At 44.5% G+C, this 72,089-nt stretch overlaps 1 protein-coding gene across 1 annotated transcript; it reads left to right on the forward strand.

Annotated features, from left to right (window-relative positions):
• Positions 1 to 10,264: 10,264 nt before the first annotated feature.
• Mindy4b (MINDY family member 4B) lies at positions 10,265 to 41,990 on the forward strand. Its single transcript, XM_057756836.1, has 12 exons — positions 10,265 to 10,371; positions 10,603 to 10,636; positions 12,372 to 12,539; positions 20,345 to 20,464; positions 21,162 to 21,253; positions 23,231 to 23,396; positions 24,033 to 24,098; positions 27,504 to 27,574; positions 29,306 to 29,378; positions 30,017 to 30,178; positions 39,905 to 40,085; positions 41,848 to 41,990. Exons 1-12 carry the CDS (start codon positions 10,265 to 10,267, stop codon positions 41,988 to 41,990), a joined length of 1,383 nt encoding a protein of 460 aa, XP_057612819.1.
• Positions 41,991 to 72,089: the final 30,099 nt, after the last annotated feature.

Here is a 72,089-nt window from a genome sequence, read left to right on the forward strand (position 1 = left end):
AGAACTAAGGCAACACACACATAAAATGTAAGCAGGTGTTCAGATGTATCAACTTGTGACCAGTTCAGAATCCCAGGACCTGTGAGAGGCACTGGGTAATTATTTCTTGAATGACTCTGCCAGTCAGAGTCCTTTCTATTCCAGAGAACCGACTGCTTTTAACAATAGCTAACATTCCCCAAACTGGGTCACCTTCCTACCATCTGACCCTTTCATTTCCCTCGATTTCCAGCTCATTCTAGGGCTAACAAGGCCCCGGAATTTCAAACGGGGAGGGACTATTTTGGAGACTGCATTTCAGCACGGCCAGACCTCCCCAGTGCTGTCGCTGCTTGCAGTGCTAAGGGGAACATGCTGACGCTGGTTCCAGTGAATGAATCAAAGAGCTCCTGAGATACTGGTGGAGCATCAGCTACATGCCCTGCATGACATGGTCTTCAATCAGCTCCAAAGGTCACAGCGACTGCATTCCTTCTGAAATGCAGATCTTTCCCTCAGGAACTAAATTAAAAATGATAAAGTGAGCTTGATTAAATGAAACTAGAACTAGGTTTATGCCCAGATTCTTTCTCAATACCAACGAAGGAATGGACTTGCTAGCGAGGCAAGAACAAGCATTTTGGGGTTTTAGTTAGTTTAAGATATAATAGCCATCGCAAGTTCAGCCCTTGTCTGACACATAATCATATCTCCTTATGTCATGATTAATATCCAAATAAAAAGAATGACCAAGTCATAATTATGTCTACACATGATGTAACTATCCCATGGGAAAACTGCAAATGTACTACATATTTAACCAGATTATAATTACACCTAACGTGATGTAGCTGTACCTCATACAACCTCAAATGCATTATGGATTTAGAACAGGAGGGGTGCTCTTTTAATATCTCAAACTCAAATATGATAACCGTCGGTAGTCTCTTAAGTGATGTCACATCACATGGTAAAGAAATCGAGGGGACAAACATCATCTCTGTACAAATGCTTTCTTAACAAAATATGACATGAACACTCACGTCAGTTACAATCCTTGTTTCTGCCGCTAGTCACGTGGCCTTAGCTGGTATTTATCAATACCTTCCTCTACCACCCATTCTGTATTTCCTCCACCTCAGCAGTTCTTGGCTCTTTTTCTTGAGGAGTGACCCATACCTTCATTTCTGAAGAGTCTATGCCCTTTGTCACCCTGTCTGGAATAGACTGCTATGGTTTCTCATTGACTTTAATCACAGGTTGTGGCAGCACCAAGAGACGCCCTAAAGGATCTATCCCCTGCACTGCAGACATAATCCTTCTTACAGCCATTGTGGAGAAGCAATCCAATCTCCCCACGGTAGTCTGGATCAATCACTCTTTCTAACACTGTTATTCCTTTCTTAGTCTGTTGGTTTAAGAGCATTAGAAGCCCGAAGTGGCCAAGGGGAAGTCTGAACTTCCAGTTCAAAGGAATGTTTGTTGTGGCTCCTGGCAGAAAGGCTCCCCACTCTAGAACCAAAACTTCCAGATCAGCAGAATGTAGGGTTATGAAAACAGGAAGTAAATTATTTTTTAGGTGTCACTAGGGGTGATAATGAGTGGAATTATCTCCTTTTCCACCCCTTGATTCCTGAATCCACGGATCCTGGCTATGAGAGAAATCATACCATATGTTGGACACTAGTTTAGAGTGCATATGACCTTCTGGAGAACCCTGCTCCAGCCCTCCAGGATGTCGCCCCCTAGTTGGTGCTGTAACTGTCTTCAAAAGGTCATTTTGAAGGCCAATTGTTTCAGGATGGTGGGGAACATGGTAACACCAATGGATTCCATGATCATAGGCCCACTGTTGCATTTCTCTGGCTGTGAAGTGACTTCCTTCACCAGAAGCAATAAACATCCCCTGCTTTCTTGGCTTTATCTGAGTGCCCATCTCATTTTTCTTTAATCAGTGTAAAGTTTATCTGCAATTTTTAAAATGGCTACTTTGAACTCAGAAGTTTCAGTGTGAGACATTTGGGGGCTTTCCAAATCTTTTCACTGCCCAGAGAGTCCAAAGTTCTCATTCCGTGCGGTGCATACACTTCCGGATGTAGATCCAGCTGATGACTCTCTTCAGCTGAGGCATGGCTGAGGGGGATGCCCGTTCCACGAGGCTGCATTTCCAGCCTTTCTGGACGCTAGTGGTGGCCGGATTCTGGACTGTGGAAATGAGCAACACGCCCTGTGCAAATTCCACGTCACGCTCTTAAGGTGCACACCCGTCCCCCTTTCCCTTTGCTCCGGAATGCAGAGCTAACAGCAGGAGACAAACTGGATTGTTGTGGAAATTCTAGACATCGTATACTTTATTCATGAATATCTTAATAAGCCAGAACTCTTTTTTAAAAATCGCAATACCAATATCACACATGAAAAATAACGCTTTTTATTGTCAAACAAGCAGTACTTAATTTTTCCTAATTGACTTTTTTTTTAGACTTCAAATATACTCAATACATTATATAATTAGTTGCCACACGTCTCTGCTGTACAATGACTTGAGCTTTTATGGGAAGGATTCTCAAGCCTCCAATATGCTCCAGTTACATATTTGGGGCTCTCTCCACTATACAAGGGTACCCCAGTTCCAGAGTCACTGCAGCCCCTGACTCTCAGAGAAAGCTCGGGTGTCCTTCGCCTGTCTGAGGCCTGGCCTGGTACCAAGCAAGACAGCCTGAATTCAGCATCCTGCCTTTTCCCTGAACAACACACATCCTAGTCCTTTGCAGGACCTGCCAAAGTAACAGACAACCTCCACCACTGTCCTGGGCTGGGTCACCAAGAGCCTAGCATTTCTTTCAAGGTAGACAATGAGCTGTGGTGAGAATCAGGCAATTGGTAAAGCGGAACTGTAAGGATTTAAGAGACAGTCTAGCTCTGGGGCCCGAGGTCGGCAGAGTTTCTAGATGGTTAAATAGAAAGTACATTCGGTTCTATAGACCCTACCATCTCTGTTGCCACTCCTCATTCCTGCTACTGTGTGAAAAGGTGTCCATTGACAGTACAGAAACTCAGAGGGTGTCTGTGTCCCAATAAAACTTTATTTAAAGACACCAATTTTCAGTTATAAAGTTTTATGTTCTCAAACAATATGTAATTATGTTATCAGACATTCTATCATATATCCTCTATAATATACTATGAAATAGTGTAATATTTCATGTCATAAATGTTCTTTTATAAGTTCTTCAATCATATAAACACATGAAAATCAGACAAGCATGGTGACCTGTGCCTGTTATTCCTGCACTTAGGAGACTGAAGAAGGTGACCAGCCTGGGCTACACAGGGAAACCTTGTCTCAAGAAACCAAAATAGTAACAATAAGTTAAGACACAAAAATCACTCCTCAATTACAAGATGTTTCAAAACAGATAGAAGAATAAATTTGGACTGCGGGCTATAGTTTGCCAGTCATTAATGTAACCCATCCATCTTATATGTTTAAATAGGATTAAACTGAGGACCAGAGAGGTGAATCGGTTCATCCAAAGCTTCACAGCAGTTCAGATTAGAACACATCTTCATTCCTTAAAAGCCACCAAGGAATCATTTGCTATACAAGAATCTTTATTTAAGAAGGATCTGGAAGGGCAAGGGCAAGAACCAAGCTCACAGTGCAATAGGGATATTCACTGGCAGCAGTGAACCTGACTGCCTCGCCTGTCTCCTAGTAACCATAGCCTCTGATGGAAGAGCTCTCTGCTTTGTTATTTATAACTTATTTCCCAGTAGGGAAGGCGAGGGATCAGATTACATTTAGTTACAAGAGCCAGGGGAATCCTGATCTACCATCTTAGGAGAGGCACAGCCTTAGGGTCACAGCTTCCTGATGGGGGTACACTACCTACCTACAGTTTTGTCCCCATTGCTAGCAAGGGTCGCATAAGTGGTTACTGCAAGCTGGACACACGTAGCAGATGGTGTAAGAGGTGGGAGGAGAGGTGGCCTCCCACTACCTGTGAGGAGCCTTGAGGAGCTTTGATACATGTTATTTCTTATCCAGCACATTGGCTTTCCTGCCCCCCTTTCTAATTTTGTTAACAATACCTGAGGCTTTTGGCTCTCAGAGTTACAAATCTGTTGCCGCTGAAGGAGTTTTCTGTTTCCAAAGAAAATGGAATGTTTTTATGTCCATGAAAGAAGCACAGAGTGCTACAAAACCTAACCAGAAACAGATCAGGGCCAGAAGAGGCCCTGGGCCCCAAGTCAACTGAGAAATTCGGTAGAATTCAGAGTCTGGGCACCCGGAGCTTATCACATAGGGATTCTCTCATGCCGTCCAACCCAGTGTTCTGTTCACTTACTCAGGCCCAGAAAGGAAAGCGACTTACAGAAGACTGCCCAGAAGATTTAACAAACTGGGACTGAGCTGCTTCCTCATCACCTCTGAGATGCTGGAGTGGCGCCTAAACCCAGACAGAACAGCTCAGAGCTGAAAAAATGAGCAGATACAAAGCAGCAACATGAGGAGCCGGGCAGAGCTTTTGTGTCTCAGGTCTATCAGTGTAAACACCCACATGTCTGTCTAGGAAAACAGAGCAGACTTTTGTTAACACAATCAAGGAACCAAAAGAACAGGCTGTGCCATACTGCCGGCGCTCTCCAGCGAGGAACTTTCAGGCCATCATTTGCAGCACGTGATCCTTAGGTTTAATGGCTTGGTGTTCAGAGGTGGAGAAAGATGAGCAAACACTCAGGATGCTGTGTGCTCTGCCCTAACAGTTTTCTTGCTCTCCTCGCATTCTTCCAGGTGGAAATGTGGTTTGAGGGGAGGGTTGTCTCTGTTGGGTTTTGTTTGACTAGTCCTTTTTTTTTCTTTTTTTTTTTTCAGCGTGTTACTATGTAGCTACTATGTAGCTGAGGCTAGCTTGGAACTCCACCACAGTCTCTCAAGCAGTGAGATCACAAACCCATCCCTGTGGATCCTTGATACATGCATCATTTTTCCCAGAGTCAGAGACTTTGGACACAAAGACCCTTCTCTTCCTGTCGTTTTGAAGCAATCTATTCTATCACTATAGAGAAATAAGTTCTGAGCCAGGTGTGGTGGCCTTTAATCCCAGCACTCGGGAGGCAGAGGCAGGCAGATCTCTTCTGAGTTTGAGACCAACCTGGTCTACATAGCAAGTTCCAGGCCAGCCAAGGCTACAGAGTGAGACCTTCTTTCAAAACAAAACAAAAGGTAAGTAAGTTCTGCTATTGACTCTGTAAGTTCAGAATTAGTCCACCAGCTCTAAACAAAGATAGAGATTCAGCCTAGCCCACTGGCATGGGAGACTCTAAGCACAGTCCCTGTTAAGCCACGCCCAGATTCCTGAACCATCGTGTCTATGGTAATTTGTACAAAGAGAAGTAAAGGTTCCCAGTATGAAAGGCAGGCTTTAGGACTTGTGTTGTAAGTATTAGTTGTTGGATCCTCTATAATCATATTTGGGGCACCAAAGGAAAGCTTATCCAGATGGCCCTCCTGGTTCTCAATAAACTATAGGAGATATTCAACACTGGTGTCAGACAGGCCTGGATCAGGTGATTTTGGCTTCACCGTTGATTAAGTGCCCTGAGCATGTCTGAGACAGCTGAGACTGACCCATGGCAGTAGGTTAAGTGTATTAGATATATTTTTTGTTTGTTTGTTTGCAGAGCTTGCATTGAGTCCAGGGTTGAAAGCGGACTGTCCTGGACAGGTATGTATGTTTGAACACTTGGTCCCCAGCTGGTGGCGCTGTTTTGCAGACAGTGGAACCTTTTGACATGGGACCTGGCTGACAGACAATAGACCACTGTGAGTGTGGAAGGGTTTATAGCCTGGCTCACTCCCTATCTTGAACCCTGTATCCCATCTACCAAGATGTGAGCAATCTACTCCACAAGTTTCTGCTGCAGAAGATCCAACCAGGTTAGCCACCGTGCCTTCTCTACCATGGAACTGTGATTCAAAATAAATACCCCTTTGAGTCACATCTGACTGGTAATCAGTCGATTATAGTGAAAAGAGAAGGACCCCATACACAAGCAGACTCCTCACCCCTGAGCTACAGTCCCCTCTCCATTTTTGACTTTCAACATTTCCAACCCCTCTGTAATGGTTATTCATTTTGACCAACCAGGTCTAAAACAATGGTCCCCAAGACACCTTGGTAATTTGACAGACTGGATCCCAGAACTCAGAAATCTTCCTTATATTTATCATAAAGGATGCAAATAAGGAACAAGATGAAGCCGTTCATAACGGGAGGTCTGGACAGGTTCCAGGGGCAGAAGTCTGTCCCCAGGGAAGGAGGCACACCTCCTTCTGGTGCTTAGGCATGAGAAGTATTTCTCAGGGATGTTCTCACCTTGGCATTACTGATGAACTGAGCCATCAGCCTTGGAGATGAACGCTTTTCACTCCCCAGAGGTCAGAGGTTTCAGTTTAAAGTTCTAAGCTTCTAATCCAGGCCCAATCTTGCCAGCGATTAGCCTGTTCTAAACTGCCAGCTGTGGAAAGAAGGATCATCTCTCTCCTTCATTATTCAGGCATTCCCATGCTTTTAGAAGCAGGTGCAAAACCAAACATGTATTTTCCATATACTACCCTAGCTTTAAAGGCCTTTTAGGTAATGACTGAGACCCACGGCCATTACTGAGTGGTCAAAGACCAAGGGCCAACAGACTGCATTAGGACCAATGTCCGTTGTCTCTCTCAGGACTTTGAAGTTCCTGACCTGCCCAAGACTCTCGCTGCCACTCAGTAAATAAAGTTAAATAATGAAAATAAATAAAACACAAATACAAAAAAATTTAGAGGGGAATCTTAGCATTTAAAGATGAAAAAACAGATTAAAAGTTTTCTGGTGAGTCATAATAATTAGGATTCTATTACCTGAGACAAAGGGAGAAGGGAAAGAAAGTAAGAGACTGAGCAACTTCTCTCCTGTTACATTGTTACAAGAGCAGAAATCTGACCCTGGGCCTGACCCATCTTCCCTCTCCTCACTATACTAGCAAAGAACAAAAGGAAAATACATCAGCTATCTCTTAGAAAATGTGAACTAGCAACATTGTTTTAGGAAGGAATATATCCAGAATGTTCCACATCAGAAGGCAGGTCCAGAGAAAATGAATAGCGATGCCTACGGACTTTAACCTGCTCCTAAAAAATAATTTTTCAGAAACAACACTAACAAGACTTTCAGAAGAATACAGAAAGCCTCTGATCCTGCTTCCGTCTTTCCTTTTGTGAACTATTACATGAAAGCAGCAAGAGAGAAAGCTGGGGGTAATTTCGCAAGCCAATGAAAATGCTTGTGCAAGTCCAAGGCTTACAGATTTGACTTGAAGGATGAACTAAGGAAATGATGAATAAGATTAGCCATTGCTTTCCAAAGGAGCATGGCAAATCTTGATGCCCTTACCTTCTCGCGCACCCCACCTGCACACTTGAAATCCACACTAGCTTTTCTCCTGGTAGAAATTCCATACTCCATATGCAAACTACCCACACCTCTTCATTGCATCAAAAGCAGTCTTGGGCAGGAACATTGGGCGATGCTGTGGTATAGGGAAAACATATAAAATATAATAGAAACCGTACTCCTGTGCTTTCCATTACCCCAGCCCTCCAGCCCCAGTCTGGGACCTCCCGGTTCCATCGTCTCTTCTCACTCTGCCTTTTATATCCAACTTTTCCACTCTATGACTTTTGACCAGATATAATAAAGACTGCCGGCTTCTGCTGGAGGTGCCTACGTCTCATTTCTAACTCTTGGTATCCGAATTAGTCCTCTACACCTGTGGAATCTGTGCCAGCGTCTAACTATAGGGGTTTTCTTCACTCTTTACTCTTTGGGTGGGGTCACCATGTAGTTCCCAAAAAAGTATACGGAGACTTATTCTTTCTTATGAATGTCCAGCGTTAGCACAGCTTGTTTCTAGCCAGCTTTTCTTAACTTACCCCGCCTACCTTTTGCATCTGGGCTTTTACCCTTTTCTATTTCTGTATATCTTTTCTTTACGTCTTACTCTGTGTCTGGCTGTATGACTGGGTGACCGGTCTCTGGAAACCTCCACTCCCTCTCCTTTCCTTGCTCCTCTCTCTTCTCTTTTTCTCGTCTATCTATTCTCTCTGTCTGGTGGCCCCACGTATCCCTCTCCTGCCATTCAGCTCTTTATTAGGTGTTTTAGGCAGACAAAGTAACAAAGCTTCACAGTGTTAAACAAATGCAACATTAAAGAAGACAACATATCTTTGCATTCTTAAACAAATGTTCCACAGCACAAACAAAGGTAACACATCTTAAAATAGTATTCTACAACACCTAACTGAAAAAGGGAGAAGAAAGATGGGAAAGTCGTGAGAGTGTAAACTATCCCCAAGTATCTAACTTGGGGGTAGAAGTGGTAAGAGAGCCTGAGCAAGAGATGCTCAGGAATACTGAATATGCTTAAATGGCCATCATCATTTGATTTAACCAACTCTTGGATTAAGTCGATAGAGCATTTGGAAGATAAACACGGTCTCAACAAGAGGTTATACCATGTTCATAGATTAGACTTCCCAATAGATAAAGACAGCAATTCGTCCCTATTGCCCAAATGAAAAGCTAATGTACAAAAAAAGATTAAATAATTTGTCCAAGGAAACTTATAGTAGGTAAAGCTATGGCCCAGAACTAAGTAGCTTAAGCCCGGAGGCTGTGCAGATAGCCTGCCTTTTCTCTGGCTCCTTTTCTGTGCCGCCTCACAGCCTTTCCCCTGTGTGTGTGTGTGTGTGTGTTTCCTCCATGATAAAGAATGAGAACATATTATTCACCTTGGCATCTGCAAGTGCCCCTCATGTTTATTGATAGCTTGTCTAATCACTGGGATTTATGTGTCTATCTTCAAAGCATCTATACAAGTTAGAACAAAAACATAACCCCAAACACAGAGTTAATAATGATTCTTAAGAAAAATGGCCTTCTCAGCTGTTCTCTTTTCCTGGCTTTGGAGTCTCTAAATAATTTAAATGGCACATCTAGAATTTATTTTTTTAATACAGTTTTCTAAATAGGAATTTTGAGAACATTTCTCATTATTATATTAGTTGAGAACAAGAATTGTGCAATCTCTTATTTCTTCTTCTGTAGTAGAGCTGCCTAATAAATATTAAACATGGATACCACCATTAAAACTGTAAAATTATAAAGAGGAAAATGTGAAGACTTTTATCTTTTTGGAATAAAATTTAAGGTTTAAGAGAGGCAATAAGAAAGGATTTATTTATACCTCTTAGGTTTACAAGAGCATGTTAAATCTGGTAGACATTTACAGGGCATGTAAATATGAAATGGCTAGCATCACCCAAAATCTAAGAAACAGTGGTGGAGTGCTCCTAAGTTGGATTGTGCATTGTGGAATGCACAGTTTGCCTGCGCATAAAGTGCCTTGCTGTGCTTCAAGGTCTTTGCAGTAATATAAGCCACCAGTCCTCTGAGGCCTGACCACTTTGGCTACAATAAATCTAAGTGACTTCTTTGCATGCCTAGGATTCTACGGAACTCATGTCCAGAAACATCTACAGAGAAAATGGTCTCTTAAAGATGTTCAGTTTTAACACCAGTAGTCAGAGGAAGGAACAAAACTCGCTGGTAACCAATCCCCTATCTTTGCATCAGCAATCAAACTGGCAGGAAAACCTGCAAGGTCGTGACCACTAATAATTTTTATTATGCCAATTATTGTAAGTACAATGCATTCAGCCAACAGAGAGAGATAGGACTTTTAGATTTCTCCTTGGCACCCGCTCTTCGGCATTTGTGCCAGATTTCTGTCCACTAAATTCTACGCCGCACATCTGCTTGTTAGCCGGTGTCGTCCTTGGCCCATACAAACATTTCTTTATGTGATCAGGATGGTTCTCAGTCCCCGTGTCAGCGCATTCCTGCTCCACTAACCCATTCCAGGAGACAGCCTAGCCCAAGGATCAATCCCATTACACCCGCATAGTGTTTTATCAGTTACATTATCTCCAATGATTTCATGCAGGTAATTGAAATCCCTTTGTTTATAAACCTATCTTGAATTAAACATTCATGGCACCTACACGGTGGACGAACGTACAAAAACGTACCTCACCTCTAATGAAAGTTTAATGGAATCTGCTCAGAGCAGCAACTGTGTCGCCTGAGCTCTGTGTTCCAGACGCCTCTCCTCTCCACAGCAAGGCTGTCTCTCCCATCTCCACAGCCTCCTCATTCTAAGCAGTCACTTTCTCTAAATGGATACAGAGATCTCAGTCCAGGAACAGAGTCCTCTCGGGCTGGATTTAAATGAGATCACTAGGGAAATTTTACTTCTTGACAGATGGAGGGGAATCTTCAGGTAAGAATCATAGGTAAGAGCTGTCATTGTCTCGCCCCTCCAAAACAGGGGTCCAAGGTGTGTGAGCCAAAGATATTTATGTTTGTCGCATGAGAAGTGTTCGTCATAGACTTACAGTTAAAAGACCTCCCGCACATCTTTTGCTGACAGACTCTAGCCAGGCGGGGACTAGGGCGGTGTGAGGATGCAAGGTTTGAGTGGACTCGATGATTCACCTGCTGTTTTCTCTTTCACTTACAGGTTGAGAAGCAACAGCACAGATTCTCAGGTAATTGCTTCCTCAAAGCCAGTGTGTTGTTTCTCTATCTGCTCCCTCAAACAGTCACACAGATGATTAGCATGTATCCAGTGCACACCATGTCACCCAGGCTCCGGCATGGAACATGTGGAAACATTAGGGAGGTTAAAAGCCCGTGGGAGAGGTTTTCTTCATAAATTTCTCTCAATACTTCTTTTTCCTATTTGTTTGTTTGTTGAGACAGGTTTCCCTGTGTAGCTTTGGAGCCTGTCCTGGAACTCATTCTTTAGACCAGGCTGGCCTCGAACTCACAGAGATCCGCCTGCCTCTGCCTTCCGAGTATTGGGATTAAAGGGGTCACCACCACTGCCCGGCCTCTCCCTCTTTTTATCAATAAGCACACCATATTGCTATTATTTAGAAAAAGCGGGGTGAGAATAGAAAAGTTCCTCCACCTGTAAAACAAAGCTACACTGTAGCAACTGAGTGTGGTCATGTCCCTAAAGAAAAGTAGTTTAAATCATAATTGCTTTTATTGGCTTCTGAAAGTTGTTTTCCCTCGCTGTTTTCAAACAAGGGACATAAAATTATGTTCTGGTGATATAAAGGCATTTTCCAGCTTCTCATACAATGTGAAATGAAAGACATGTGTAATCTATATAGCCTAAAAGCGTAAGGTAATGACCTTGAATTTCAGGATACACTTCAATCTCTGAACCAAGGCAGCACAAACCATTAAGGTGATTTTTTTTCCTGGCACTAATACATGTGATTAAGCAATTGAATTGTCAGTAGTTTAACTGCATGGCTAAAGCACTTCCTTTCTTGTGAGGAACTTGTAAGCAAAGCCTCATTTTTTTTTTTCTAAAGCTGCCTTAGCCCTAGTCTAAATTAGAATCAGGAAGATAATGTTTCTACTTTGGTTCTGGAAATATTAAATTTTGATAGTTACCACTGGGGAGATAGGACACTCCAAAGATAAGATGGCTGTCGAAGGGAAGACGTAAATAAATTCCAGCTTACGGTTTGACTCAGGATGGGAAAGCCCATTGGTATGAAGGTGATGATTTTCCATTTGGGTTACAAAATTCACCGCAGCCCATCGGCTTCTGTGAATCAGATGCTGTGTTCATGAGATAAGAAAGCATCCTCACCTCTAGGAGAACAGAAACACTAAGAAGGCAGTACCCTTCGTGGCCGGGAAGCTGTTTTCATAACACTGGTATAGGAATGAGTCGATTAAGAGTTGATGTTAACTAACCCAGAAATGCCACAAGCATAGGTCAAGAAATGTAAAAATAGATTGTTTTTTTAAAAAGACAGAAGGGAGTGTTTAAGGAATCACAGTCCCTTGAGGGGACAAATGAATCAGAAAGAATTAAGGGGGAGGGTAGTACCCAATTCTTTGATTGTCCGGTTAACAAGATAACAAGGATAACCTGGCCTAGATGGATAACTCATTCAGCACTTACAAAATGCTGTCATCCCAAAACAAGACGTGGTGACATTTGCATTCTTCTCTAAATGTAATTTCAAGTCAAGGTCTTAGTAGCATTCATTATGTTTCCATAGTTACAGTCACTTCCTGTCCCATAAAGCTCAGGAGAAACCTTGACACAGACACTGGGCCTTTCTGGCCCTTTGCCACTGTTTGTCACAGCTTAGACATCTTTAAAAGGGAGACGACATTTCCCGAACACTGACAGACGTAAAAGCTGGGTCTTTAGTAGCTGTTTACTTTACTGGAAGGTGTCATTTCACACAGAATCGTGATGGCAGTCATGTATCTGCTGAGGAAACTGGAGACGGACCGGGAATGCTTCGACCCAAAGGACAAGAACAGGTGCCATCCCATAGCTTTTGTCCTGTCCCCAAACTCTCCACCGTCTCTTCAAAACTGAATGGTTTGCCCATCTCCCCAGCGGTGGCCACAGTAAGTAGAGCATGTCAATTAAACATGAAATGAAACATGATCTTCCCCCAGCCAATAGCACTGGGGAACTGGATCTCCTGTCGTGGGAGGGTATTACGGAAGACGAGACCACAGATGGCTGTTATTGGTAAAAGGAGTAAATAATTAACATGACTTATTTATGGTGTTTGTCAAGGACACCGGTGGTGACTGTCTTTTCCTCACAGACTCTAGGTCTCTTTACATTCTCAGTTATATTTGAGGGAGAACAAGGGTTCCACTCTAATGGTTTGTTGTTTAGCAAACACTAGAACAAGTGTTTATTTGACAGATGGATGAGTGTGTCACAAATGGGTAAAAGGGACAGGCAGGACAGAGACAGAGAAGCTTTCTAGATCTGATCTTAGAACAAGGCTTTGATCTCAGAAGAAAACCATTTGGAGAGTTGTTAATATATAGACGTCAAAAGAACTTGACAGACCAGGCTGTGGTGGTGCACACCTTTAAAACCAGCACTCAGGAGGCAGAGGCAGGAGGATCGCTGTGAGTCTGAGGCCAGCCTGGTCTACATAGTGAGTTCAGGACATCCAGAACTACATACAGGGTCCCTGTGTCAAAACAAACAAACAAACAAACAAAAAAGAACTTGACATTTGAGGTGCTAAGGTGATCTGGCAGCTTTTGGCCTTAGAGACGGTTTATTGAATTCAAGTGTCGATCCTTATGAGCATGAGAGTCTTGGCCAGGAAATAAAACCAGAGTCACTCAAGGGAGACAAACAAGTCGGGGCTGGAGGCAAGGTCCTGCTGTGAGAAGGAGCTTGTGCCATGGTCAGAAGACACAACTGAAGGCTGCTGAGTGAGGTAAGGTTAAGCCAAAAAGAAATACCAGCAAGGGTGGGAGCTCCCTCTGATTAGGCTGTCCTCCAATAGGATCCCTAAATCATAATGACACTTGAGCCTCCAAGACAATATCCCACACTCTCCCCATTCTCCGAATATCTGTGTCACACTGGAGGACCACAAGGGCTGAGGATTGGAGTTAGAAGAAGCTCTTCCTTCAAAGGCTTGTGCACCCTGACCATTGCAAAGACAACCAAAACCAGCCTAAGCATCTTGGCAAAGAGCAGCAGCATTTGCTGTGTGGTCAGACCTGTCACATACACTAAAGGTGCAGCCTGTGCAGGGCCCACTGGAGAGCAATGAGCAGGGACTGAAACCTCTTCTGGAAATGCCACACAGAACTATCATATAAAGTCTTCATTGGGCTTCTCGGGCACCAAGGGCAGCTCCGTCTCTTGCCCTCCCTTCTTTCTCTCCCTGGCTCTCAGGAGATCAGGCATGCAGCAGAGCTCTCGTCAGACCCAAGACGCTCTACTTCATTTCTGGCTGTGAAGCCTGAGACGGAGTCTCAACTTGTGTCTTACGTCTCCAGTAAGCTGTTCTCCTTCTAAATAATGAACAGTAGTGTGTGATCCTGGGCGTGCTGTAGGGCTCAGATGTTATGACGCCCATACTGTGATAAAGTTCAGAAGTTACAGCAATGCACCTGCTCATGTCTAGTCCGGTACCTAAATGCTCCAAAACTCTTTTGTGTACCGACATGACAAGAGGAAAGTTCCACACCTGACCTCATGTTGCAGCAAAGCCACAGGCACTCTGAATGTCATAGCAACTACCTTTGTGCCGTGGGCTTAAGATTTATGTGAACTATAGCTAGCTTCATATTAATTGAGCCCTATTGCCCAGGTGTCCTATCACACACACACACACACACACTCACTCACACTCACACACACACACACACACACACAAGAGTGTGCACGCATAATATTCCAGAATCTGAAACCCATGACATCCCGAGCTTTCTTGATGAGGGTCATTCGGCTTGTTTATGCATGTTACTTGAGAAGTTAATGTTCTTGTCGTCTGTAAGAAATTTCTATGTAGAGCATCGTTTTAAAATTTACATGTCTGAAAAACTTACCAACTCTTTATGTGGGAAGAAAAGAGAGAAAATTGTGATTCTATATTGGTATTTGCCTGTAAATAAAGAAGTAAATTCTGCAAGGCTTCCTAGGCCACAAAGAGTGGAGGGGGAGGGCAAGGAGACAAACGGGAGGGATCCTTTTTTTTTTTTTCCACAGTACACATTTTGTACTCTGGCTTTTCAGCCACACAAAGTACTGTCTATTTTTAAAAACACACACACAAATTTTAAAAATAAAAAAAGCACTCACAGATGTTTGGAAGCCTTGTGTTGGGGAGGCGGGGGAGCACAGATCTGCAAGCTTGCCTCCCTAGCAAACACAAATAGTGGCCAGGGGAGCTCTTCCCCACCCTCCCCAAGGCGGTTCTCTCCCCTTGGGAACGGCTGTAAAACAAAAGATTCAGACTCGTGCAGTGGAAACAGAGTTGATGGAGTGTTAAGGAAGTCCCAGAAGTAGAGAGAATTGATTTTTCTTTAAAAAAAAATGAATTTGGATTTATTCCCGTTATGTGGCCCAGATGCTCGTGTGTCCTCTGAATAGCGGCAGCGTTATTAAACACACCTTGGGACTTGAGCAGGGAGCTTTGGGAGTCTGAAGGCGCCTGTTCTGGGGAGGAGTCTTGGAAGCTTGACCGGCTCTCATCAGCATTTCAGGAGTGCAGCCGCCTGGCAAATTATCAGAGCCTCGGAGTCAAAACACTCGCCTTTTGTGTAGCTCTGCTGCTCTTGACGTGTGACGCTTTCTGACAGGCCACCGGGCTGTATCTTGGCTGGGAATCCCCCAGGAAGCGGGGTGGGGTGCAGCAACCTACCACCCGCTCCAGCCTCCCCTCTCCCGTTCCTCACCTTTTGCTGCCTTTTGTCTCCCACTAGAGCTTTTATCCTTCCTTACTTCTACTGCTTGGTGGATGAGAGGACTTGACAGCCCCTGATGAAACAGAGTCACGACCCCTGAGCTCTTACCCAGTCCTGTCGGATAGTTCTCCATCCCAGTGGTCCCAGATCCCTATCCTCTTCCACTTCCAGACTCGAACACCCAGCTTGAAACACATTCAGGTGGCCTATTATTGGCAACCAATAAACAAACTCCTGATATAGCTGCAAAACTCCCCACAAATCTCATAGTAAAAAAGTGCTATCAAGAGACCAGCGATGGGCTCTGCTGGAGGAATAGCAGGGGTGTGTGTGTGTGTGTGTGTGTGTGTGTGTGTGTGTGAAGGCAGAAGCTGGTACACCAGATGAGGTCTGGCTCATAGACAGGGAATTCTTGATATTCTGCCCCTGCATATCCCTCTGAGGCATCTTAGGAGCCATTAGTGAAATCGGCTACGACCTTTCCATCACCCTTTTTGCCCATGAACTTGAACTGTAGGGTTTCTATAAATGGAACACCTCCTATCAATAGGGAAACCTTTACTCTGATTTCTGCTGGGTTTGAGCAATGGAAATGGCTAAGGTGAGACTGCTGGGAGGGGCAGGACAAAGTCAACAAGGTGAGAATGCTCCTTTCTCTAGCTCGAGACCCCACTCCTCCCATCTCGAGGTCATAAATTATGACTCCCACTCTTGTGTTATGGGTAGGCCACCAGAAACGACCACTTAGACACAGTTTACAGCCAACTGAAAGTCTTATTCTAGCCAGCCGGGACCACAGCCAGGTACTCGGGGATCTAGCTAGGTGTGACCCCGAGTGTCCAGAGTGCAGGGTTTTGAAGGCAAAACTCACATCCTGGCATCTTGCTTGGCAGCTGCGGAGGTGGGATAGGGTTCTTTGCAGAAGAAGCAGTTCAGCAGAAGCTACGAGTGGTTATCTCTAGGAGGTCCTACCCAGAAAGACTAAGTCAACTAAGGGCATCCTGACCTTGGGTTCCTAGAACAGAATAGGCAATTTTCCTTGGGATTCTCCAGCAATGAGATCAGATTCCAGCTAAACTTGCAAAGGGCCTCAGCAAGAATCCAAGACGGAGGAATTTTTGCACTGTCTTACCCTGTCACCGTTGCTTGCCCTGAAACCCCACGCAAGTACAAACCACTGTGGTGACCACCCACAGGTTCCTAAATAGTCTTGTATTTGTAACAAAATCCTCTCTCTCCTGGCTCTGTGTCCCATATTAGCAGAGGATGATCGTGACAACAGTGATTGTCATTCACACAAGTGCTACACAGACACATTCACTGTGGATTGACTGAATCCAGATCCTGGGTGTTGGGAGAATGATTGGACACCTGCTTGAATGTGTACGTTACAAATACTAGAAAGCCAGCCAATGGAAATAGAAATGCCGTACCCTGTGCTTTACTGTGTTGAGTAATAATGCCATTTCAGCCATCATTCCCAACATATAAAGGCAGCACAACATACAAATCTCCCTAAGTGTGTTTCAGATTAATTTTATAGTAAGTTATCTCTGATATGAAAATGAGCATTACATAAGTAAATATCTTTGTCACACTGGCCGGGGAGCCTCCAGTTCCCTGCTCCCAAGCACCCCAGAGGTGCAATTGGAAGGGAAGCTAAGCTGAGGGTGGCAGCCAGCAACAGCAGCAGAAAACCTGGCTGGGCTTGCAGACGGTTTTAAACTGAATGTGAATCCTGAGCCTTCTTTGTCTTAATCTTTCACGTTCTCTCCTCCCTCCTTTTTGCCAGTTTCCCATCTGTGTTGGGGCTTTCTTCCACACCGCATAGACAAAGGCACACTGGTGACATTCTGCATTTGCTCAGCACTTGAGGTTTCCAAGGCCCCTTTCCATCCCTCTCCTTCAACAACCTGCATGATATTCAATGAGATCAGCTGTCCCGCTTTTCAGTATGGAAATAAGAATGTTTCCATGGTCAATGAAGTCAGGGTCAGTTGCAGCTTCTCAGTCTTTGGGTTGGAAACTGTTAATTCCATGTGTTTTGGGAGAAAGAACACTAACCCAAATAATGGCCAAATTAATTAAAGCAAGGTTTTTCTATTCTTATGCATGGGCTATCTTACTCTAAAGGTGGGGTTCAAGAGATCAGCATTGGACCTAGATAAGGGTTTTTATAGTTCAGGAGTAGGGGGTTTCCAAATGGGGTATTTGGCAGGCAAGTAGAACATACGCACAAGTTGGTCATAATAATGCCCTGAAACAAAGACATGGTTGCAAGGTAGTCATAACAGGTATTCATGACAAAGGGGTCGTAACAATGGGTGGTCATAGCAATAACAAGGCAGTCTTAACAACAGCTAGTCATAATAACCGCTTTGAAATAAATACATGTTCACCATTCCTGCAACTGGCAGTGCAGAACAATTTGTAGCTAAGGTCATAGGTGGGGCAGCACTCAATCCTTGAGAAACAGGTTTAATCATAAACAGAAATAAGCCTAGTTAATCCTTACTATAGGAGGTCTTTCGAGCCTAAGATGGATGCAGGCTTATCAAAGTCTTTCTTCTGGGCTATCCAAACTCTGCATCTGGGGGGAACACTTCTCATTGGTTTGCAATGCTTCTCCTGCACACACTGTGGGCCAGTGGCCTCTTTGCCACAGTGTGCACCTTGTCTTGTATTTCCAAGGGCAGCTGTTGGGCATCTTTGCTGCTTTTCCTTGCCACATCCTCGCCCTGAGAACCAGCTCAGAGAGCTTTTCTTGAAGACACTGCTGGGCTCTGGCTCCCAAGGAGAAGCATAACCTTTCCTTGAAGGTGGACAGAAATCAACTCCAGCTGTGAAAGCAGCCTCTGAGCTGGCATGGAAAAGAGCATGTCAGATCCAAGCTTCTCCTAATTCTTCTGCAAACCCAAGGGACCCGCTCTGTGCAAAGCTAGAGAAAGGCACCATGGCTCTGCACCAGCTGGGCTCTAGAGTCTATTTGTCTAACACTGCTCAACGCCCATTTGATTTCTCTGACGCCATATGACAAGTGATGTTGCTTCTCACTAGAGGAAGTGGTAAAAGTGTCCTTTTACAGCAAGCCTGTGCTCAATTACAAAGGCAGTCTCATCTAGTGGAAAATATTAATTGAGCAGTGTTTTGGACACCAAAATAAAGGAAACATAAAGATAAAAAAGATAAAGGAACACATAGAATCAACATGGCAGAGATCTTAGAGTAATGGGTGCAACCCCATTGTTTCTGCTAGCTTACAGCAAGCGCCTCCCTTCTCTGCCTCGAGCTCCCCAGGCTAGATAGAAGGATGATGCTAAGTGTCTTAGTTTCTTTTGTTAAGTTTGGCTTATAGCATCAGAGGGCTTCATTCTATCATGGTGGGGACATATTGACAGAGCAAAACAGCCAGGAAGCGTGGACTGTGATTTAAAAAAAAAAAAAGTTGATAGAAGCAACTCAAGAAGAAAGGGTATATTTACACTTACGAGGGCAGCACACTATGGCAGAGAAGTTAAAACATCCCGGCTTGAAGCAGCGGGTCATGACCTGCACCAAACCCGTAAGCAGAAATGAGAACACCTGTGGCAGCTTCTCCTCTCTATACAGCCCATGATCCCAGCCACTTTTAGTGAACTGTTCTTGCTTCAGTTAACACAATCGATATAATCTCTTACAGGCTTGCCTCCCAAGGATTTGCAGATCCTTCCAAGTAACAGTACCTCCTCCTAGAACTAAATGCATATAGTAATTATAACTTGCTCCAAACTTAGTCCCATGCTCAGAACACATAAAATGCTTGACACAGGCCATTGCCAGCCTAGTTCAAATCCGGCCTCTGCCACAAAGTTTTTCTGAGTAATTCAGCTTCAATATTCTCTCCTCCCTTTTTTATTTCATGGCACTTTTACCACCCCATGGAATGTCACATATTGTAGCCTGTGCATAGTTTCGGGGTATTAGACTACTAACGTAGCCAAATCTCACGCCATGTTAAGTATATGCTGTGACTGTTAAGCTTTTGACTATGAATGGTGAGATAGTTAATTTTCATAATCAATATGACTCGATTTAGAATCACCTAAGAGATGGAGGCAGACCTTGAAATATGCCTATGAGGGCTTTCTGGGAGAATTTATTGCGGTGAAAGACCTTTCCTGAAATCGAATGGCACTATTTCGTTCGCTGGAGGCCCTGCCAGAGTAGGAGGGGAAATAGGAAAAATAGCCAAGCTCCGACAGTCCCCTGTCCACCCTTCCTACCTGTTCTGCTCTGTTATGTCTTCCCCTGCAAATATGGGATTGAACAGATAACAGCAGGACTAACCCTTCTGAACCCAGGAACCAAAATGATACATTCTTCGTTCCTCTCTCTCTCTCTCTCTCTCTCTCTCTCTCTCTCTCTCTCTCTCTCTTTCTCTCTCTCTCCTCACAGATCTCAGTGTACTACATTGAAATTGCTATTAAACTAAGGGCAGGAGTGTGGGGTCCTGTCTGCTTCATCTCCTCCCCTCAATCAAGGGAGAAACCTCAGCGATGGGAGAAATCAGCGTTGTAGAGTCAGATAATGGGGCAAAGAGGCACAAGGAGAGAGAGTGGTCTATGTCGGAGCACAACAGTGGAGCTGGCTGGCACACAGAGACACAGTCAGATGCACTGAATTTCCAGGACTCTCCTGAGAAAACCTGTTGGGAAAGTTTTGCCCAGGACTTTATATGATGAAAACCGGAACTCAAGTCTGAGGCAAATCTGAACGTAGATGAGAACAAGGCTGGGTGACTTCACTGCTCTTTTCATCCTTTTTTTTTTTTTTTTTTTTTTTCGAGACAGGGTTTCTCTGTGGTTTTGGAGCCTGCCCTGGCACTAGCTCTTGTAGACCAGGCTGGCCTCGAACCCACAGAGATCCGCCTGCCTCTGCCTCCCGAGTGCTGGGATTAAAGGCATGCACCACCACCACCCGGCTCTTTTCATCCTCTTTTTCAGATGTTGCAAAGAAGTCTCTTTGGAAATACCGTCCACACCCTGGGCAGTGACTGGAGGAAGGCACATTTCAAGTTTCACCGCCCCTTCTCTGACCTGGCTTTTGCTTTACAAGTAGAAAAGGTGACAGCTGGCGACAGCTGGCTCAGTCATTTCCAGTTCCTAATCTCATCTTGCTTGTCTATGCTTCTCTATGGATGCATGTGTCATTATAATCAAATGTAGAAATGAATGTGTAGCTCTGAATGATAAAAGACCTTTTAATGTCACCAAGTATTGTTCAGGCTCTAGCCAAGCCCGAATCTCTTTATGCCTCCAATTCTTCTCAATTCTCATTGTGCTACTTCTCTCCGAATTTCAAGCCCCCAGAAAGATTCACAAGGCCGAGGAAACTCTAGAAACTCTTTCTGGCTTGATTGAAATATCAGTAATCCATGTCAGGAGTCACTAGTCACACCTACATTTCAGGAGATAGCGCACTGGTTTCCTGCCGCCCTCGGATGTGAAAGTGTGGTATGAAGCAACACGCAGCGACAACAGGAAGGAGCAGATCTTGATCCCAGGGATCAGGCTCAAGGCAGGAAGCCAGCCACTGTAGATTCTAGCTTGGTGATGGCATCCAGCTGTAGCTCACAGAGATGGTGACCCAGAGTGTCCCTTTGCTAAGCCCCAAGGGCCAGCAGGAAGGGAAGGTTGCAGAGAAGCACAGTGACAGCATCCAGTTCCAAGATTTACTCCTTGTGATGCTGGCCCCGAGGTCCCGCTAGGGTGGTACCCATCTGCAGCCTTCCTACCTCACTGGCCTCTTTGCCCACTTCAGGGAGGTGCCCAGAGTGTTCAGATGGCCGTGCAAGGTTCCATCATCAAACACTTACTCTTTTCCAGAGAGGAAAAACACCGCAGCCTTCACAGGTAAGAGAACCGTGGTTAGCATATAAAAGATGGCCTAATGGATCTAGAATGTTTCTTTGCTAAACAGTCATAATGAAACTCTCAGGCGGCTTCAGGAACGATGTCTGTCCCTGTAAGACAGAAATGGCTCAGGTTCTCCCAGAGGAGCGGGATTACCCTGGGAGGACTTCTCCTGAGGTCACATTCAGTGTTCACCTGCAGAATAAGCTTGACAGACTCCATGTTCCACTGCAGGCCAGGAAAACGAAACAGCAGGTTTCAGGGGTGCTCATTTTCCAGATTAGGTGGGAAGGCCCAGCCTAACACCTATAGAGAGACTCAAGTGGCCATGGCAAAGCCGACAATTGGAGGGGCCATCTTCCTTCTTAGCCTGGCGCCATGGAACCCTGTTTTCTGCTTGCCTTCTTGTTACAGAATCAGCTCACACTTAGAAACTAAGAAACCTCTCTCATGATTCCCTATGTTAGATACTAAAGGATTAAAAATCAGCCAAAGACATCTATCCTCCAGCAAGATAAGGTATATCACCCAAAACAAGAGCTCAGGGTGTAATACATTCTAAGATCAGGAATAAACACCTTCAGTAGAAACAGAGCCCAGGATGCAAATTCTTTATGCAAGGGATTTATTAAGGGGGTGCCTTCTGGAGACCGATATAAGAGGGTGAGGAAGCAGGATAAGGAAGGAGAGGCACCAAGGAGGGAGGGGATCCCCAGTCATCTCAGTGAAAGCTACAAGGCAGAGCTAGGGAACACAGGCTGCTCTTCAGTGTGCCCGCCTTCAGTGAAGAGGTGAGGCTTCCCTGCTAGTCATTCCAGACAGTCATTGGCTTGGGCCCTCCAAAGGAAAGAAAGTATATCACTTTAGTCATTTCTGGCTAAGTGACTCCAAGCCAGTAGAAGAGTTGGAAAGTAGGAGTCACAGAAGCAGGACCCAAAGTAGATTGGGGGACACACCCATCACGTGAGAGTGCAAGATATCTGAACTAAAATACACACCAGTGTACTACATAAGCGTACAGCCTAGCAGTTGATCTGAGCTAAAACATCAAATACATGTAAGTAAGTCACTGCTCTGGTTGCCCTGCTCCGTGTGGCCTTCCTGGACCTCCCCCGTCACAAGTTCCCTCTCCTCCCTGTAAGCACATGGTCTTTCTGTCATTCTATCTGCGCAAGCTTTGCGGTTATTCCATCCCATCAAAGAGCTGGACAAACAATACAAGTAACTGCTAGCCTCTGTCCGCGTTTCTTTGAGAACCAGATCTTAAAAATTTGAAAAATAAAATAAGCAGAAGAAAGATTGCTCCCACTCCCCAGAGAAGCTGGAGGTCCTCCCGGCAGTGGTGAGATAGGAAAGACCACAGACTCAGGACCCAGGGGGCCTGAATGAGTCAGCTCTGTATCTCACTCCCTCACCTCTAAAATGGGAATAGATGTGGTACTGCCGCAGAGCACCTTCGTGCATTAAATGACGTAATGTGTGCAAGGTACTTAGTGAGGTGAGGGACGGGCGGCTCAGGGTGAGCTGACGTGGCGGGGAGGAGGGGGCGCTTTAAGACCTGACCAGGCGGAAAGGGAGGTGCAACGTGCCTGAGGGAGGGGCACAGGAACGGAATGTGCAGGGGGTCCTTGGGGTTCCATCTGGGAAGAGGCTTTACAAAGTAAACACGTGGGAGGCAAAGCTGCAAGGATTAATTTGGGATTGGACTTGAAAAATGACTATCAGTTGGCAACATGTTCAGGGCGACCCGTTTTGGAGTTCAGAGCTAGCCAACAGGGGAGCGAGCGCTAGGATGAGACAGGCTGGTGTTGCCCTGAAGACTGCAGTTAAGGTCTGCGCAGAGAGATCGGGCTATCCTGCACCACCCTCACAGGGCAGGCTGAGAGGGGAGCCAGGAGGCTGTCCCCCATACTCAGAAAGAGACACAAACATCAGAGACCAGGTTGCTGATTTTTTCCCTGACTGCCTGCATTGCAGCTTATGTAACCTGAGCCAGCGTGAGCAGGAACAAGCCCTAGCTGCCACATTGGCTGGCATCCTGTGGACTGCAGGGGCAGCTCAGAAGGCCATCGTCTGTTTTGTCACCAGAGACATCCCTAGCACTTCGATTCTTGACTGCTCTCGCGACAATTTCATTGAGAGGGTAAGCGCACTCCAGCCCGTGTGAGCTAAAGAGCCAATGAAGCTTCAGCGTACACATGGTCATAGGAACCCAGCCCCACGGAGGACCTGAACTAGCCAAAGGTACCTTCAGACGTGCAATCACCAAGGGCTATAAGTGCCTGGTGGCCAAAATGGCGAATTTCTCCTAAAGATGGTGAATTTCACTCGAGTTCAAGAATACATTGTATTTGGATAGGTTATCTTAGTGGTTAAATGTGCTGTTCAGCTCTGGGTTTGATACTCACAAAAAAAAAGAAAGAAAGAAAGAAAGAAAAGAGAAAAAAATCCATATCTGAAATCAGCATCAGTTCATTAGTTGTCTTTCTCTATCTGTTATCATAAAGTTAGTTAAACTCTATCAGGGAAAAAAAATACCTGCTCACGGTTTTATTATTTGAGGTATCATAGTGACTTAAAATTGAGGGATGTAACAGGGATGGCATCACCACCTGGCTTACCATGTGTGTTTTCTGTGGCCTTGTGTTTGATGCCAATTTTTGGCGATGTAATTTTGTAATGTAACAACCCCCCCTTTAGGTAATAACAGTGAAATGATATCTCTTAGAGAAACCTTTCATCTCCCTTTTCGTTTTTATCTTCAATTCCTGAACTGTAGCTCCAGCTGTTTGAATTTTCAGAGAGAGAAGCCGCTGAGAAATTCATCTATGATCATTTACAATGTGTAAGTGTTTAAACGTTGAGGTAATCCCTTTATGCGGAACTGATCGTAGAGAGATCTTCCTTCTTTCAGAAAGCATATTCCTAATGGTGCTTGTTAAGAAAACCAGGTCATTTGGAGGGCTAAGGAAGGGCAGGACAAGAAACAGGCAAGCCTGCCTTTCCCTCCTCCCAGCCTGGAAAGAAGCCAGATCACACCAAGGCCACTCACGGATGTCTCTTTCTCTTCAGCTAATCAACCCCAGAAACTAGCACCTTTCAGGCTGTATTCCAGGATTGTTTTAGAGAGGAGAAAAATGTTAATGCAGGTTTACCTCATCTAATGACTAACAAGCAAAACTGGAGGAAAACTAAGCTGACTGGAAGACGGGTCACACTGACTTCAAGGAAGTGACTTAGGGCCTTGCGAAGGCAGCGCTTCTAATGGCACCGTCACAAGGTCCACCACGGCATTGCTTCTTCCCCACCCTGGGTAAAGAGGGGGCAAAGCAGTTGGATAATGATGGCAGAAAAGTGGAAGGTGCTTTTGAAAGACTTCAATTGAGGAAAAGAAAATGAAGCATGATTTTCGGAAGAATTAGAAAGCTAGAATGTATGCAGAGGAGAATTAGCAGGCTAGCCACGCAGCCACGAGCTGCAGAGCACATGGGTGGAACTGAGATTTATCAAACTCATTGCAAAGGCAGTAGAGGCGGGGGACTGGAGCATCAGGACTTACACACATCCTGTAGAGGATTTTGGTTACACTAATGTTGACAGGGTTTCAATCAGAGGATTCGAGCTGAGACTACAAACATGTTTCCCCGTAAAAACTAAGAATTGAGCACGCAGGGAGGCTGCAAGGATCGTAAGTTCAAGGCTAGCCTGTGCTACACAGTAAGACCTTGCTTTTTTTCTTTTTGTTAAAATAAAAAGAACCGGGCAGTTATGAGTAGGAAATGCCTTAAGCCCATGAGGACGAACCAGTGCAGATAGAGCGGCAGGGGATGACCCAGCCAGCCAAACCACATTGGCTATTACCATAGCCCCACTAAGGAGGAGCAGGCACCAATTCCTGAGTGAGGGGGAGAATTCCCTTAGGTAAGGCTACACACTGCAATCAACAGACCTTCATCAAATTAAATCCTATTTACTATCAGTTGCGTCTGTCCTGTATCCAGTTTTATTTAGGGAGGGATTTCAACATTGAGATTTGAGGGCTGCTTGTGTGCAAGAGGACTATTGCTGTCAGCTGAGCAACTGACACCGCCCTCCGTCACCCTGCCTCCTCCATCAAGAGAAATGCTGAGACCCTAGACCCCCTCCTCCTGCCCTGCAAACACACTGATGATGCTCCTAGCAACGTTTGAAAATGAAGTCATTTAAAGGTGCAGTCAAGATCAGAAGAGGTCGAACTGGATCAAGGAGAGCTGGGTTCCAACAGCTGTTACTTTTTAAGAGGGAAAATGTGCAGACTGATTCATGGGAAGAGTGCATGAGACACAGCGAAGGCAGAGAGACGTCTGAGTAATGGGCCTGAGAACCAACATGTGCTAATGACTTCAGCAAGAAATGTACAGAGATTCCGGATGGACCCAGTCCCAGGGCCTTCACAGAAAGTACTGCCCTACTCTGAACCTTGGTCTCAGACCTCCACTTCCCAGAGCTGTTAGGACACGGATTCCTATTATTTTAGGACATTCGATTTTCTGCTAAAGTGTGGTAGCCACCCTTGGAAGTCAATACCCTGTCTCATCTGAGCTGAGTGCGAGCCTCTGTGGTGTTAACACCTCTTCACGTCTCAATCTGTACATGTCAAAGAACAACGGGGAAATTTCACATCAGAATCGTGCCACCAGAATTCATCCCAGAAAAGACCGTAACACTTAGCTTACATTCTTTTCGCTCTTCAGTTAACTGACAAGCTGCTGATCTCCCGGCGGATTAGCTAACGGGAGGATGGAGAGTCATACCTGGTAAAAGGGACTTGGCAGGTGCGACTCGGACTCTCGGGATCGGGGGATGACTCTGGATTGTACTGCTGTGCCCAATTAACCACCGTGTCATTGCACATGGAAAGAAGGAAGTGGGAACTCTAGAGAGCTGTAAGGAAAGCAAAAAGACTAGGTGGTGGGCCATGAAGAAGAGATGAGGGCAGATTCTTAAAGCTGGAGGAAGTCATGCTCCTTTAGAACCCAGGTTAGTAGTCTCTTCAGCCTTTCCATTAAGAGCCACGCTGGGCTTGGAGCGTGAGTGTTGTTTCCAGCCTCCAAGGCTGTGGCATTGTTGTAGCAGCAATTAGGTAACTAACCCACAACAACTTTCCAGTTAGCCTCAGGCCCCACACTGCCCATTTCTCTTACACCCTGAAGAATACCCATTTGAATTCCTGTCTGCCGCCTGTGCCACTGGCCTGGGGGTTCTGTGCTGTAACAGGTTACAGGCATACGTGCAGACACATTATTCCATGAAGAAAAATAAGGTGCCCTGGGAAAAGCCTTCCTGCTGCTGTGTCTTCTAAGAAGGCTCTAGCTCTGGACACCTGGGAGGCCAGCAAAGGGCTGCTTTGTAGCAAGGGGAATAATGAGAAAAACCTAAGATTAGACTAGCCCCTGAGAGGCTTGGATTTGATTAGGCAGTTTGGATATGATCCACGGGGTCACGAATTATCATTTGAAAGTTTTAAGCAGAACAGCCTTAAAAAGAGACAGATTCTATGGACTCAAAATATTCCAAGAACCAAGACGTATACTGTACATTATTCCATTTAACCTTTGCAACCTGCAGTGAGAGGAATGCAGTATTTGCTGAAAGTTTCAGATAAAACTAAAAGAAAGCCGGGTGGTGGCACACACCTTTAATCCCAGCACTCAGGAGGCAGAGACAGATAGATCTCTGCGAGTTTGAGGCCAGCCTGGTCTGCAGAGTGAGTTCTAGGACAGCTAGAGATACACAGAGAAACCCTGTCTCAACAAAACAAAGAAACAAACAAAAAAAATCAAAAAGAACCTGATGAATAAAAGTGTCTTTATGTACCTGTCAATGCCAAAGCTCTTTCTCTGATTCTCCTGCTCCTTGGGAATTCAATGGGGTAGCTACAAAAGATATGTTCAGCAAAGCAGGTCAGCTCAGTGTAAAACCAAGGGTCCTGCAAGGGAACAGACTTACATCATAGCCATGATTTAAAGAGAATCACTAAATAGAAGTAGAAGAAAGAAAGGCTAAGTTGAAGACAGAGAATGTTGGCCCGTTGAGGCCTTCAAGTGGAGAAGGAAATGACTGGGAAGAAGACAGCCTCTGCTCTTGGAGTAACTAGGAAGGGGGCAGGCTTTTGTTAGACCTAAGACCTTGACGTCATACCCACATCTGTGCCCTCTACCCCTCTATCAGCGGTGTTTTTAAGCAAAGGCATTGGTTTTGTTTTCCACAGTTCCAAGGTGAAGGCAGCCACGGTGTCATCCTCTTCCTCTACAGCCTAGTCCTCTCCAGAACTTTCGAGAGGTAAATTTCACAAACATTCACGTGGGCATTGCCTATAGGAAGGGGGCCACATAGGTGTGAACTCGGTAGGAAAATATTCCCATTCCATATTTTATGCAACAGTTATTCTTCTGCCCGTGTGTCTACTCTTTAGTTGATTCGTCCATATGAATAGGCAAGGTCTTTTATGAATATTTTTTATCTACAAATTATCCCCTCAGATGTCTTACTTTTGTCTATGCGATACAAAGTTCTGTTCTATGGGAAGTATAGCTAAGAGACGATGGGACGCTCATCTTCTGTGGCTTCCACTCTGGGGAAGATAGCAGATATACCCAGAATTAGTGGACAAAACCAGGCTGCACCTGACATCCCAAAGTGGCGTAGAGATAATGATTGCTGGTGGATTCCAGAGGAGGCAGGCTCCTACAGTAAGCACAGAAAGTTCTAGGGAAGAGGAAGGCATTCTTCCAGACTCTGAAATAAATGCAAGATTTTGAGAGCCAGACCAGGGGTAGGGGCTCCTAGGAGGGAAGAATTACAAAACCTGAGCCAGCGTTCGTGAAATGTATCTTTAACGACAATGACATTTGTGTGAGCTATACTATTATTTGGTTAGAAAGCTCATTTAAATCAATGCGTATTTAAGCATAGACCTGTTTTAAACATTACTATTTTTCCCTTTCATATCTTCAATATTAATGGATAAGCAAATTCTTCAAGCCATTTACTATGATAAAGATGTAGTAGACATGTCTTCACAGGCCTGTAAACCCGGCCACTCAGGAGGCTGAGGCAAAGGGATCACCCTGATTACAGGGTGAGCGTAAGGCCAGAATGGGCAACTTAGTGTGCTTTAAATTCAAAATAAGGAGTGAAGAGGAGCTAGGGAGCTGGCAAGCTGGGTCAGCTGGTAAAAGACAGTTTCCCCAAGCCTTTAGACCTCAGCTTGAGCCACAGAACCCACAGTATGGGAGAGAATGGATTCTCACAAGTTGTCCTCTGTCTATATTGAACTCACATTTGCCATCCTTCTGCCTCAGTCTCCCACACGGGTGGGATTATAGCACTGTAGCACCATGCTTAGCTACCATCAAGATTTAAAATGCTCAAATCTATACCACCTTCTCTTCTGCTGTACTCTGAAGAGCTCTCTCCTCAGTTCCGTGAGATCCCCAAATCTTTCAGTGTCGTTTGCAGAAGGCATGCCCTCCAGTCTCAGGAATAAATCAGCTCAAGAAGACATACTGTTTCCATCTCAGCACTATGTTTCTTCCAGTTGACAAGAGCCACAGATTACCTTGCATGGTCAAGAGTAGGACCAGCCTCTGATCTCTGATCTTGAACCCAAAAACTGAAGTCACAGCCACTCTGGTTTCCACTTGATGAGTCTGTTCAGTCCTGCTTTAAGCCAGCACTCTCTGGTGTGGTCATGTGTCACTGCTGTAAGCCTAGCATCTGTCATACAGGATAAGCCTCTTCTCCACTGAGCCCAGCATCCATCTAGAACACACACAGGGGTTCTATTGTGTGACATGTATATGTCTTCTTCCTATTCCTTACTTCACCACTGACTCCTTACTTCACCGTCCAAACCATAGTTTTCCCCATCACCCCGGAAGCCCTGATCCTAGTTCTCTGAGAAGTAAAATCATGAAGGCATGAGCAAGGGACAGTGGTCTTGTTTCTGCTGTACTCCCTGTTATGACCTCTGTTTCGGACCAGGTGCTGACAGCTCCCTTCATCCTGCAGGCTTCAGAAGGACCTGGACATCAGCACCACTCATCTCTTGCAGTCTCGTGCTGGGAGCATCCTGTGCAGGCAGGTAGGTGGGAAGACTTTGCATCACTTTCGTAGACTCTGAACCAGGCTTCTTTTCTAAGTAAGTTCATTTTCTCCTTGAGCAAAACCTGGTCATGATATCTTTGAAAGATGAGATAAAGCTACCAGAGCCTACCTTCTGGTTTCCACAGTCCTTCCTAGAGTCCCCACAAAAGCCAGAGATCTCAGAAACATGATACCTCGACAAGACTCACCAGGTATCCCTAGTATCTGACAAAACAAATGGCGTACATTTTAGCTTCGTGCTTCCTAAGTCATAACAATGGAAAGCACATTTAAAACAAATACAAAGGAAGAAAAGTCAGCACGTGGGTGGGAGGAAAAAAGAAAAAAAAATAATCCAAAAACTGTGGTTTTAATTCTACCAATATCATATCACACATATGCTTTTCCAGAACTATGTTTGTATAGCTGCATTCTTTATAGTAAAAACAAATGGGCATTTAAAATGATTGTTTTATCTTTTTTGTGTTGAGGGTTGAATCTAGGCCTGTAGGCCTGATAGGCAAGCTCCCTGCCCCAGAGCTGCCTCCCAGACCATTTCTGTAATACTTTTTAAAGAAAACAGTCTCCAGGTCCTTGCTCCCTAAAACGTAAATATTAACCAACTGTTCAATCTAGGCTGTTACCAATATGATTTTGACTGGGAGAGCAAGTCCAAATGTCTTCAATGGCTATGAGAAAGGAAGGTCTGGGGAAACATTACATGGAGTCCTGGCCCGCAGTGACGTTGGCTACTTGCAGTGGGGTAAGGACACTTCTGAGGGTGACCGACTCTCACAGGTTAGTGCTTTGATTCTTAACTCTATAACCAGAATGCAAGTATTTTTGTCATGTTTAAAAGTGTCAAATCTGAACCTCTTTTCCCATTTGGTACCTTTGGTGTGCCTTCCTCCATCACACACACACACACACACACACACACACTCAGGGTCTAAATGGAAACATCCAATGCTATTTATATTCTCTTCATACTTTATCCCACGTTTTAATGCCTACAATGTACATATAGTGGAAACCACATGTGAACTCTTATTGAAAAACAATATTTGAAACACATAGATGGGTGGAAGTTTCCATTCATGCCCAGGGAGCCACAGCCCGGTGGTTGGCATCCTCCAAATCCGTTACTTATGCAAATGAGTGTACATGTGCCCCCTGTTGCTGAACATTTTTTACAAATACTAGAACGGGGCCCTGTTTTTGATATGTGTGTCACAAATGTCTTCAGCTCAGGGGATGCACACCTCCTGACGGCCAGAAAGCAAACCGTGCATGTAGAAGCAGAATAAGGAAGAGAGGGTGCAAGGCGAACACTTTTCCCAGACCACGAATCAAAGTTGCTTAGGATGCATTGCGCCGCGGTTTTCTTCCTGACCCCGGGAGAGGCAAGGACTGTGGAGAGCAACATCTCTCTGGAGTGACCTTGACACTACCTGGGGGTGGTTTCCTTTGATAGAGACGCCCATGCCCGTCGTCTCCTAACCCTGCTGGCAAACAAGGCCCTGCTCAGTACCTATCCTGTTTACCAGTTCTCCAGTTCCTGCCACAGATACCCTTCATGAGTACAGAATTTCTCACAAGGAGCCATTCAATCCATAACCTCACCTACGTCTCCACCTGTGTCCAGATGTCATGTGTGTGTTATTCACAAACCCAGCATCTTCTGCATGTGTCTGGGCGACATCAAGAAAATAGGATCTGACCGTGGAAGGCTGGTAGCTTTTATGCACATGTGTGCTTTGAAAGTTTCTTTACTGTTCCTTAATTGTAGATTCCAGGTACATCACACACACATACACACACACACACACACACACATATACAAATGAGGAGTGCCAAATAAACTAATAGAAATGAACTCAATTCCATTCTCCTGTGATCTGTGTTTTCAGAAATGCTTTTATTCTCTTTTTCTTCCTTGTGTGTAATTCTATGTTACTCTCCTGGAATCTTTTTCACATTTATCTTTATACACTAGTGAGAATCCGGCCTTTAGTGTGTTTAATGGCTGCAAAGAATCCCACTACATGAATGGCAAAGATTAAACTTGGGTATATCCTGGATGAAAACAGATGGGTTATAGTTATAAGGTCCCTAATCACGTTTTCTAGAAAAACTGGGGGTTCACTTCAGACCTTAGTAAATACAGTGAAGAAAACTCAGGCAGAAGCAAGGGTTCATTCGACATATTTTGCTTTTCTGTTAGCCATATGTAGTCACTACATGTCTACGGTCTAGTATTGTCTATGTCTCAGATCTCAGCAACGTGTCAAGATTCTATTTTGCAAAACTTGGAGGAATAGACTAGATCAAGTTTCAAGGGTGAAACACACAAGTGACAATAATTTTAGGGGTTCAACTATCGTGACAAAGCCCTTTCACGACGTTGTAGTTTATAACTTGTGTCATTATACCCCTGCGTCACTTGTGCTACTATTGATATTTTTCCTTAAATCAACTCAGTTTTTTTTGTTTGTTTTTGTTTGTGTTTTGTTTTGTTTTTGATTTTCGAGACAGGGTTTCTCCGTAGCTTTTGATTCCTGTCCTGGAACTAGCTCTTGTAGACCAGGCTGGCCTCGAACTCGCAGAGATCCACCTGCCTTTGCCTCCCGAGTGCTGGGATTAAAGGCGTGCGCCAGCACCACCCGGCTCAATCAACTCAGTTTTAAGATTGTTTTTAACCTTCATTGCTATGGCGATATAAACCAAGCAATTGCTTTTCCCTTGTATGCCTTTAAATAAATAGATGCTTGTCTTATAAGTTTCTTTTCATGCCACTGGCTTCTATGCCACATGTCACATGCCAGCAGTATCTAGAAGCCTTGGTGCAAAGGCAAGAGGTAGATCCTACAGAGGAAGAAAATAATCCTACCTGGAAATCTACAGCTATTGGAAACCTCAGCAGGGGCAAGACCTGCCCAGTCACTCATCCTTCTGAGCTGATGACTATTGAGTCTCTCCTGATTTCTGAGATATGGGACTGGTGTGAAGCAAACAGATGGAAATCCAAAATGTTCTGTGCACATGTGAGACTTTTGACAGATGACAATGGATCATATTCTAATGCTTCAGTCAGCCAGGTTCACTTAGCATCACTTACATGGGAGGATCTGTGTCCAGATACAAAACTGAGTCCTAGGTGGGCCTCACGTGGCATATGTTGATTATTCTAGAAGAATGGTTCTCAACCTTCCTACTGCTGTGTGATGGGGAACCTCCTTCAGCCCAATGGCCTTTGAGAGGCTGGACTAGGTTGGGCATGGCCTTGGGTATCAAAAAGGTATGGGCCCATCCACTTGCTCTCTCTCTCGACTCTATAACACCCAAATGCTAGATTCTGTTCCCGTTCCCCCATTGTGATCTGTGTTGAGTTCCCCCTTAACTAAAGAACCCCTTATTATATCCTGGGATTACTTTATTCACCTTCCCCTTTATCTGGTGTGTCCCCTTTGGCTGTGACCATTTAATACAGTTCCTCAGGTTGGGGTGACCTCAACCATAAAATTATTTTCATAAAATTAGTTCATTGCTAATTAATAACTGTAATTTTGCTACTGTTATGAATCATAATGTAAAATCTGTGTTTTTGTGTTTTCGATGGTCTTAGGTGACCCCTGTGAAAAGGTTATTTGACCTCCAAATGGCTCTCGACCCAGAGGTTGAGAACTGGTTTTCTAGACTTAATGCGATAGCAATGATATCAACCTGACTGTAATCTAAGCCTATTCAGAAAGTTCTGAATGATCAATGCCTGGGGCATCCTCAAACCCCACTAACTTCCTGAGTACGACACTTGTATTGTCCATAGATTATTACATTATTAAGTTCTTAGCGAGAGTACCTGCATTTTCATTTTGTGTAGGGTCCTGTAAGCAAAAAGCCATGTTGACCCCAAACAGTGTTACTTCCTCTGAGGGACGCTGGGAACGTGACCTCAAATCTCCCAGGTGATTCTAAGTTTCAGTGAGGGCGAGAAACCCCTGTCCTATGTAAGGCTTCTCAGCTGTGGTCACTGGGGATATTTGTCTATGGTGTGGAGCTGTGTTCCCTTTGCAAGCTCTCGTGCGGCACCCACTAGATGCCAGTTGCTCCAACCCTGTCATCACAACCTCAAACATTTGTAGCCATTTTCAAATGTCCCCTGGCGATGGTGAGGGCAGAATTGTCCCTAGGTAAGAATTACTATTCTAGAGGAAGGAGGAAATTCAATGAACTCTTTTGGCTCTGTGATTAAATCCATGGTGTGAGAAACTGGGAAGCCAGCTCTTTCAACAGAACCTAGAAGAAACAGCCTACCATCGTCTCATTCATGCTAGCGAGGTGGGCAGCCTTTTGTTCCCTTTTAACGTTTGCAAGGCTTTGGGGGACGAGCTGCTGGCTTTAGCTGAGGCTAAAATTGGACAGGTGTTTGCAAAGCAGCTGCTAAGCTGGTCTGAGGAAAAGGACCACATCAGAGAAAATACCACCACCAAGAGGCAGAGCGCATCAGAGTCAAGAATTCGTGGGGATCCAGTGCTAAACCATGCTCTAAAGAAAATTACCTGCAGAGCCTAAAATATCCTCTAATACGAAGAGGATTTTTCAAGGACCTTAAAGGCAGTTGAGAGCACACAGCACATAGGGGAGAAACTAAGAGCTTCCCTGCCGGGAAGAGGGCACAATGTAGGAGCCCACAGGGCGCCATCCGAAGGTTCGCTTGCCAATTTGAAGTAGGGCAGAGGCTAGAGATGCCTGGGGTCACTTTAAAATCTACATTAAAATCAAATCTAAAACACTTCCAGCTTTGGGGAAAGTGAGTAGTGGGACTTTTCATCCTTCATTCTTGGACTCAGCATTCTCTCCCCCAGGGAGATAGATGCCTGTAGATGTGCCCTCGCTGAAAACTGCCTGAAATTGTACACTAATGGCTTGAAACCCCGAGGACATTTATGACGATGCTTCTGTCATGCACTTGGAGTTTGGTTTTTTTTTTTAATGTATTATAGGTCAGCAATAAGCTGACAATCGTCTTGCTTAAGCCTCTCCAACACGGATATACAAAACATGCACACACGGTTGATTTTCCATGAAGTATTCTTTTTCGTTCTTTCCATTTCATCTTCCTATGTCAGGACAGAAACAATGCTCATCTCATGAAGCCCTGACATCATTTTGCACACACACTCACATGAGTATTTCTCCCTAGAGGGTGAGAACAGAATGTATTATGGAGTGGCTTCGTTCACTGGAGTGCCGATGGCCATGGGCACACAGCACCTGTTTTTGCCAGACTTTCTACTGGCAAGGACATCTTCCACGTATAACCCAAAGCTAGAATCCTAAGTCCAGTTTGTTGCTCTGCGATTCAGTTAAGAGATTAGAAAGGTCAAAGGGACTTAGAGGACCTTGCCCAAAGCCTTGCTGAGCTGCCGGTTAGAGCAGGGTTATGAGTCCTACTCTACCTACGCTCAAACCGCATGGTCTCTGCTGTACTGTGACATTTATTTTCCAATAAATTATAAATATATAAATACTAGTTCCTGGAACTGCATGCTATAATTAGCACTTTAAAAATCAGCTATAAGTGCAGGATGGTCTTACACAACCTTGAGTTTTTGCTACAGACGCACTAGCGGTGGGCACTAATATTTTGACAGTGGCAGGGGTTTTGAAATGAATGGCGATTGAACCATTTAAAGCTAAAGCCGTTATGAGTGTTTGCGCCCATCCAGTTTCTGGACAGGTAGACCATGTCTGTCAGGTGCCGACACTTTTCACCCTCATCAGGACAAGCTCAACGGTGCTTAGACACGTGCCCACCACGTAGCCATCTGCACTGACTTCAGTTCACCCCAGAGTCAAATATTTCACGACACCCAAGCCTGGAATGGAAACACCTTGCAGAGCAGGCTTGAGAAAGAAAAGAAGGATTCAGAACGCATCATGAGACCCTCCACAGCCACGGCCCTTCCTTTCTGCTCCAAGGCATGGTGACATTGCAGGAGACCTGTGTTTGTGCAACTGAGCGTGTATTGCTTCCAGGATATCTGGTGGGTCCTGTCCAGGTGGATGCAATAGAGCTGAATTGTACACGTATTCACTGATGGGGATAACCTAGCAGAAGAAAGGTTTCTGAGCTCAGAAGGCAACTGGCATGCCACCCAGCCAGCAGCTGGGATCTGTGGCTGAGGAGAAACCTATTCTGTAGCTCTGCCTTTGTCTCCCCAAGTCAATCTTTTCTTCCTCTGTGTTAAAACTGCAGAGATTGCAAAATAAAAAATTTAAAAAAAAAACACATTTTTCTGTCCCAATGTCACAGCTCAGTGGGTGAGATTTAAAAAGGAAAAAAAGATGATGCTCTCATCAGATGAAGCTGCAAGCCCCCTAGAGCCCACCAGACTGACAGTTCCTGCAGGAAGCAGCCAGCTACCCACGAGGCGAGGCACTATTTTGAAGCCTCCCTGTTACTTTTCTATTTGAAGGTACAAGTTTAAGTGTGAGGCTCCAATACCTAAGTGAGAAGAACATGAAGCAGTTTGAGTCTAACACCATCTGGAAACCTTAGGAGGTTCACGTTATCGTTACACCTGCCAGTGGGAAGAAAAATCAGCTCTGAGTTTTAGAAGGGACTGGAGCCATTTAGGTCTTGCCAGAATCATTCCCACGGCAGCCCTGGCAGCGCCTACTTCCATCCCAATGGTACCCTCTTCTCTCTTTACGTCTTCCCTTTGGAGAGCCGGATGGGAAGAAATCCAACCTTGGAAATAGCCAGTGAAGCGATAACTCACTACACTCTGCCACGAAGTCACCAAGGTTACACCCCGCAAGCCTGATCTAATTTGTTTTTACAACATACCTGCAAACCCTGCCAGAGAAGTTACATCAAGTGTGTGTTCCAGGTGGCAGAGAGGAAAGCTAGGCCATTAACACGTATGCATGGGAATTGTCACCCGGGCTCCATGAAGAAAGCACAACGCTTCTGACACCATTCTCCCGCTCGCATTGCCAGCCTGAGGCCCTGGGACTTGCAATATTAAGCTCATTATGCAAAGGCACTGTCTAAGCACTGTTGTACTGGTGGCACAAAAGGAAAGCCTACTTGGACTCAGTTCTTGCTCTCTGGTGTTAAGATGCGTCCGTCTCTCCTGTCTTTGTCATTTTACATTGGCTTAAAGAAAGGTTTACGTTACAGAGGATTTGGCTGCTGGGGTAACACTGAAACGACCGGGCTTATTACACAATAAGTGAACCTAAGGAGAAAGGTACTTTATTTATAGTAACACTGTATCAAATTTAATTTCCTTCTTACCATGGCAACATGCACAAATTCAGAATTGGTGGAATCTCACCAATAAAATATATTTAGAACCCTGCAAAGAGGGCGGGGTGGCTGGTAAACCATATCTATCCAAAAACAATTAAAACGCTTAAAACTGGAAAATGTCAATCAAATGGGCAGGTGCACAAGAGAAGGACAGGGGTTGGGGTGAGACCTGACGAGATTCAACCAGAAAGCGCTTTGGTTTGATGTTTGTAGGACTTGCTGTTTTCAGACTTGGGGGCCACAGCTATAGCTCAAGCCAGGTTCAGTCACCATCTTCAGATTAAAAGAGCTAAATTAACAGTGGAACACAGAAAGGGAGATTTATTCAGTGTGATCACATTGGGAAGAGGGACTGAGAAATCCAGCCACCTCCCCTAAGCTCGTCTTTGGGTCCTGAAATGAGATCAGAGTTTGAATAGAGGGCCAAGGATGTCCAGATCTAAACAGTCTCAGTCAACGGGTGGTCCTGCCTGTCATTAACTGGCCCTTGTCTAGGTTCCAGTCCTGTAAGGTGGTCAATAAAGTGTTAGAACTGGTTGTATTCTGTGCAGGAGTTGAGTTTATCCTTTGGCTGGGGCCTTTTCCTTCTCCCAGCATGAGATCCCTGGAGAAATCCCATTTCTTTAGGATCCATTACTTGAATAGTCTGATAGTCACACAGAGAAAGAGTCATAAGCATCTCTTTGAAAAATCTTAGTTTCTGGTTGACCTGTTATATTACTTTAAACCAGCTGTTATCTCAGTGGTAACCGTAAGGCTCATCTCCTGACTTGTTACCCAAAGTACGGTCATGCGGGGCATTCCCTTCTACCACAATCTCTCCAGGCAGGCAACACTGCCTGCTCGGGGTGAAATCTGGTCATTGTGGGGTTCAGAAGGGATCTAGTTGCTTTGAGTTTAGGAAAGACAAGAGTTGCTTTGCTCTATAAAGTGACAGCGCCGGGTGTCAGCACCAGGCCAGGCATGTGCAACTGAGAAACAGCAAAATTTTTGCATTTTACAAATGTTCTATGGAAAATGTTTGTATACATATTGCCTGTATACCTATATATGCATATCATCCCTCTATCCAGAATTTACAGGGATCTTCATTGATTTTTAAATCAATCATAAGGTCGACCTGAATTCAAATGGCATGACATTTGATCACAAACAGCATTCAATCTCCTAGTTACTTCATTCTATTTTTACATTAATGGTTGCATGTTCCAGTTGAGTGTGGCAATACACGCTAGTAACCTCAGCACTTACAAGGCAGATGCAGGAGGGTTATGAGCTTGAGGCCAGCCTGGGCTACAGAGCAGGTTTGAGACTATGTGCCAAAATGGTCTCAAAATATTAATATTAATTAAAATTGCTTGTCCTGTATATTATATTTTCATTACATATAAACCTTAGCTCAGGAAAGTACTATTGCAAGAATGCCTAGGAAAGGGTGTGTTTCATTTAACTGACCGATAATTAAATACTTATTTACAACTTGGGAGAAATGTATCTGAAACCAACCCTGGGGCTCATTCTCTTTGCCTGTACCTAGTGTAGATTTGTCCCTGGTTCAAAGGTGAGATGCTCAGTGTCTTAGTATGGCCCCTATGCTTCTGACCTTTGGCTTCAATTGCCATCTAAAACTACATTTCAAATGTTCTTCTATTATATAGAACTGTGTTTTTCCATTGTCCCCGTAAACTACCTTGGTCTTTATTTAGTAGTGACTGCTCAAAGAGGCATCTGTCTGGTTCTAGAGAGGAAATGCTGTCTATAAAAACAAACCAAAAATGGTTTAAGACATGGTGAAGAAGAAAAAGACTCAAAAGCCAAGCCATTAAAATGGAAGAGAGAGCCTCCCAGGACTGGCTGCCATCCAAACACTTTGGAATTTGGAATAGCTCTTCTGGCTGCTCCTTTTTCTGAAACTACTGGCTGCCATCTACCTGACCCTGTGTCTGGTGTCCAAACATCTAGCTGAATTGTCAATTAGTCTTCTCTAGAGTCAAACAAATTTAGGTCGTGATGACGTTGCATCGTGGTTTCCAGTCAATACGAGCAGACAGCCCGTTGTCCACAGGGTCTTTAAATCAGGCCAACAGGTTTATTTTTGTGTACCAGCCAACTTTCCCTTCATGACTGCCTCCCGCAGTGCCCTGGCAGAACAGCTACAGTGGGTATGGTAGTGGTAATATAAACCCATTCAGTCTTTAAGAAAACACCCAAGACTGGCCTTGACGCTCTATCAAGCACAAATGTGGGGAAAGTCTGGAACACTATCGTAGTCTCTTGACTTTGCAAAATACAACTGGAAACTTCCTAGGCCATTAACAGCCTTGCATGTTACAGGGTCAGGGTCTACTGAACGACAAATCATGAACTAATATCAATGTCTGGAGGATCCATCTTACCACTTAAAACAACCAATCAAAACCAACCATGTTCTTATGCTCTCCTGTAAACCCTAGAGCCAAGAATTGAACAAAAGGAACTGCCATTCTTGGTTCTTTATTTGCATATCAGAAAGCTAGAGGAAACTGAAAAGGAACCATAAACGAACAGGACCAGTCCGTTCTGTCACTGCTGTGCCCACGGCCGCTTCACTAAGCCTGCCTTTTTCTACTTTTATCTAACTGGGATGAATTCTTCACCCTTCTCACTCCCAGCCCACCGTGGTCATATGAAACCAATACACTCTGCTGTATGTATGTCTTCACCAATCACCTACATGCTAACTCGTAGGTACATATGTGCACAAGTGTGTCTCCCACATTTCCTAGAAGCCTTCTTCCTCTGCTATAAATGACTAGTGTTACCAGGAAACTGCCATCTGCTACAGGAGACGTCATCCAATCTTGGGAATTATACCAGGAGCAATCACCCTAGTCAGTGACCCAGAATTGACCTGCTCGTTTCCCACATCTATAGTTACCTTATAGCCAAACTAGAAAACCTTTGCCTTCCCCATAAGGCCGCTGTGTTTTAAAAAGCACAGCCCATTCAGAGCAAAGTGAGGCATTCCTACTCTCCCAAACCATTTGTAGGTGTAAATTCATTCTCCATGAAGTCTTGGTTTGGGGTTTTATCCCACATAAAATGGCCTGCAAGCTGCGTGTGCAACAAGAAGCCCCGGACTGCTTCTTCACCAGGAGAATGTGTCAGCGTCTTTCATTCAGAAAGATCTAGATGTTCATCTGGATTCTCCTTTCCCATTCCAGGTGGGCAGCATGCTGAAGACGCCCACATTTCCTATTTGGCTGTGCAACCTCAGTGGAAATTATAGCATCCTTTTCTGCACAAATAGGCAGCTCTTATCAGACTGGAAAATGGAGCGTGTCTTTGATCTGCACTTTTACAGCGGGCAGCCCTCCCAGAAGAAGCTAATGCATCTTACAATAGGTGAGCACTTGAGACTCCCACGTGTGTGCTTTAGCGCACTCCGAGGGGTGGCCGTCGTTGTTTAACAACTGTGCGGTTTTCTGTGCTAGCACTGCAAGAAATACTTAGACTCAGTTTCTAAAATGAAGCCTCTGCCTTGGTCTAAATCCATTGTCGTGTGGGGCTTTAAAATGTAGCGCTCTCTCTCTCTCTCTCTCTCTCTCTCTCTCTCTCTCTGTGTGTGTGTGTGTGTGTATGTGTGCGCATGTGTATGTGTTAGTGTCAGAAATAACATGGAAAAATAAACAAATTCTAGATAAGGTAAAAAATAAAGTTTGAAAGGTCAGATTTCGGCCGGGCGGTGGTGGCGCACGCCTTTAATCCCAGCACTTGGGAGGCAGAGGCAGGTGGATCTCTGTGAGTTCGAGACCAGCCTGGTCTACAAGAGCTAGTTCCAGGACAGGCTCCAAAACCACAGAGAAACCCTGTCTCGAAAAACCAAAAAAAAAAGAAAAAAGAAAGATCAGATTTCCAGAACTATTTCTCCGCGGCCCTTTCTTTAAGCATGGGGTCTCTCCATGCAAAGCCCCAGGACAGGCCTACAAAAGCAAAGGAGACACAGAGCTCTGCCTGGCCAATTCTGCATACGAGCAAACACAAGACGGTGGGTCATCTAGTGACATAGCAGCTGAAGTAAGAAAGCATTTCTGTTCATCTCAATTCAAAAGACATTCCTGAGTGCAAACTCTGAGCCAGATGCCGGGAACCCACTGGGCATAAGTTCTTGCAAACCTTCAGCAGGTCCCGGGAGAATCACAGATGAGCAGATCGCTTTTGTCTCAATTATAACTTCAGTTCCTTAAATTCATGAGGAAAAATGATTAACCTTAAGAAGTCTTTAAATACTGGCACCTTTGACAAGACGTTAACAGTGGACAAACTTGACTTCTGTCCAGCAACCTTGGTTCCATTTATGGGGTTTTGTCAATGGCTGACTTTGCATTTAGCATCATAAGCCTGGAGTTTACTAAATTTTTGCTGTTCTCTCTGCATCTAGAAATGGCTCTAAGAACAAATTTGTGCAGCTCTTTTTCTTTAATTATGAGAAATGTATATTAATTCATTTACTTTAGTGTGACATTGGCCACATGTTCTTTAACATCTATCACCATTTTTACTTTACCCACCTCTGAGGTAAACCCCATTTTTCTCATCTTACAAATGTCCCACGTGATCTGTTCTGAGTATGGTGTTGAGAGCATGTGTAACACAGGCATTCAATTCCCGCTAGCCATGTGAAGCAGGTACTCTGATATCTATTTTTGGTTGTGTGGTCGCTATGTTTAGCCGCTAAATGAATCAATGAAGCACAGGAATGGCATTTTAAGTAATCCTCAAATGTCACCTGGTTCATGTGAGACAAACCTAGGCCTAGGAAAACAGCTTCCAGCTTCCCTTTCTAGACTCTACCCCCAAATAAATCTCTTCTTGAAAAGCGATGAGCTTTCCTGTCACCTGTTTTTCTGGTAATATCAGTGACACGTGCCTGGTCCTATGTGCGTTAAATGACAACACTCACAACCCAACACACAGCAAGCCTGGCTACTACAGACCTACTCATAAAAGGTATTTCAGTTCACCGTCTGCAAGACTTTCCCTCCATCTAGTCAGTTCTAAGGCTCCCTGGGCCAGCCCCACCCACCTCGTCTCTTTTCCTTGTGTGCTGGCTTCTTCGGGACTAGGTCAATGGGCCTGGATGTCAATGCTACCTTTCCATCCTCAGATACTCACTCCCATCACTGGGAAGGGGAGCGCCGTGAGGATAAACATGGATCAGGAAGACGGTTTTCTCCAGTGGAAATGGCAATCAGAACTAAATGGAAAGAGGCTACCGTGAATTGGAATGGAGCTAGTCCCTTTTTCTGAAAAAGAAAGCTAGAGACTTGTCTGAAGGGTCAGAACAAACGGGATGCAAAGGTACAGCGCATGCGTTCTTCTCTCATGAGGCCCATTGGGAAATACCACCGGCCGTTTCTCATTTTTCTCTTCCCTGTGCTTTCGCAGTTGTTATCAGTGCTGTAGAGAATGTGTTTTTATCCCAGGTTCTCAACAGTGGCTCCTTCACTTAATTCAGAAGAGAAAATGTGGTCTCTCCTCTTTGTGTTTTCCAAACTGCTCTTTTTCTGAGACTTCGCTAAGACTGAAGCTGGGAGCTCACTTCTATCCGGGGGTGAAGTCATCAGGAAGATGCCATCAGCTTTTAGCAATGGCAAGAGCTCAAGTCTCCTCAAGCCTTCCCGGTCCGGGCAGTGTTCCTTTCCAAGGACGTACCTCCCAGGGCCACATTAGCCGGCTCTTCTCAGTAAAGTAGAAATGGGCTTCCTCCCACTCGGTGGCGAGGGTGCCGATTCCCCGTGTGCGGGAAGTTCTGGCAGGGTGGGGGCTGTGGACTCACGCAGTCAAGGCTGCAGGCAGAAAGTCTCTTCTTCCTACCAGTATTCTGTTTTTTTCTCTCCTAACCCAGATATAAATAATAACAATAAACATAAACTGAGACAGTCTTGCTCCTACACAAAATAAGATTCTGCAAAAATAAAATCTCATCTTAGTGTTCAGAGAGGAAAAGAACGCCTTAAAGACTGTGATATTTCTCTCATATGCTAAATGCCTAAGAGCCTTTCCCGAGGAGATACACAGACTAGACACATGTTCTTTCCAGAAGACGTACAGGAGAAACATCTAGATATTCCCCCACACCCACACCCTATCTTCTGACTCACAGATTGAGAACTTTGGAAATAGAAACCAAAGGTCAGATCCCAAGGAACAATGTCTCTGCACTCAGTGTCCACAATAATTTATTAAATGCCTTTTCATTTGGCTCAAGAATAGTATATAACCTGAGAGGAATGTGGAGAAGAAACTTTCAGAGCGGGTAATAAATTGTGTCTAAGGAGGGAACCTATAGCTCAGATTGCTGATGGCATACTGCTATCATCGGGGCTTTCTTCCAGAATTTTAACTACATCAGACATTCGAGTGGCGCTCCACAGACCCTGACCTCCTTTGGTCTTACAGACACTGTGTTTTGGGGAAGGTTTGGGTCTGAAACAAAGCTCTGTTTGTTCTAGGAGAATTCAGTTGACTCTTTTGGCATTGGTGGCTGGAAAGCTTGAAGGCATATTAGAAAGTATTCTGTCAGGATGCAGGCAGTTCAAGAGATACCGCTAAGTCTGAAGCAATGAGGACATTCTTTTGCTCCAGAACAATCTAGGCTTTGGTCTCTGAGGGATCCATGACTCTCTGAGATCAACTGTGGTTCCTCCTGTACGGCTGAGCATGGGTGTGCTTGCTACTCAGACAATTGCAGGTTCTGCAGGAAAAAAAGAGGTAAAGCTCCTGAAAAAAACACCAGCATCTCTCACCGGAAGCAGAGTGCTCAGTACAGCCTGTGGAAAATAACCCAATCCCTCTGTTTTCTCTTCCTGCCTTTATTTTTTGATTTTTCCCCCATAGTCTGAAGTTTTACTTTTTTAATACCTGTATTAGCTTGCCATGTTTCAGATGTTGTAATTTATGTTAAATTAGCTCTGGAACAAAATTCTATTAATAAATGAAGGAAAGATTACATTCTTATGTTTTGTGATATAAGAGGTATTCTTCACTTTGTATGCCTTGTCAATATTCTGTGTAAATGAGTTCTTATTTCATCTTGAAGTGAAGCACCCACTCATGTTCGGATTTGTTTTTAAGGTGGAGATATGTTATTTAGACTTAGCAATTGCTGCACTTGGTGTGGCTCTCATGTGAACCTGACTGTGGTGGAGAGGGAAGGAAGAAAAGTCAGACACATGGAAAAGCTGGGATGAGTGGACTGGGCTCTGGGAGGGAGGAGCCTCAAGAGCACGGAAGCTTAGCATGTTTACTATACACAGTGCAATAGAGAGTAGGGTTATTGCGCACAACTGAACAAGGAGGCAGGGTTATTTTTATTTTATTCTTTTAAAAGAAAGCAAACTATCTTTTTTTCATTATACATTCCAATCCAAGTTCCCACTCCCTCCTCTCCTCCCATCCCCTCTACCCACCCCTCCCCACCCCAATCCACTCCTCAGAGAGGGTAAGGCACATTGCTTTGGGGATGGTCCAAGGCCCTCCCTACTATATCTAGGCTGAGAAAGGTATCCATCCAAAGAGAACAGGTTCCAAAAAAGCCAGGACAAGCAGTAGGGATAAATCCTGGTGCCACTGGCAGTGGCCCCTCAGTCTGCCTCATCTTAGTCACCCACATTCAGAGGGAAAAGTTTGGACCTATGCCTGTTCCTTCCCTGTCTGAAGGTGTTGGTGAGCTCCCATTAGCTCAGGTAAGCTGTTTTCAGTGGGTGTCCCCATCATGGTCTTGACCTCTTTGCTCACATTCTCACTCCTCCCACTCTTCAACTGGACTTTGGGAGCTCAGTCCAGTGCTCTGCTGCAGGTCTCTGCCTCTGTTTCCATCAGTTGCTGGATGAAGATTCTATGGTGACATTTAAGATAGTCATCAGTTTGACTAGAGTGCAAGTCCAGTTCAGGCCGCCTCTCCTCTATTGCTTAGGGTTTTAGCTGTATTCATCCTTGTGGATTCCTGGGAATTTCTCTAGAGCCAGGTTTCTTGCTAGCCCCATAATGGCTCCCTCAATCAAGTATCTCTTTCCTTGCTCTCATCTCTGTCCTTCCTCCATCTTGACTATCCTATTCCCTCAAGTTCTCCTCCCCCTTTCCTTCTCCCCTCCTCTTCCCCTTCACCCTCCCTTCTCCCCCTACCTCCATGCTCCCAATTTTGTCAGGCGATCTTGTCTATTTGTATCTATATATGTTTTTCTTAGGGTTCACCTTGTTACTTAGCTTCACTAGGATCATGAACTATAGGCTCAATAGCCTTTGTTTATAGCTAGTAACCCACTTATGAGTGAGTACATATCATATTCATCATTTTGGGTCTGGGTTACCTCACTCAGGATGGTGTTTTCTAGTTCAATCCATTTGCATGCAAATTTCAAGATGCCATTGGTTTTTTGTTTGTTTGTTTGTTTGTTTTTATCACTGAGTAGTACTCTAATGTGTAAATGTGCCACATTTTCTTTATCCATTCTTCCATTGAGGGGCATCTAGGTTGTTTTCATTTGGACTTGAGTTTTGTGCATGGAAATAGATATGGATCTATTTTCATTCTTCTACATATTGACATCCAGTTATGGCAGCACCATTTGTTGAAGATGATTTCCTTTTTCCATTGTATAATTTTATCTTCTTTGTCAAAAATCAGATGTTCATAGGTGTATGGGATTAATATCCAGGTCTTTGATTTGATTCCATTGGTCAACCTCTCTGTTTTTATGCCAATGCCAAACTATTTTCATTACTGTAGCTCAGTAATAGAGTTTGATGTCAGGGATGGTAATGCCTCCAGAAGTTCACTTATTGTACAAGATTGTTTTGGCTATCCTGGGTTTTATATATTTCCTTATAAAGTTGATTTTGCTGGGACCTTGATGGGGATTTCATTGAACCTGTAGATTACTTTTGGTAGAATGGAGGCAGGGTTTATTGTACACAGTTGGTCAAGGAAATAGGTTTAACCAGTTTGAGTAGGTGCAGACTTCAAGCAATAAATATCTAGGGAGAAAAATCAAAGTGGACATTTTCTGCACTATTGACATCCTCACATCAAGCAAAGGAAGTTTTTGCCATCTCTCTGAGCCTCATCCTGGGAGGGGGGGTTAAGGTTTTGCCTTTTTCCCCTGTGTAGCATGAATTCTAATTGGTCTTAATAATAAAAACTCCAAGTCAGCTATTAGGAGGTGAAAACTGAAGGATCAGAGAAGGAGAGCGGCCACTAGAGAGTTCTTAGCTTTACCAATGCTCTGATCAAAGGGCCAATCCTGTCCTCAGACTGCATCCTCAGACTGCATCCTCAGACTGCAACAAACTCCTGTCTCTACCTCCCTTATATTCCCCTCTCCACCCAGCTACATCACTCCTGTCTTAACCTCCCTAGTTCTGGAATTAAAGGTATGGGATCCCAAGTGCTTGGATCACCTTTGTACAAGCTCTGTTCTTGTTTTAGATTGGATCAATTTCGTGTAGCTCAGGGTGGCCTTGAACTAACAGAGATTCATCTGTCCCCAAATCCTGAGATTAAAGGTGTGTGCCACCTAGTGCCTGACCTCTAGTGGCTTAGTTCTGCATTCTGATCTTCAGGCAAGCTTTATTTGTTAAAACACAAACAAAATATCACTACCCCCCCCCCCCCGCTGGTCTAAAGCTACCATCCTTGACATGACTGTGTCCATGTCAACGGCACACTTTGACTCTGGACTTCAGTCACTCAGGGTTTCCCACTCTCCCCACAATCTCTACACTTCCTGAGCTATCAGTTTACTTTGAAATACCTTGTATCTTGAAGGCAATGTCTTTATTATTTTCTCTGTTAGCCTCTCCAACAGGGGAAAGGCTAATTACATGAAGATGACCATATTAGCTTTTCTGAAGAGTGACTTGAACTGCCTGTGCCTTTAAGTGAGAATGAGTTGATGAAGAGATGGAGATAATTTCTTTTTGAAATATCAACCTTGTTCCGGAGAGTTTTATGTCAGTGTGACCCAAGCTGGAGTCTTTCGGGCAGAGGGACCTTTAATGGAGAAAATATCTCGGTAAGCTCTTGCCTGTGCACAACATCTTAGTACTTTCTTTTCATTACTGATGGATGTGGGTGGGCCCAGTCCCTTGTGGGTGGAGCCACTCTTGGACAGGCAGTACCGAGTGGTTATGAAGGTAGGCTGAGCAAGCCAAGGCATACAAGCCAGCAAGCATCACTCCTCCATGGCTTCTGCATGAGCCCCTGCCTCCAGCTTCCTACTTGAGTTCCTTCCCAGGCTTCTTGGGGATGGATTACAAGCTGTACATTAAAATAAATCATTTCACCCTCAAGCTGCTTATGCTCATGATTTTATCACAACAATAGAACCTTAACTAAGAGAAACCCAGGCTAGTATGTTCCCCCGACTAATAGTCTACTATCCAAGGAGAAACATGGATTATCTTTTTTTCAAGTATAAACTTCCTGATGTCACTAGACCAGATAGGACTAGGCAAGGGGTGGGTAGGCCTGGGTTTCTTGTACCTTATCCTACAGAAATGGCCCAAAGAAATGAAATGAGAATTGTGTTGAGTTGTCCAGATCACATGCAACCTTCAGTCATACCCAGACCTGACCTCACTTACACACAAATAACTAGCACTATTATTACTGTTATAATTGCCTTGGCAGGGCTTTTGAGACACCATCATTCATTCATTTATTTATTCATTCATTCAACTTTTGTAGTATGCCTGTTACTTTGACCAAAATATATAATAACTTAAAGGCATTCTTTCTAATGAATCATTAGCTCATAGGTTTCAGTCATGGAAGGGAGGGTGGACCAGAGCAGAATAGTTCATATCATAGTGAACAGGACACTAGAAGGGGGCCAGGGCAATGTATAACTTCAAGGACACATCCTTAGTGACCAATTCTTCTACCTAGACTTTAATTCCCAAAGTTTCCAGAGTGTCTCCCAAACAGCACCAGCAGCTAGGGACCAAGTGTATAATATGGATCTATAGGGGCCACTTCTGCCCTGTGTGCCAGACTCTGTGCTGCAGGTCTGAAAAAACAGCAAAAATCAGCAATGGCCTCCCTCCTCTCTCCTCCTCCCTCCTGCCTCTCACAGGACTTAGACTTTCCTGAGGAGATGGCACAAGTCAAAAACCCACCATAATGATTCCAAGTTTCAAAGCTGAGGTCAGAGTTTACAGAGCGGGGAGTCTGGTAAAGTTATAGGAAGTTTGGGAAAAGGTCTCTCTGAGGAAGAGTCAGTGAAGCTGAGGCAGTAGGGCTGAGCAGAGCTAACGGGGTGAACAGAGGATGACCAAGTGGGTCTGAAGCTCCATGGTGAGGTCGCCAGGGGAACAGAGAGGCTAGCAGGACGGAAGAGCAGAGCCAAGGTGGAGAGTGGATGAGAGACAGCTGGACTGGCAGGCAAGGGCCCACCAGGAGGCCTTCTACACTAGGGGCATTAGAATCTTGAAGGATTTTCAATAGGCCTGGCAGGATTTACATTCTGAACAGATGCCTTGGTGTGAAAGCAGACTGGCAAGAGCCAGGAGGGCATGCCAAGACTAGCTGGATGGCTGTGGGCTCGGACTTCCTGGGTAAGGATGATGGGAGCCGATTGCGGGTGGTTACAGGAGACTGAAGTGGGTCCCTTGAGGAAAGTACTTAGAAGGAATAAGCTGAGGTGGGTTGAATGGGGGGGGGAAGACTGGGGAGGGGAGGGAGGACAGTGGGAGAGTGGTGACTTCTGAGTCTCTGGTTGGCTAACTGGTGAAAGCTTGCTCCCTCCCCAAAGGAGTGGGGAGGTAGGCATGAGAGAAGGAGCAGGAGAGGGAGAGAAAGAAGCTCCCCCACTGGCTAGAACTGGTTTGGACTGCACAGGGCCAAGACCAACACTGAGAAACACGTTCAAGTCCTGGGGATTTACAACGATGTGAGAAATACAAGGGACCTCCCAGAAGAAGGCCGACCTCGAGTAAAACATGGGCGTTTCCTGCATGGTAACTGTGTTGTGTTAAATTTAAAATTTTTAAGTATTTTGATCGGATGTCCTATGGGGAAGGAGGGAGGGAAGAAGGAAGGGAGAGAAGAAGGGAGAGCCATGGACTAATTTCACAGGGCCGAGCACTTCTCAAATACCCACAGGAGCCACTCAGAACAAGAGCATGAGTGACCTCCTAGAGGACATGGGTGAGGGACACACATGGCAGCAGTGACCGAGAAGGCAAGATGGAGAAAAGTGGTCCAGAAGCAAGTGAGGTCAGCAAAGCCCGAGGGCAGCAGCCGTGCTCGGCCAGGTGCTCCCTTCTGACTTGCTGTTAGCAGATGTGCTTGCTGGGCTGGGGTGTAGGTCAGTGGTGGAGCACTCAGCCTGGAGTTCGGCCCCAGCACTCAAGGAAAGCTAAGATCTCATGAAAATAAATGAAAAACCTGGACTGCAGAAACGCATCTTTTCATGAAACCTTAAGGTGTGGGTGGTGGTCACAGAAACAATCTAAATAAAAGGTGTTTTTAGTGAATGGATATGTTAAAAATCAGAGAAGACCAAGTTTGAGTGGATTCAATCAGTTATTTTCATAGATTCCAATTCACTCAGTTAATTTAATAACTTATTTATTTATGAGGCATGGGATCTTGAACTCTTTGTTGCTGAGGATGACCTTGAGCTTCTGATCCTCCTTCCTTGGCCTCCTGAATGCTGGGATTACAGGCAAGCGCCACCATCTAACCTGGGGCTTCACACATGCTAGGTGAACCCTCTGCCAATGAGATGCACCCACACCCCGCAGCTTAGTCATATTTAAAGCAGTCATCTCAAATCTCTATCCAAGAAGGACTTGAGGTGGCCAGTAAATGATAAACTTCTGCAAAACTTTGCCTCACTGTTTTTTCTTCAGTGACTGAACCAAACAATAAAGTATTTTCACTACTGTCCACTAGGTGGTGCTATAAGAGTGACATTTTCCAAGTAATTCCAAGTAATAGTGGGCAATTTTTACACACACACACCATAAAAACGTCTTTAAATGCAATATACACATGCAATGAACTATGCAATGGAAATAATAAAAAGGAATAACATATATAGATGGCCACATCATAGTTGGATATCCCATAGATGAACTTGAAAAAGTTAGGCCGAGTGAAAGACCACACATGACACAAGTTAGTGTGTAGTAAATTATTGCAACAGACAAAAGTAGATGGTAACAGCTGATTGGCTGTTTCCTAGGTCTGGAAAGTAGATGATAAAAGTCGATTGGCTGCTTTCTAGATCTGAAAAGTAGATGATAACAGCTGATTGACTGTTTCCTAGGTCTAGAATGTAGATGATAACGGTCAGCTGGCTGTTTCCTAGGTCTGGATGGTGGTCAGATAACTGAAAAGGAGGAAGATGAGAACAGAGTAGTGTCTTTTTGGGAAATGATCATGATTGGGTTATGATCCAAATCCCAGAGATACAGGAATGGTTAATTATATGATAATCAATAAATGTAGTCTACCATATAAAGAAACTGAAAGACAAGAACTCCACGATCATCTCACTAGGTACATAAAAGGTTTTTGACAAAATCTAATACCCCTTTATAATAAAAGTCCTGGAGAGGTTAGAGGTATAATGGGCATACCTAAATCTAAAAAAGGTAATTTAGAGCAAGCCCATAGCCAACATCAACTTAAATGGAGAGAAAGTCAAAGCAATTCCACTAAAATCAGGAATAAGGCAAGGTTGTCCACTCTCTCCACAACTATTCAATATAGTGTTTGAAGTCTGAACAAGAGCAAGAAAGACAACTGAAGAAATGAAGGGGATACAAGCTGGATAGGAATAGGTTAAAGTATCTTTATTTGCAGATGGCATAATAATATAAAAAAAAAGTGATTCTAAAAATTCTACCAGGAAACTCCTACAGCTGATAAACTCTTTGAGAAAAGTGGCTGGGTACAAAATTAGCTCACAATAATTAATAGCTCTCACAGATACGAATGACAGGCTAAGAAAAATGTCATGGAAACAACACCCTTCACAATAGCATCAAATATTAGAAAATATCTTGGTAACTCTAACTATGCAAGTGAAAGACTTGTGTGGCAAAACTTTCAAGTCTTTGAAGAAAGAAGTTGAAGATATCAAAGATGGCAAGATCTCCCATGTTCATTCACCTGTAGGATTAACATAGTAAAAATGGCCATCCATTTTATAGATTGCTACCAACAGCAATCTACATACTACAGATTCAGTGAAATTTCCATCAAAATACCAACACAATTCTTCATAGTTCTTAAAATGACAAATAAGCAATCAAGTAAAACCCAGGATTACTAAAACAATCCTGAACAATAAAAAAATTCCTGGAACTATCACTATCTCTGACTTCAAGTTGTACTACAGAGCTATTTTAAAAAAAAAACACATGTTATTAGGATGAAAACAGATATGCTGATCAAATGAATAAAACTGAAGATCCAGATATAAATTTGCACACCAATGGACACTTAGTCTTTCCTAAAGGATCCAGAAATACACAATGGAAAAAAAGACATCATTTTCAACAAATAGTGCTGGTCAAACTAAATGTCTGCATGTAGAAGAATGTAAAAATATTTCAATACTTATCGTGCTGCACAAAGCTCAACTCGAGGTGGATCAAAGACCTCAACATAAAATTGCATACACTGAACCTGATAAAAATAAAGTGGAGAATAGTCTTGAACACATTGGCACAGGGGACTTTCTGAACAGATCACCATTTGCGCAGGCACTAAGATTTATAATTATTAAAAGGCAGCTCACAAAACTGAGACGCTTCTACATAGCAAAGGACACCATCATTCAGACAAATCAGCAGCTTACAGAATGGGAAAATACTTTTACCAACTCCACATCTGATGGAGGGCCAATATCCAAATTATATAAAGAACTCAGGGAACTAGATATCAAAAAGCAAATAATCCAATTTAAAAATGGGGTACAGAACTAAACAGAATTCTCAGTAGAGAAAACTCAGTTGGCAAAGCATATTAATATTTTTAAATTTTTATTTGCTGTTTTTATGTGTATGGATGTTTTGTATGCATTCATATCTGCACCTGCCTGGCCAGAAGAGGGTGTCAGATGCCCTAGAACTGGAGTTATAAATGGCTTGAGCCACCATGTAGGTACAGGAAATTGAACTTGGGTTTTCTGGAAGAAGAGCCAATACTCTTAGCCAACGAGCCATCTTTCCAACCTCAAATGAATATTTAATAAAATAAATATCCATCAGCTAAATACCTAACACTGTGTATTTGATTTTGCTTAACACGGAGCAAACACATGCCCAGGCTGGCATGAGTAGCCTCCACACACATGGAAGAGTTCCTCTGCAGGGTAGGTGGGAACCACTGGTGTAGGAGGTCCTTCTGTCTATGTGTTGCTTTCATTAGTTAATAAAGGAACTGCTTTGGGCCTATAGCAGAGCTATACAGGAACAGAGCTAGGTGGGGAAAACTAAATGGAATGCTGGGAGAAAGAAGAGTGGAGTCAGGAAAAGCCATGGATCCTCCGCCTGAGACAGACACCAGCTAGAATCTTGCCGGTAAGCCACGACCTCGTGGTATATACAGGTTAATAGATATGGGTTAATTAAGATGTAAGAGTTATCCAATAAGAAGCTAGAGCTAATGGGCCAAGCAGTGATTTAATTAATACAGTTCCTGTGTGGTTTTATCGGTTCTGGGTGGCCGAGATGAACAAGCGCCCCCTCCTCCATCAACAAACCACTTTGGGACCTCTGTACCTTTCTGTCCTTTCTGCCATGGCAGGACACTTGAATGATGCTGTCTATGAAGTACCATTTTTTAAGGCATCTCCAAGAGTGGCTGCACTGTCTCTCACATCACTGGTGTCAGCTGCAGGTGTCCTAACCAATGTCACCTGTCCCTGCCCTGAGGGCTCAGCTCCTGCCCTGAGGGCCACTCCTCTGCTCATTGGCAGATAATGTTTTCACCTCCAGCCCACTTCAGGCCACATCTTCTTTCTTGTATATCTCTCATTTTGGATGGAGCTGAGCAGTTTCTTTACAGTTACAAGCTATTTGCAGACGCTTCCCTGGGAAGTCTTCGCACCAATCTTTTGTCTCTTTCATCTGATTTTATTTAAATCCGTCAGTTTGCTTTCAAAGGATGAATGATCTGAGGAGGGATTTCACTGGAGCAAAGAACAGTATCAATTAGAAATTCCAGCTACTAAAATATGACTTTCTACAAATCTAAAGACAAGCAAGTGATTTCTGCTGTTCTCAAAACCCATGCCTAGAAATTGCCACCAGCCAAAGAGAAAGGCTGCCACCTCCAACAACGAAGGCTCTAGAAGACAGCGATGCCTAATTCTTTTAAATGTAATATTTTCCAGATAAATTGAGAGTGAACCTTTAGATAATATCTAGATTTTGTGGAAATTGTTACTAGCATAATTAAAACATTTTATTGTATATCATAGAACATTTAATTACACTAAAAGCTCATTTCATATAACAAAATGTTCATTATTTTTATCAGCTATTAATTAAAGCGTAAAATTGTGTGCTAGTGATCATTTTTAACCAAACTTAGTCTTTTTGTCTTTATTAAGTAAATGGAAGAAAATTAATAGAAAATGTCCAAAAATAAAGTTATTTCAGATTATTCAGATATTCTACTATAATTATTTTTCAGGACCATTGGGGTTTCCTTATGAGTCCACATTTGGTTGTGGACCAAATACTGTGCCAACAGCTAGCAAAAAAAAATTACAAAATTAGTTATTAATTATACTGAATTATTATAATTTTAAAAATAAAATAATGATCGCAACTTTTTATTAAACTTATTCTATGTGTTCTCTCAAAGAAGCAGAATGCCAAAGATGGGATTTATTAGTGGCTAGAAACACACGGAATTGTGGGAGGTGGCTAAGCAGTCTTTTCAGGGCTCCTTGTCATCCATTCTGATGCTAACAGGCACTGGGAAGGTCTAGATGAGCAACAACAAGTGCAATACACACGTGTGTACACACACATTTGCACACATGTAGAGATACAAAAGCACACACGTGCTCACACAACCTGGGATCACCTGGAACGTGTGTCAGTTCTTGTTGGCTCTGACTTTAACTGTATGGATGTCCTTCAGAGGCCAGGACCCTGGCGACTCATTATAACTGGTCCAAGAGTCAGGAAAGCTAAGTGGGTAGGAGACACGGGGTGAAAGTATAGCAATTGCAGCTCCAACTACCTCTTGCTGCTGAGAAAGTAGGATATGCCAAGCTATGTGAACTACAAAAGGCTGGCTACTTCACAGGCCCTAGGCTCTCCTCTCCAGCCCCAATAGTTTCTCTAATCAGAAACATAGAGGAAAGGGAAGTCTGGTCCGTGGGTTTCGGCCTTGGTGATTTGACAGGCTTTAAACACGCAGCAGTCTACTCCTTGTCAAGGTGGCACCGACACACGCATGCTTAAGCCATGTTTCCAAATAAAGACAAAGGCTGTTGCGCAGGGCCTGATGTGAAGCGAGTGTCCCACCACACAACCAACGTGAAGCTCCTCCCATGAGGAAGAGATGCAAGGCACCTCTGCCCCGAGTTCATTCTCTGACAAGCACTTAGCGTTCTCGTCGGGTAAATTAAGTAAGTAGGTAAAAATTGCATCCTTTTAACATATCTAATGGTAAATGAGCAAAGGATCGACGTAAGGAGACGAATATTTGAGCAGTGCCTAGCAAATGACGAGAGAGCCATTTCTGTTCCTCATTTGCCACAGGTCCCAGCTTAGGGTCCTTCCCACAGGCCCCTGCTCTCTGCCAGTGCCTCAGTCAGTCATGGCTCCTTGCCAGGTGCAGCCTGTAAGCCAATTTGACCAGAGCCTGGTGGTTTAAATAATAATTTCACTGCCTTTGTGATTCAGCTTACAAGTCACTTCTCAGAGACTGTTGTAAGACCTCTTGAAAGGTTCAGGTTTCAAATAGTTGAGTGCTATCCACCATTATAGCAAAACTCTTTCATCTAGACATGAATAAACTACCTTGTTTCTTACACCAGTAAAATCCATAACTAAGAAAATACTAAATCACTCAGCAATGCCTGCCGGTAATCTCAGCACTCAGAGGGCTGAGGCAGGGGGATTATGTGTTCAAGGCTAACTTTGAGCTGCACAGTGAAAACATCACAAAATACCCAAAATTAAATTAATAAGAAAGCGTTGTTGTTGGACTGGGGCGATGGCTCAGTGAGCTGAGTTCCGTCTCCAGAGGCCACACGAAAATGCAGCTGTGTTGGGTGGTGGCATGAAGTTGTAACCCCGGCACTGAGGGTGTGGAGACAGGTGAACCGTTGGGACTCACTAACCAGCTGGCCTCCCCTGTCTGGAAAGTTCTAGGCCAGTAGGACACCCTATTTCCAAAAGAAGATGGGCAGTACCTAAGGAACAATACCTAAGGTTGCCTTTGCCCTCCACATGGTCATATACGCCTGCATGCACACACACCTACACACATATGAACGCGCACAAACACACATATACAGCAAAAGAGCACAATGCTGATGTTCAGTATCTCACTCTAGAATTAAATGATTTGTCCAGATACATCAAGTTTTATTTCTGATAGCAGTTTAATATCTGTTTTTATATAGCCATCAAAATATAGTGTGATTGTCTCCTTGTGTAGCCCAAGCTGGGATCCTATTCATAATCCTGTCCCCTCTGCCTTCTGAGCGTTGGCATTACAGTCATGTGCCGCCATGCACAGCCATGCAATTGCTTTGATCAACTATAAACACACGTGCACACACATCATACACACAAAAGGCTGTAGCAGGTCATCAACCTAGGTGATGTTCTTCACAGAGTTTTAAGGTTTAAGGTATATATTGTTGAAAATATCGTCAGGAAGGATCTCCAAATGTATCATGTCTGAATAAACTTCTGTAGGGCGGTTGGGTGGAAAAGCTCATGGCGAGAATGTAAAATAAAACGACCGGTTTTAAATATTAAGACCGCTTTCCATCTGAGAGAAGTCTATCCATGTATTTTTAAAATAGAGATAGCAGGCAGCAAAGAAGTAGTTTAGAGAGATTTTGTGGATAAGTAGAAAGGATTAGCAGATGAATTTTAACTTTAATTTCCTTGCATGTCAGGGAATCACAACTTTTGATCTTACTCAAGTCTGTGGTGGAACTCGTAGATAACAGTAGAAAGGTATTTAGCATCCTACCAAAAGCCAGAACAGGTTTGGATCTGCATGCCCAAGCAAAGGGAACAATCACAGCCAATGCTCTGAGTCTGACTGCTGAGCTCTGCCTTGAGCTCCTTCCTAACTAAACCCTCTGGTGATTGTTAAGTTGGGTAGGGAGCAAGGTGGGAAGAACTGAGAAGAACCATAGGTAGTGATGATGTTGAGAGAGCCTGGAGCCAGCATGTCTTTGTGTGCTAACAGGCACCATGGATGGCCATTTGTCCCTGCTGACAGTGATGGAGAAACGGCTCCATTGGTAGAGGGACCTGGCACCAGAATATGGGGGACTTGACACTGATAAATAATAATAATAATAATAATAATAATAATAACAATAATAATAAAAAGGATTCTTTAAAAGCAAGGAAAGGTTTCAGAAGCCCCCAAAGTCTCCTGTAAAGTGCAGAGGAAAAGAAGGGAGATGCCCTGAGAAGAAGCCAGAAACAGTCCCTGGCCTGTGGCTTCCCCAGGGAGGAAGAGAAGCAGGGACTCCTATAAAAGGAGAAAGTAGAAAGATACTGGGCTCCTACCCTCAGGGCAGGCCTCTGATTCTGAGTGCATAGTGGAAGGCTATGTAGCTTCCATAAACCGAGAGTTCCCACAATCATTCTCAAATTCTTTCATAGAAAAAGTCTCTGCCATATTCAGCTGAGGAAATGGGATCACGTAGGGAAACCATTTGCCCAGAGCCACACACCTAGCATGCATGTATAACAAAACCACAACTTGGCTCGTAAAGCAGAATTTTCTATGCCAGCAGCCTCTCCTCACCTGCGGAGCTATCTGAACAAGGACAGAGGACGAGCAGGGTGTCTCTGTTACACACCCACCAATAACGCTACGGTACAGGTCTCTGGTTCCGAGTACAATGCTGCCCCAATTCAATTTAGTGTATGTAACACTTAAAGAACACATACTGTGGGTTTGCAAAGGAGACCCAGCTGTTTTAACTCTATACAAACATGCTCAGACATTGAGAGAATTGAGGAATAAGACCAGGAGCCCTCATGTCCATTCTGATGCCCCTCAGGGTACCAATGTCCACCTTTGGTTGTATTTGTGTTTATAAACTATGAGAGCGTGGTCTGCAGAGGTCATAACACTTCAGCTTGAAGATTTCAACACATCTTCTAAAAACAGAGACTGTCTTCTATGGAACAAGCAAACCTGTGCCTGCCATTTCAGCCACTGTCCTTAATTATCCACATGTTATGAAGCTCACTTACATGTATCTGTGAAGTCCACAGTCAGTCTAATTCACGTTAAAGCCATCTCAGTCTATATAGTGAGTACCAAGCCAATCAGGGCTACAAAGAAAGACCGTGTTTCAAGAAAAAGAGAGTTGTTTCTCCCCCTAACAAAAATAATATATTCCCACAAAACAAGTTTTCTCTTTATTTTTTAATCTAACTTCTAGGAAACTATTTTCATAAATGCAAGCATTTCTCCTGTTTACAAAATATAACTTTCAAGCAGCCATACTTTGTTCTCATCGACCCTTGGACATGTAATTAATGTGAGACGGCAGGAAAGGGAGATGGATTCCCCATAGCCATGTGTCCTCTCTGAACAAGGCCCCTCACTAGAGCACATCTGGAGAGTAGAGCCAGACCCCTCACTAGAGCACATCTGGAGAGTAGAGCCAGACCCCTCACTGTAGCACATCTGGAGAGTAGAGCCTGACCCCTCACTGTAGCACATGAGGAGAGTGGAGCCTGACCCCTCAGTATAGCACATCTGGAGAGTAGAGCCGGACCTGTCACTATAGCACATCTGGAGAGTAGTCAGACCCCTCACTGTAGCACATCTGGAGAGTAGTCAGACCCCTCTCTATAGCACATCTGGAGAGTGGAGCCTGACCCCTCTCTATAGCACATCTGGAGAATAGAGCCAGACCCCTTTCTAGAGCACGTCTGGAGAGTAGAGCCTGACCCCTCTCTATAGCACATCTGGAGAGTGGAGCCAGACCCCTCGGTATAGCACATCTGGAGAGTAGAGCCGGACCCGTCACTGTAGCACATCTGGAGAGTAGTCAGACCCCTCACTGTAGCACATCTGGAGAGTAGTCAGACCCCTCACTGTAGCACATCTGGAGGGTAGTCAGACCCCTCTCTGTAGCACATCTGGAGGGTAGTCAGACCCCTCTCTGTAGCACATCTGGAGGGTAGTCAGACCCCTCTCTGTAGCACATCTGGAGAGTAGTCAGACCCCTCACTGTAGCACATCTGGAGAGTAGTCAGACCCCTCTCTGTAGCACATCTGGTTAACCCTGACTTTGGAAGTCCCGCACAAGTCTCACTGCGCTGTGACCAAGACGTGTGCAGGACTGAATTTCTTTTGGGTGCTCATGGGAGAATCTGTTTCCTCCTTTCTTTTCCATTTCTTTCCTTCCCTCTCTGAATTCTTAAGTAGCCTGAAGCTCCTTCCTCCACACTCAGAGTCTGCAATGTCTCACCCCTGGTCATAGACTTCACTACCCTCAGGAAAGGGCTTCTGCTTTTAAAGACTTGTGTAAGGAGAGTGGGTCTCCCCAGTAGTGAGTGGTCTGGCTCCAGTCTTTTAGTGGATCACATCTGCAGGTTGCTTTTGTCAAGTAAGGTCAGGTAGGTTTCTGGGATTTAGGATTTAGCTTTGTGGAGTCTATTATTCTGCCTGTCATATGGCTTAAAGTTTGTTCGGGCCCAGACCCATGCTTTGTGCATTTACAAACAGTTGACAAAAACAGGGGGGGGGTGTCAAGAAAAAAGTAATTCCCCCAGAATAAAAAGAAATAAGCTAAGTAGGTTCAGCACTGCATTCTGTTTGATGGCGGTTGCACAGGTTGACTTCAGCCCCACAAAGGCACAGAAAATCCCATATTAAACTGTGCAAATTTTGTGAAGGCGCTGGGGATTGCGCACTCTAGAAAGAGGGTCACAGGTGAGATCATATTTCTCATAACCCCAAGGATGCAATAATAGCTTCTATGACATGTAAGAAATGAAATAAAATGCCCACTTCGGGAAAACTGTCAGATCAAGGGAATGTCTGGACCGGACAATGAGAAAATAAATAAATCTTCAGTCACCTCTTTGGTCCTTTGGACGCTGGGAATAGCCATTCATTCACTCGCTAACCCAGCCATGGACATGGACTTATTTAACAAAGGGAAACCCCCTGGGGATAAACACTGAGGATTTGGCTACAATTAATAGCTTTGCTCGCTTAGCTTGGTTACTCAATGGAGAGGGAGGGCAAGGTGGGGGCAATCAAATGTGAGAAACAGTAATGAAATCTGTCAGCTACATTTCCTCCTAGACAGCAGTGGGGGAGATGGGGAGGTGAACACAAGGTCTCAGCAGACCTGGGCAACAGCTTACGCTTGGACATCAACCTTGGCCAAAGATACTAAGTCTTAGCCGGGCGGTGGTGGCGCATGTCTTTAATCCCAGCACTTGGGAGGCAGAGGCAGGCAGATCTCTGTGAGTTCGAGACCAGCCTGGTCTACAAGAGCTAGTTCCAGGACAGGCTCCAAAACCACAGAGGAACCCTGTCTCGAAAAAACAAAAAACAAACAAACAAAAAAAAGATACTAAGTCTTAGGTAAGAAGCCATGTTTCTTAATATCCTTTGTGAGATTTTAAATGTATTGGCTGGCACTTTATGTTTAAAATACATTAGAGAAAAAGTTCCTAACACTCCTACCCCTACAAATACATGCATACTCTTAGCACACACCCAAGAGACAAATGTCTGCTGTGTGTTGGACCCCATTTCCTTCTCCCTGCTGTGTACAGCATTTGTTCCTACAGAAAGAGCTAGACTATTGTGTCCTTACAATAATGTGCCTATATTATGTTCAACACAATAATTTACTTTCTTCCTTCCATGAAAATGACCATAGATATCTTATAGAAAACTTCATATGGTTCTAATTCACCTAAGTTGAAATCAAATGTCTAATCATGCCAAAGTTTGCCTACATCAAAAATATATCCTACTAATGGACATTCAATCATGTGTCAATTTCATTTTGCACAGAATAACTGTGCAAGTTGGACAGTGGTGGAGCACGCCTTTAATCCCAGCACTTGGTGGAGCACGCCTTTAATCCCAGCACTTGGTGGAGCACGCCTTTAATCCTACCACTTGGGAGGGAAAGGCTGGTGAGTTCAAGGCCAGCCTGGTCTACAGAGTAAGTTCCAGGACAAGTAGGGCTACACAGAGAACCCCTGTCTTAAAAATAAATAAATAAATAAAAAATAATTAATTAATTAGCTGTGCAAAGTCATGAGGACTCTACCCTATACAGAGAACTATGGGTAACTAAGGAATATTGAGAGCTAGAGAAATATTCTTCCTTAGGGAAGAACACACCACACCAGTCAAGCAAAACCAATGGTCATCTCTGAAGACATATTCATACAAGTAAGATTATAAAGACAGATTAGGTTGTATTTATGTGTTTAGGAATATGGGGGTGGGGTGAAGCGTGTAACAGTAATTAAAGAAGAAGCCATGACTTTGAAAGAGAGCAGTGGAGGGTAGAAGGGAGGGTTTGGAGGGTAGAAAGGGAAGAAAGGAAATGATTACACATTCATTGCAATAGAGATACTCTCATTCCCAAGACAGCAACAGCTGAGTGTGAGCTACAGTGTATGAGGAGGCCTGCTTTATCAAACCACACTGGTTCTGTAGGCTGTTACTCTTTAACTTTTGCCACTCGAGGAAAACACTAACTGATTTTGCATTTCTGAATGTTAGTAACGTTATTTATCTAATTCGTTAATGAACTTTAATTGTTATCTTAGAAACTGGACAAACCCTATCCCTCCTGAGGGGAGAAAATAGAGTGGTTGAAATAACCAACAGAACCTTCCGTAGCTATTGCCAGTGTCTGAGAGAAGACGGTGCTTTGACCATTAATAATTACACGTTAGCCGTATGTTAGGAAAGACCCTCCAGAACATCCTGGGGATTTCTGAGTTACAACCCACTAACGCTACCACAGAAGCAGGAGAGATTAACATCCAGTTCAGCAGGAGATGGAGTTGACAGTCCTAATCTGACCCGGTGACTGAAGCCTGGGTTCAAGAGCACTGCAACTGACGGTGGCTTAAGAGGAAAGAGAAAAATTGGCTGGCAGAGTGTGCCACAGGCACAAGAGCACACAGGAGCCATATCCCAAGCATAACCTGATGTTTCTCCCAAACACATGGGGCTCCAAGGTGTCAGGGCTCTTAAATGTGAGCAGGGGAAGTCCCCCCATATTTCTCCTTCTCAGGAAGGGAAGATAGGACCTTTTTACTCGTCCTTTTTCCCTTTCTCTCCTGGCCTCCCTTTCTTTGACCCTGTTTCATCTTTTCCACGATTCATCTGAATAGGAACACCGTGGGAAACAGGGGAGGACAGAGGTGTGTCTACATCCTCTACCAACCGGGAAAGGTCAAACTACGGGGCTGATAACGGAGAGATTAATGATAGCTCAAATCAGCAGAAAGAGAACGGCAGCAAAAAGGACAGGCAAACGGATGCCAATTCACTTTGGCAAATTAGCATGTAAGCCAGAAAATAAAAGAAAATATAAATACAAAAAGCTTAGGATGCCTGCGCTGGTGCTCTAGCCAGGAATGGCATCCGTCCCTGCCCCCTCTTGTCTCCGACGACACGCCCTCCTTTATCAGGACGTGGCCTGACCCCTAGCGGCTGCACTCGCTACCTTTGTCGACACAAAGCAAGTTTCTTTGACCTCCTGGCTTGTCAGAGCCCTTGGTGACTGACGCGCCCACACTCTCACAGTGAAGAATGTGCCTCCACTTAGGGAGCAGCTTTAAAACAAACAAACAAACAAAAACAAAACAAAACAAAAAACAACGACAGAGAAATTAACCGCGGAAAGTAAGCCTTTATCCCGTGACGGAACAACAGGGTTTGTCCCTGTCGGTTTTCTCTTGTGATTGTAAACTCAGGTTTCAAAGCCTCGGGCTCTTCTAAAAAAGGAGTCAAGAATTGGAGAGATGGCTTAATAGTTAAGAACGCTTCCTTATCTTCCGGGGTACTGGAGGTCAGTTCCCAGCATCCACGCTGAGTGACTCAAAACAGCCTCTTAACTACAGCTCCAGGGAAGGCCCACTCCTCCCTCTCCCATCGGTTTCACACACACGCATGCACACATGCACAATATGTATACAGAGAGACATACAAGCATGCACATAGATACAAAAGTAAAAATACATCTTTTTTTTGCTCTTTACTAATTATAATGTTTTATTGCTTCTTGAGAATTCCATACATTATACTTGATCATCTTCACTTCCTATCCATTCCCCGCCCCATTTCATGACCTCATCCTTTCAAGAAGTAACGTAGTAGGTACAATCTATGCTAAGCATATATACTCCTAAGCATGGGGCTATGCATTGAAATATGATCAAAGTACCAGGGACCATACCCCTAAAACTAAGAAGAGTCAGACATTGCAGCCAACACAGTGTCTGCATGCTCACAGCCCAAAGCCCTCCCTGTTCCAGTTTTCATCATTAGAATAAATCTTTTTTTTTTAATATTTATTTATTATGCATACAATATTCTGTCTGTGTGTATGCCTGAAGGCCAGAAGAGGGCGCCAGACCTCTTTACAGATGGTTGTGAGCCACCATGTGGTTGCTGGGAATTGAACTCAGGACCTTTGGAAGAGCAGGCAATGCTCTTAACCACTGAGCCATCTCTCCAGCCCCTGGAATAAATCTTGAAACCAGGATGTTTTCACAGAACTGTGAGACTCACGAACCTGTGCTGGTGCCCAGATGAACCAGGCAATCAGAAAACACAGCTCTCCATATTTCCGTCCCTACTGGATTTCACGAAGCATTAGGCAAGAGAGGGAAAGGAGTTGAAAGCTAGGGCAAATGGTTCTGACTGAGTCACACCCGGGTCTACTCCAGAGTCTGCCTCCAGATCCCACCCTGTCCCCGTCAGAGGTGACTCAGCAACTGGGTGGACCAGGCCCCCAAGGGAAGGACGACTAAAAGGAGCCCGCCCTGGTTTTCCAGATTCCCCGTGCCGTACAAATACACCTAAAACTGACCTTAAGTCCCAGATTTATCTCAAAAGTAGGGTCGGGTGAGCCCTGGTTTTTAAGTGGGAACAGTAAGGACAGAGATCTAATCAAAGGAAGCATGCAGAAGGCGATTACCCATCGTCCAGAGCGTGCTATGAGAAAGGCAGCTGTGAGGCTCAGATGGCTATAAAGGGTTAATGAGACGGCAGCAGAATTCCAGAGAGACCTATGTGGACAAGCAGAAACCAGATAGAAATTCCAAGGTCATCTCCACAGGAGCCAATATGAACCCGTTGGAGGTCTGCTACAGGCCCAAGGCAGAATCAGAGTCGAGCAGAGCCCCAGGGTTAAGTCAGCTGTAGAAGGGAAATACTGGGCTATGGGAACTGTGGCTGTAAAGGGTAAGACCAGGTCTGCAGATGGATGATAGGCAAACGGGCAGCCATTCAAACTGGCCACATCAAGAGTGGAGATGACGCCAAACTGAAGCCCTCGGGGAAGTAGGAAGTTGTCTGTTGGTACCTTGATGCTCACACAGGTCAAGAAATGGCTAGAGGCCATCACCAGCACAGTGGTAGGCGTTGTCCTCCTGAATGCAGATGGAGCTGTGGTACCCTTTCCTCAGTCAGGTGCATTCAGTAAGCTCAAGGGCTTTGTTCTTCTGATAGGGTTTTAACACACTAGGTATACGGTCCCAATTCACTTTGATTAAGTGTATAGGGCGGCACCTTTTTTACTTTTAGGGATAATTTTTTTCAGTCTATGTTGAGTGGGAGGTGCTGAGCGGATGATGATATTGTTTATGTGTCCAACAACAGGCGAGTCATCATGCCTCTGTGTTTACACTCAAAATAGAGTTAAAAGTTGTTTGTAAAATGAAGTCTCTCAGGTCAGGTCACAGCCTGAAAAACTACTCTTTCATACATATTGCATGTGTGTGTGTGTGATGTGTGTACGTTGTGTGTGTTGTATGTTGTGTGTGTGTGATGTGTGTACGTTGATGTTTTGTGTGTGTTGTATGTTGTGTGTGTGAGAAAAGATATCGTACATAATTTGTCACAGGGAATTGTGGGCACAATAAAATGATAAAGAAGTATTTCACTTTGACTCCAATAAAACAGCAAACATCTGTGAGTCCACACAAGTATAAATAAATTATTGAATAAATAACCCACAGTTAGGACAGACTAGGAACTGCCTCTGTGTGACCCAATTCTGGAGAAAAATTGATGTAAGAAGGAATAGACTATTCTAAAGAGAGAAAGGGTGTGGGCTTTGAAAATTCGCAGAGCTCGTGAGAGAGCACCTGAAAAAGACCCAGAAAACGACAGCAGCGCATTGAAGGGAGGTAACCTGAGCATAAGGCAGCCCTGCATCTCCCGAGGGTGGGTGAGCAACGCCTAATGTAAAATGCAAGACTGGTGGCCCTGCTAACACAGTCTGCAGTCCTACCCTGGGGACAAGCCCAGGGTGGTCCCAAGCCTCAGAGCCAGATGCTTTAGACGACACAGTAATTCTTCTGATGGCTGAGTCAACAGTGAGAGTCCATTTTGTCGCTCCAGACTACTCAGGGGCAGCAGCTGGGTACCATCTTGAGAGAGAAGCTATAATTTAAAACTGAGCTGCTCTGGATCTTGAGTATAGTGAGGGATGACTCTGGGAGCTTGGATTTAGCCTGTGATAGCCCCAGGTTGAGAGATTCTCCTAGGCTGCAATTATACAGAGCAGGGAGGCTGAATGCAAGTTACAAGGAGGTTCAGTCCATGGGCAACGTGCACAGGAAAGACAGTCCTCCCCTTGGTGCCCAGGAGCAGACGCGTCGGCTGAGAATAACTCTGGGATCTGTTGCTATGCCTTGACGGGAGGCCAGTGTGCTATCGACCGCTGAAGCCATCTGCGTGCCTTTCGCTCCTATAGAGTAAAGAGCTGTGAAGCTGTATTGGACATCCACAGATTCCAACCTCCAGCAGAGCGCTTAATACCTAGAAGGTCTACAAGTACCAGGGCAGGTCCTCCAGCTTTCCAGATGTCGGCACTGCCATTGCATCCTGTACGCCAACACACCCGTCCCTGAGAGAGGGCTTTTTCTGGAGAGTCTCTGCCCAACCCACAGACTGCAGCGCTAAGTGTGGCCCTCAGACGACCCTGGACACAGATGAAAGCTTCTAAGCTTGTGATGACAGCTCGGGTAGAATCGGACAAGGGATCTGAAGCAACTGGGATCCAGCCTAAACAACTGGAAAGACCAGATCCCTGGCTCTGGTGACCCTCCCCCACCCCTGGCAGTCTCTAGTTCTCCACCTCCCAGAAGGAAACCACTCCAAAACTTCATCCTTTTTCTTGTTTCCTGTTTCTCCTCGTTTTCTTATTTTACTAGCCCTTTAGTCCTCGTATTTTTAAAACGCCTATTTGTTTCTATGTTTAATTAAGTCCCATTCAGACGTTCATCTAATTTTGCTAACATAGCTCCGGTATTTCCCACGATAAAAGCCCTGCGGTTTGACAATTCCTGAGTCAGTCATAGAAGCAGCATGATTATGGAAGCTGGGGTGGCCCCTTAGAGAGTGAGGCATGGCAGTTTTCGCCGTGACTCACCCACATTCATAAAACAAGTCAGGTGTACCATTTGAGACCTATGGGAAACTGAGACATGGTATGACCAGACCTGACGTAGGGTGATTCAGCCAGACAGCTGCTCAGGACGTTCATCTATGAAGCTCAACCGTCACAGAGACACTAAAACTTCTAAGGAAGCATAACAGGAAAAAAAACTGTCCTAGGAGGTTGCTGTAAAGTTTCTGGGTAGGCTGAATATCTCTGAATGTCACAGAAAAGAACACCCCGGATGACGTGTGGCAGTGGGTTTTCCAGGAGTGTCTGGCTGGACTTGTACATAAATGGTTTGGAAGCTTCCTTTCAAACCAGGCAGCTGTGGAGCTAAGCCTCCCACTCCACCCACGGACTGAGGATTGCGGAGGTATCCATGCACCTGTTTCTCAAGGAGGGGCCCTCAGCCTCGGGCCTTTGGCTCTGTTGTGACTGCCAATCGGGGGCTATGGGGTCTTCTTTTGCTCTTTCCCCTCCATACAGAGCTCAACCCTTTCTCCAAACAAACCAGAAATAAATTTTAAAACCTGTAGGTCTGCAGGATGAACAAACACTAGCCTGCCTAAGGCATCTACCAGTTCAGTCCAATCCAGAAGGGCAGTGTGTTGGGGTCAAAGGGTTAAGGCTTTAAGGATTCTAGACTTAAATCTTGCTGGGGGCACTTTAGTTTTGTTACTTTGTGCTGAATCTAGACAGCTTTGTAGTCCTCACACTCCTCTGCTGCATAAATAAAACCATCTGAATCATCAGATTTTCAGTTGCATGGTGACCTGGCTCGTGGCAAGGTCTGCCATCCTTCCACAGGAATGCAGTACTCTTCAAATGCCTGGTAGGACGTCCCTCCCTAGCTCCCTTTATGTGAAGAAAAAGAGAAGCCAGAGTAGTCTTTATCTGCTCCTCTCAGAGACGCCTTTCCGTGCTGTCTGCAGTGAGTGTCTTCTGTCAGGAACATAGACAACATTCCCGTCTTTCCACATTAGAATTTCTTGAATAACAATACATTCACAAGGTACAGGGGTTTCCCTGGTAGCAGCCACAGCTCTGACAAAGGCAAACACAGGTCCTTTTGATCCAATCTTAATTACTAATATTATCTCAGTCTCCCAGAGAGGCTGCTCTTGCAAGTCAGCTGCAGGTCAGAGTTGGAAGGTGTGGTGAAGGCCGCAGAAGCCAAGGGCAGGCGCCGCAGTCACTTATTCCAGAACCCAGACTGATCTCAACACTGACAAAAATAAATAAAAACCCTGAGGCGGCTCCTGGTTCCACCACTCCAGTGCCCACCTCCCTCAAGGTGTACCTGGTCTCAGTTCAGTTTCCTCTTGAAAAGGACCCTTTTTGACCATGCTGATGGCATATTGTCGTGCCGAGGTCATTGCCTTCCGAAATTCTCAAGCCTAAACTCCACAATTATTCCTTCACTGGAACTGTGGATCTGTCCCTAATCTAGACTCCATTTGAGGCTCGCTCGAGGGTCTGTTTTTAGGCTGGTTGGATAGATAGATAGATAGATAGATAGATAGATAGATAGATAGATAGATAGATGATTAGATAGATGATTAGATAGATGATAGATAGACTGACTGACAGACAAATTACCCCTTCTGCCTCACTACAGGCTCTCATCACTGAACCACAGCTACCCCAGCAGTGTTGGCTTCTCCCATCCCACAACACCTGTAGGAATGTGCTTCCAAGGTAACCAACCGCCTTAGTCTGTTCAGGATGCTGCAGTAAAAGACCACAGATGGGTTGCTTTAAACAAGAGATGCTGACTCACTGTACAGAAAGCCGCAGCCTGAGATCAAGACACAGCCTGTACAGTGTGAGGAGAGGCCTTGGATGAGGAGTGTTGACTGTTTACACGTGGGGGAGAGAGAACCCTCTGGAATATCGTTTTCTTCATGTACAGGTACGACACCCATCATGATGACCTCAGCCTCATGTTATTTCCCATGTGCCCTGTCTCTATCTCATGTTGGGAGTTAACTCTTCAACACATAAATGTCTAAGGGGAGACATAGCACAGCCTAACTTTTCCTGGCTACTCAGCTTCTGACTCCATGATTGGTCCCTTTTTAGGGTCTCATGACACAGAGTTTAACTTCTCTGGCTCCTCCCCCACTCACCAGGCACTGAAAATAACCTCAAGCTCTTTAGAACTTCAGTTCTATCTATATGGTAAGAGCTTTCTCGCTGGAGACGCGAGTCCACCAGCCTGAATATCCCCCACACATCGGAAGAATTAGTTAGGGAGGGTCTGCGTGTGTTAAAAGGATATGGAAGACATATTGGAGTCTGTGTAAGCTGTTGAGAGGCACCTTTGGAGGGAGGAAAAGCTCTGGTAAGGGCAAGTAGCTCCTGCTATTGACTGGTGGTCTGGGGGGGGGTGACCTCAATGACAGAGTCACCAGAGATGACAGTACAACCAGCAGTGAGTTGTTGGGACTGTTGAGTGTATCTGTCTGTGTAAAAGCAAAAAGATCTTGAGAGTTGGGGTCTATCAGGATGGAAAAAGAAGGCATTCTTAAGGTCCAGGATAGAGAACTATGTAGTGGCTCTGGGGATGGCGGAGAGGATTGCGTAAGGGTTGGGAACAATGGGGTGTGGAGAGACAATGGTGGAGTTGATAAGGTGTACTTCTTGGACGATGTAAAGTTATTAAAGTTGTCTAAACCAAGGATGGGGTTGTTGAAGGAGGATTTGATTGGCCAGGAGAGTTGCGGTAGTCAGAACATATACCCAGGTGCACTTCAGGAAAAGGTGGGGAAACGTACTCGGGCACATTCTGGCAAGGTGGCAAGGGTTATTCAGGTTCATTCTGGGATGGAGGAAGGAGTTCATAGGTGCATTCTGGGAAGGAGGAACAGTCTTGTCACCATTTAAGGACAGGGGAGAATAGGGCCTGGACCAACACAGGGTGTCTTGCTTTGAACGGCAGTTGCTTGAATGGTATCCCTTCCATTATGCATCACAGGAACAGCCCTTGCGTCCGTGTTGCTCTTCCTCAAGGGCCTTGCAATGCATCTAATAATAAATCCTGGCAGAGGGGGGATACAATCATAAAACACTGCACAGTAAGGCACTGCTGTGAGCTCTCATCCCACCTCTGCCTCTTTATCACAGAGTCTCTAGGCCAAGATGAAAGTAAGATAGGGCTAGAATCCCATCTCTCAATTCCATGCCGCCTTAACTCTTCCTCTCTGGTCCCAGAGAGACTATCTTTCGCCTGCACATTGAAGGCAGAGCCCTCCTCCTGCTATTGATTCAGACAGAATGCCAATAGCTTGATGGAGATGGAAGGGCCCAGGAAAGGCCATTCGAAGACAAGTAAGAAAAGATTCCTGGCTGACACTAAAAGTCTTCTAAATCAAGATGATTACATAAATCAGTCTTGGCAAAACTTAAGAGGAAGCCAAGACCGAATGAAATGACTCTTAGGCTCCCTTCTCCACCTGTTTCTCTCTCTCCCTCTGTCTGGTATGATATGAGAGATCCATAATTCTTTGTGAAAAAATGAAACCCTGTGTCTTCATGTAAGTTCTCCAAGGACAGTTTACCTCTATGTGCTTATATGGTGTGCCTCCCCATGACACTGCAGGATTTGCCCACATGTAAGACTTTACACTACAACCTTCATAAGGCAGAGGCAGGCGGAAGAAAATAACAAATACAAACAGCAGCCATGTGTCACCCTGAGTCCATCATTAGACTCCCAAGTTGGAATCAATCCCCCCTTCTTCCCTCAAAAGTCCGGTAGAACTTGGTTAGCATCGTTATTGTAACGTCAGCCCTGTATCACTGACATAGAGACTCAAGGTGTAACTGTGTTCGCTCAGCATACATGAGACTCTGAATTCCATACTCGGCACTGCAAAAATAAGACTCTAACGTAAAACAAAATAAAACTGTAAAAATGAATAAAAACAAAAGCTGAGCTTATTCCAAAATTTAAAAAGTGATCCAGGTGGACCCGCTATTCCATAGACCTTGGCCCTAGAAAGGAGGCTGTAACTAAATCACCTCCCAGGTCCCCTCATGCCCAGCATACACTGTGCATACCATGAGCAGTTGCTAAATCCAGCAGAATTGCATTATTTAGGGGCAAATAAACCTGGCGTGTTCAGCATGTTACAAACAATGTGTCCCTGTCACCAGGAGTGTCACCACTCCAAAGACAAGCTTTATTTTCACGGATAATAAGATGCATGTGCCCCAAACGGGAACAGTGCCCTCGACACAAAGAGAAGCTGCGATGTGTACAGAGGATCAATGCCCAAACAAAAGGCCACTGTTCCTGACTCCCCAGCTGTTCAATGTCACTCTGTCACACCGGGGCTGTTGCTGGAGCCCTTAGGATAAACCCAAAGGGTTGGCCAAGATTAGCCTTAAATAACAATGCACTTTAACATCACGCAAATGGACTTTTATTTTTCTGCTGTTATGGAGACATGGAAGCAATGAGCTGGATCGGCCTTCCAAGGTACACCAGTGTTGAGACATGTAAGGGAGACAACACCCACTCCAGCTTCCCACTATTTTATATCCTAGTTCACTGGTTCAGATGCACAATTAGCTCGGAAAGATCAACAGTTTCTGCATAGTCTCAGTTAGCTTCTATAAACTTCAGCCGGGAAAAGAAATGGCCACTTTTGACCGCCTGCAAGCAGTAGTCCCTCTGTGGCTGCATTATATTCTTACAACTGTATCAGACAAGACCTAATAATAGAAAAGGTGATAAAGTGACTTACGTAGCCAAAAATAAATAAATGAATCTAACTAGCAAATGCTAGTACTGATGCTAGGGCACTTTTGTCTTTCTTTTAGTACAAGACGTGAGTTCTAGCGTCAAAGATCACAGCCATGTTTAAAGGAAAGATGTTGGTAGGAGAGACGCCACTGTCTGCACCCCATCACCTCCCTTTTTAACTGGACGGCACGCAGAGAGTGAGGGACTTTGGAGAGCTCAGCCCTAAGCAGGATGTCTTCCTCGAACGCCTCCTCTCAATGTTCAGGAATCCACGTGGAAGGGATAGCAGGAGAGTTTAAATGTCAGAGGGTGGCAGATGACTCCAAGGAAACCGCATCTTCATGACACAACAGGATGGGCACACGTATGAACTCAAAGACTATAACAACATGCACAAGACCCTCACGGCACTGAATGCCAGCCCTGAAGGAGGGAGTGGACTCGAGTTCTCATCCCTGACCAAGAAATTCTTTGCAATTGATGCCTACTGGGAAAGGGGACATTGGTTTCCTCCGAAGGAGTGGCATCGGGCATATCAACCACACTCAACAATTGATCCCACGTCCAGGAGACCGGAGGACTCTGTGGGTTTATCTGTGCTTTGGTTTTGCTTCTGTAATATTTGTAATTATCTTTCTTTTTTTCCATTCTGATTCGTAATATTTTATTTTATTATTTTTAATTGAAAAAGATTTCCACCTCCTCCCAGCCTCCCATTTTCCTCCCCTGTAATTATCTTTCTCTTCTTTTTCTTTTGGTCTCTTTTTTTGTCTGTTTTCATCAGCTTGTTTGATTCTTATTTTTTGTTTAGGGGTGGGCTCTTTTTTTGGAGAAACATGAAATTGGGTGGGCAGGGAGATGGGGAGGAACTGGGAGGAGCTGGAGAGGGAAAATATGATCAACATATCAAATATCAAAAAGAATATGATCAAAATACATTGTATGAAAAATTTTAAATTAAAAATTTTATTTTATAATGTGTTTCATGTATTTGCTTGCAAATGTACGTGTATATGCATGCAGTGCCTGGAGAGACCGGAAGATGCTGTCAGATGCCCTCAAACTGGAGTTGTGAGCCACCATGTTGGTGCTGGGAACCTAATCTGGCCCTCTACAAGAGCAGCAAGTGCCTTTAACCGCTGAGACTTTTTTTTTTTTTTTTTTTTTGGACAGGGTCTTTCTATGTAACACAGACTGGCCTCAAATCGGAGATCTTCTTGCTTCACCCTCCTAAATGTTGGGATTATAAGACTGTGCCTCCACATCTGTCTTCTCACTTCCCTGTATTCAAAAAAGAGGGTGGTGTTTCCCAGAAACGAGACTCTTGTGCAAGTGATTTGTTGAAGGCTTCACAGGTTCTGCTGAACTCTCCCCTCGGCTTGGCCAATTTCTACTGTGGCCAGCGGATGTGCCAGTCAGTCACTGGCCATAGGGCACCCTGGGAATGGCACAGCTGGTCAGTCACTTCAGAGACAGAAAGTCCCCTGTGGCTTATGTCAAGTCACAGAGGCTGGGAGATGATTTATCAACCTTCTACTGGGCAGTTGGGCTGGTCACCAAAATGTCCTCATACATACATGCCAGAATGAAAATACTTGGTTTTCCAACATCACCAATAGGTGTGGGTGTCTCCCACCGTCACTCAGTGACATCTCCCAGAACAGATCCTAAGTTAAGCTTGCTTGTTACGGAGAGAAATCTATTTTCCTCACCTGCCAGTTTTCTCTTTATATTAAAGAATTTTGC

The sequence above is a fragment of the Chionomys nivalis genome, chromosome 24 (assembly GCF_950005125.1).
Source record: "Chionomys nivalis chromosome 24, mChiNiv1.1, whole genome shotgun sequence".
Taxonomy (NCBI): Eukaryota; Metazoa; Chordata; class Mammalia; order Rodentia; family Cricetidae; genus Chionomys; species Chionomys nivalis.

Excerpts from the sequence above, each read along its gene's own strand:
- Mindy4b (XM_057756836.1), top strand. The coding sequence starts at position 10,265 with ATGGATACAGAGATCTCAGTCCAGGAACAGAGTCCTCTCGGGCTGGAT. Across the intron at positions 10,372-10,602 it reads TGGAGGGGAATCTTCAGGTA|TTACAGGTTGAGAAGCAACA; the intron begins AGAATCATAGGT and ends TTTCTCTTTCAC. Across the intron at positions 27,575-29,305 it reads CTCTCCAGAACTTTCGAGAG|GCTTCAGAAGGACCTGGACA; the intron begins GTAAATTTCACA and ends TTCATCCTGCAG.